Here is a 72,089-nt window from a genome sequence, read left to right on the forward strand (position 1 = left end):
CCAAGCATTTTAAGTGATTACAGAGTTACAATAGTTTATGTATGTCTACCGAGCATTAGCAATATTCAATTTTTAGATTTTATTTTTGTACTGACATCTAAGGGATCTGAATTTTATTTTAATATTAATTAATTCACCCCTCCCCTCTCAGTTTCTCCTCTTATGTTTCCAAAAGACATATCTTACCATAATTATGACAAGTAGGTTTGGAATTCTTACCTTGGTTACTTTTTTCTTCACCACTTTTGGATGATTCTCCTTTTTCAGTAGTAGTGTAACCCAATATACAAGTATCACTATTAGATCTAGGGGATCTCCTCAATTACTCAAAGTACTTGATGGCTTCACTAGGTTTATTAAAACTTTCAACAAACTCTTTCTCTCTTTTCAGAATATTTCTCAGTTGTTCATTCTACAAGTTCAGTGTTGCGATCTCAATATCCTTTGCATTTAGTTCATGATTTACAATCATCTTTTGACTCAAAGTTTCCAATTGCATGTTAGCAATCCTATTTACCTCTGATGTTTTCTCTTCTAGTCTATTGGTTAAAATCCTTTTGTCATCTTCAATCATGACCTTGTCCTCTTCATCTTTCTTTTTCTGCTTGGTCACCTCACACAACAATAATGATTAGACTACTTGTTCTCTCTTGATATTTCTAAACTCTTCAGTTAGGGTTCCAATATTTTCTAATAGATATGTAACTGCTACATCAAATTCATTGGTGTTTCCTTCTACAAATAATTTAGTAGTGTCAATCTCTTAGTATCATGTGCCATTCTCTTCAATAGCTATTTCCTTCCTTCTTTTCAATGATCACTTTAAACCATTTCTTTCTTCATTCAACTGAAGTAGGGAAAATTGTATTTCAATCATCTAGTTCTCAATAGTCTTTCTGAACTTGTAGACTTCCATCTCCATAATCTTTCCTCATAGTTGTAAAGCTTTACTTTCTAGAGAACTCAGCTCTAATACAATTGTTGGAAATACAATAGGAAAGTAAACTTAAAACTTTCAAACTCAAAATCATTCACCACACATCTATCTCACAATCTATACATATCATTTGAAATACCAAATTAAGCATATATATCCATAACATGAAAGTAAAAAATTCAACACATGTATGAAACAAGATATTTGGTTACCCAAAAACCTTCCAAGGAGAAGGTAAAATTGGGGTGGGGATGACACCTACAAATCTTCACTATTGTAGTAAGAAAGTGTATACAATGAAGGTTACAATGTTTTGATCATGAACCACGATCTACCCTGTGAAAGGTTTACCCTGTTAAAGGCTTACAAGATTGTTGGATCTTACCCTATTAAAGGATTTCAACACCTTGTTAGAAGTATGCTTGGTAAGAGAACTTTAACTTACAATGAAGTAAGCACCCTGTTAAAGGATTTACAATAGCCTGCTGAGACTACTCTATTAAGAGATTTAACTAATTGCACCTATTAAAATGTCTGAGAAATGATCCTTCGGTTAGCACTTTGTTTCTTGTGTCAAATCACCTCTTTTCTTATGTGTACTTGATCCTTTCTGATCAGATGCATCTCTGCTATCTTTTGATTCCTTTTCTCTGTTCTCCTCTAACTAATTCTATAATGTAACTCAAGCTATAATTCCTTAGTCATCATGAATGCCTTGTTTGTGCATGTAAACTCTCTTCAATTCTCCTTAAGCATTCATTGAACATTTTAGGGTTTGTCCCCCTTAAGAAGACCTAGGTAACTTACGGTTAGGTATGAATCAATGATTTTGATTCACCCATTTTACCACTTAATCTTTCCCTTTTTTTTATTGGATGAATTTTATACATAGGGATTCACAATTAAGATTTGTCCTTATCATCTAAGATCGTAAAAAAATCCTTAAGTCAACCCAAAAAATGGTCTACATAGAAGTTTATGCCATTACAAACAACTATGTCAAAATTGTATAACTTGGTACTTGAAGTCTCTGATGCTCGACATAAACTACAACTTCAATGCTATAACTCGGCCTTTGAATGAATCGACATCCACTAATCACTCGACATCTAAATAGCTCGGCACATACTATTTGCTTAGCACTTGAGTGACTTGAAACTTACTAGTTACTCGACTGATACTAAATATCTATTGTTAGCATATACTATCTGACAACTTATGTTTGGCATGTATTACTTGTTTGGTATGAACTAAGTAAATGACTTCAGTATATTGTCACTCATATGTCAAAACCAATATGAGATTAACATAATTGGCCATGTTTTTGTATTTTCCTAAAATCAACTAAACTTGAAGTTCAAAGAGATATTTGAGGGTCATGCACTCAAAACTAGGAGTTGTGAAAATATTTAGAATTGTAGTACTCTAAATCTAGATTCAAAAGTACTTATCTTTTTATTATAAAAATGACTAAGATTAAGAGGGTCTATCCTCACACACACATATACACATGTATGTATGCATGACTCTTCTTGTTTCCTCTCTCTCATCTTTCTTTCCTTACCAACATCTATGTTTATTCCAAGCCCTAATTCTCTCTCTCTCTCTCTCTCTCTCTCTCTCTCTCTCTCTCTCTCTCTCTCTCTATCTATCTCTCCCACATTCCCTACTTATCAATAACTTTGTTGGAGATCTAATGGGAAAGTGAAATGCTGGGAGGGGGTGAATAAGAATCTCCAAAACATTTACAACTTCAAGCATGGATCATAGTTAAACTTAATTCACCATGCATCTCAACCTTAACCTTAATCATGCATCATCATGTAATATTAGATCTAACATCTAATAGAATGAATAAACCACATAAATAAGTAGTCAACACATGACACAACATTTGGTAGCACAAAAATCCTCCAAGGTGAAGGTTAAACCATAGGATGAACCCACAATAGTGGGTTACACTTTTTTGGAGGAAGAAACTCCTCCAAAAAAGAGTAGGGACCAGTTTTTGACTCCATTACTTTTGATAGAAAATATTTTATAAGTTTTGATAGAAACTAAATAGTTTCTATCGAAACTATGTATCCACATAGTTTTTATAGAAACTAAAGTCGCTGCATAGTTTCGATTAAAACTACATAGAAAGTTTTGATAAAAAAATTCTATGTAGTTTTGATTGAAACTTTAAAGCTTAGGCTGGGTTGTTAAACTTCACTTGCAGGCTCCATAAGTTTCAATCAAAACTTAGTTTTTCAGTTTCAATCGAAAGTGGGAAGAGGACAAGCATCCAACTCATTAAACTTTGGAACAAGTATGGATTTTTATTTTTTTGATGCTCTCTAATGTTTTTAGTTAAATTTTATATATATTTTTATATATGTATATATATATATATATATATATATATATATGTATATAGTATATATCATGTGTATATATGCATATCATGTGTGTATACACACACACACACACACACACACATGTATCATGTGTGTATATACATATATGTACACACACACACACACACACACACATATGTGTTTAATGCAATTTAATTTTTTTTCAAATTGAATGTACACAATTTTTTTAATACTTCACCTAAATTACACTTGACTTTAACTAAAAAATTTGAATGATAACTCTAAATTAAAAAAGTCAACACAAAATTATGTAAAGTTCCCTAGAAATATAAATACCTTGCACATAACTTAAAACCCCTTAAAAACATTGTATTAAACCATAACGAATAATATGTACTTAGGTCCCTAGGACCCCTTTAAATTTATGCATATATAAACATAGACCATGATAGGTTTGTAATTTAGAAATTCATGTGATGTATAGATTTTGATATTCTCCCGTTAAACTATCATTTTAAGACTACTTTCTATATTTTCATATATAAAATTTTCAATACATTAGATTAAATAGATTCTCCTCTCTAGGCTTTAAATGAACATCCTAAAGTAGGACCCAAGTTTAAGACATTTTATATTAGGACCCCTTAATTTATTATGATCTCTAGCTCAATAAATGTTCAATTTAAGATTTTATCCTTTTAAGTCATCCTAAATTAAGACCCCTTCGAATATTCTATTATGACCCCTTCAAATATTACCTATTAGACTCTTTCTTTTTAAGTCGTCATATTAAGATCTAGTTTTATATAACTTAGTTATGTGATGCAGAGAATAATTTAAATTTATCCAAGAACCTCAAATCAATCACAGAGTTCAATGATCAACACAATTTCTTCAATATGATAGAGGCATTGACACATGTGACATAAACTCTATGTTGGTCATGAAAATATAGACATAAATAGTCACCCATAACTCTTACAATATTCATAATCATGCCAATCACACTGTTAATATTGTAGAATGGGTAATTATAAATCATGTCTCCAATTTATAGAAAGATCCAATGGTGCAATAAAACGTTATGATTGTTTTCCCAAAATTGGTCATCATGAATCAAAGTTTTGGGTAGTTACAAATGGTTTTCACCAAAACTTTGATAACTTTAAGAATACTACATGAAATCATCTCAAAATAAAAGAAATGGAAATATTATTCAATTTAATAAAATACCATAATAGAAATACACTTATTTTCAAGCTGTACATGGATGTACAAGATCTAAAAACAAGAGGAAAAGCTTTCAAAACAACAAAACAATAGTTTGAAACAATGAAAATATGATACTAAAATACTTCCAATTCTTTCCAATGCTTATCCAAATTTACATCATGCCTATGAATGACCATGAAAAGGGTTTTTATAGCCTTTCACCTTCATTTGGAAGTTATAACTACTCAACTTCCTCTTATGACCATCCAACTTCCCATTTTGTGTTTTCACAACTTTTGAAAAGTTGCATTTCATAACTTCTACAATATTTGACTCAAATGACATTCCAAACACATTTGAATAGAATAATGATGTCTTTTATCACCATTTTACCAATTCATGGTTATTTTATACAATTTTTATCAAATAACCAATTCAAGACCATATTAGGACAACTCATTACAATGGGCTCTTTTAAGCTTAAATATTAATTCATATTGACTCAAAATGACATTACTAATGCAAATGTAATTAAATTTAATTATGAATACTATAGAATCATTTGATGTATTTTCTTGTGCTCTTGCACCAAAGGGGAAGTCACATCAAGATGAATCTCATCCCAAAGAGGAATCCCATAGTTAATAACATCTAGACCAATCTTCCAAATATAGACCTACCTATAGATTCTTACAACTAAGAAACACCTCTGTCTCAATAAAAAAATGGTATATAGAAGCAACACCTACACATATAGTAAGGCCAGTGCCATACAATGAGAGTAGGGTCCCAACAAAGGTGCAAATACCTATAATCACTATAGGCCAATTATTAGTGTAGACATAACAACCAATCTGACCATTAATGGAGACAATAATAGTATGCATCACATGACACAACCAACTCTACACATGGAAGCCACAAGAAGTATGGAAGACAACATCCATCCCAAGTGTAGAAACATCCACAAAAGAATTGGGGCACACCACCACCAAACTAGAAAAGATGTATCCCTACAACATCATATTGAACCCAAGTTTTTTGGCAAACATTGTAAGAAAAAAGTAGGGAAACAACAAGGTGTGTAGTGCCTAGAGATAGTCGAGGAGAGTGTCACCCGAAAACCAAACATAATAGGCATCCCCACCCACTAATGTAGCTCCCACACAACTGGAGACAACTAGACATCACAATATGAAATGAGAGGATGACTAGAAATAGGTACTGCAACTCAGAGATTCTCCAAATAGGAGACCCAAAGACCAACACAGATTAGAGCAACCATATTAGTCAATAATTTTTGGACCATGCAAAGGTGAAGAAAACCCCTTCACCATAAAGTTAAAGGTCCAAGACACCAACAAATATGACACAATCACCAAATCTCTAAAAAATACTCAAAAAGCAAATGGAAGGTGTTGTAAAACCTTGATAGGAAACATCCATTCCTTCCCTAGTAAAGCGTGGCTGAACAACACCACAAGGCCCAAGAGAACCTCAAACACACCCACACCACCATCCTCCACAACCAGAAGCAATTTTGACAAATCACCAACCTTCCAAAATACCCCTAGATCATCGCCATCCTTTACATCCTCCCCTCTTGTATGTTCAAAGTTTGATTTCACCCCCCCATTCTTGCTCATTGTAAATTTAAAATATGTTATAAGATTAGCGCTAGACATTATTTTATAAAGTTTCCATTTTCTTTTGACACATTGTGCATTGAGCGTGATTGTGCATTGTGCGAGGTCTACTTTTGAGTGGAGAGGTTTTCATTTCAGGAGGAGAGTTTTTCATTTCAGGAGGAGAGGTTTGAGGTTGACTCTTTGCTTAATTTCCTCAAAGACTTTGATTTGGAGAATTAGAAAAAGTGTTTGCAGAGAAGAGAGAAATTTGAACTTTAGATGCTTTTCATTGTATTAATGAATTATATCTATGAATATATAAAATTAAAATTTTAACTCTCGTTTGATTCATTTGATACCTTCCTATGTTCCTATTCTATAATGATGTGATTTGATTGATTTGATGATATGTTCTATGATAATTTGATGAATGGCATTGATCACAACTCAATGATTTTAATCTTTGAACTAATAATTATAGATATTATTATGTCGCTATGATGAATGCTACAATGTTATGTAATTAAGAAATTCATGAATATATGTAAAATTTCAGATTTCCACACACACATATATCTATATATAGTAATCATCCCTTGCTTTAATTAAAAAAAAGAGTACCAAAAACTTTCCTTGTTCTTGGCCTTAAGCTAATAGAGATAAAAGGCACTGGCTAAATAGTTGAATATTTGCACCAGCTATTTAGCCAGTGCCGTTACCTCCATGATTCGGCACGTCAGTTTTGCTGGATGCCCTGCCCCCTATGTCTGCACCGTACTCCAGTCTACACCGTACTCCGTTCTGTTAGACTTGATCGTTCCAATTTTGACGGTGACATTATCGCTTGCCGTGCTTCCACACGCCACATGTTTTGGGCTTTTCTTTGTGGTAGGAAGGGACCCCACTTCGATTGCAACGCTCGAACTATTTCTCTCCACCATTTTCATTCAGTGTTGCCAGATTTTTCCATTGTTCAAGTTTAATCAATTTATGCTTTTCTAAACACTCGTTTTATTTGAACTATAATATATCTATATATTCAGTTTAATCAATTTCATTTAAATTATTTAAATTCATTTCAATATCTTATAATTCTCTTGTTGATCAACCTCTCAAGCTTGCATAACATCATGGTCATGATTTTTTCTCTTTAGATGTGATGTGCATTTTGGTTGATGGTAATATTTGGGAGTTACATGACTCACTATTAACTCCAACATGGTAGAAGAGTACCAAATATGTAGCTTCCTATCCAATTTCTAAGAGATCAACACAAATGTGGGATGAGAACTTTTACTCAATGTATTTTTAAGAAATAATTTTTTTTAGGTTTTTCCCATAGTCACAATTTTTTTGAAATGAATTAGATTTTGCAAATAGTGGGAAGATCTAGTCAAATATATTGTTGGAATAGCACAACAAGGTCATATTTTCTTATAACTTGAAATTAGTAAACTTGATGTTTGAAATCTAAACTTATAGCCATTAGATTGAGATTAGAGGGTTAAGTTTTGTTGATTCACTTTGTTCCATGAAATGTTGCTCAGAGAAGGGTTTTTCATCCCTAGGTAACATAGAAGGCCACTTCTTTGAAGGCTTTGAAAATAAAAAGTCAGGTAATTTTAAAGTATGAATAACCTTCAAAGATGCTCAAAAGATACTTCTAGAAAAGTTGGTTGTGAAGATGCGACCTAGACATAAGGAAAGAAAGTGTTATATGCCTAGTGCAAAAAGTGCAAGAATGAAGTGCGCAAGTAATCAAAGGATCACTCCCTAGGATGCAATTCTAAACAGAAGTAAAATGGGCTTACGAAAAAGCTATGTTTCTCTCTCTTCCCCACATATGTTAAGTTATTGAGTATTCATGCATTTTGGATTCTGAAAAGGGCACTTCCCTCAGAACTAAAAGCACTTATTTTGTAAAGTGATTTCTAGTAATATGAATTTACTCTAAGTAAAGTAATAAAGCTTCTGGGAAGATGAGCTTTTATGTGAAAGTGAACGAAAAGTTTAAATAGTCGTTGATCATGGAATTAAATGCAAATCCTACCATTATAATTGTTGGCCAAACTTAATTTAGTTCATGTAGTACAAATGTTCGAATTCCTGTACCTATTTCATTAGAATTGCCTGAAATTAATTTCTTTAAGTATATTAAAATAACTATTTATTGAGAACTGTATCCTATGCAATCATAGCGAATGGAAATCAAAGATGTGAGTTATGATAAGTTAATAAGCTTGGAGAGTGAATTGAAGAATCTTACAAACACACAATTCAAATTTTATGATTTGGGTGATCTTCATAAAAGACTGAATTTCTCAATCTATTCACCCAATCACACAGAAGTTAAAAGATAGCAGATTGGTAGAAGCAACTGGTTTTCCAATGGTAGTACATGCACCAGAGCTTGTGAGGGAATGTATTAAGAGATATGACCTAGAAACAATGCATATTTTGTTCCTCGACCAATCCATCCTCATCTCACTCGGCAAGGCTTTGATGCAGTCTACATTTGGCATACCCATGAAAGAAGAGTATTGTGATATTGACTTTAGCTCTTCTGCGTCAATGTTCAATGAAAAGAAGAACCTAAAATGGGAGGACATGCAGAGAACATGGTTCCAAACTGCCCACTCGAAGAAGAGCAAGATGCCCAAGACTCTTTTCAGGACTAATTTAAAGAGGGAGATCATGGATGTCCTCGCCTTGCTACTCAGACTAAAGGGTAAGGAGGAAATTCTAGAGTTTATTAAGCACCATTTCTTCCTAGTGCAAGCTATATGTGTTGAGGGTATGCAGATTGACTGGGTGCAAATCATCTATCATGAACTTGCCTCATGGTTGAGTTTGGCCAAGGTATTCAAGCAGTTCTATATGTTGTCTTAGATTATCTATGCCTTAGCTATACACCACTTATGGCCCGACCTTTCCAGCATCTAGAATTATGATGAGAATACAAAGGTGTAAGAATTTACCCAAAACTCCAGTTGTAGAGATGTTATGAGAAGTACGTGACAGTAAATGATGCCTTCATAATGAGGTTGTGTCAGGAATTACAAGGATACCCTAAAAAGAGATTCTCACTAGAGGCAATTTTGGATATCAATCAATTTGGGTAATAATCATCCAATTTCTAAGTTTCTCATACCTGCTGGTAGGTGCCTTTAATGGTTTTCCCAAAAGATTCCCAAGTACCTAGAGGACAAGGAGGTTCTTATCGAATTATGTCGACAAATTCTTGAAGTGAACAACTTGTGTTCAAATGTGAAGAAGATTGTCATGATCCCCTTCCCCATAGTGGTTGAACCCTACTCCTATGCTTCTAGATCCAATGCTTAGAATCTAGTAAAGAGTTTTGAGAGAAAAATCAAACTAGTAGACTATGAGGTAATAAGGCATCAATATGATCCAGTGAACTTCGTTAGGGACCACTTGAAGTTGGGATATGCCTATAGACACATTCCAAACATCAAAAATTACTAGGCATGATGTCTTCACGAGTACCAGACTTAGGATAAGTTTTGGTCCCAATTGACTATTGGTGAGATTGCATTGTATAATAATTCTATTGATTATTTTGACCTTGCAGATGATGGCTCCTACATGCATCCCTCATCTTAAGAGAAGATCAAAGGCACTCCTATTGTGTTTACCCTACCCACAGGCCCTATTGTTGACACCATGGAAGTCCTCATGCACATAATCATCAAGAGGACAAAAAAGTGGGTAGAGTGGACCTGAGAAAGGAAGAAGAGGATGGGGAGCACTAGTTCAATGGGTGGTGGATCTTCCGGAGCTGCCCAATCCAATGTAGCAACAACCACTACCTTCAACATTTGTGGGCCTAGCTCAATCAATTGGGTAAGGTGCAGATGAGCCTCCAGATAAAAATGTGTCAATTACTCCTACATGTGGAGATGGCTCTCTCTTAGATACAAAAAAAATTGGGGACAAAGAAGGGGAAAAGGACAAGGAGAAGGAGAAAGAACAAGAATTTTTTTTGGTTGTGCCTCCCTCCCCTATTCAAGTGATCAACTTGGATGGTGACACTAATCCCATGGACGACCAAGAGCAGGACACATCATAGCAAGGGGACACCTTGGCCCTCTTAGTGACTAAGGTTTTTTCCTTCCTTGCTACTTCTCAAGGCAAGAAAATGCCACCAACTACTAGGAATTTGTTTGATCCTACTACCCTATAGTCCGCTATCAATGTGCTCTCTATTGAGTCATGTCTCAAGGACACCATTGATAGGAAGAAGAGAAGGTATAAAGAATCTGTGCCATCAAAAGATTTCATTACATAGGCTACGTCTTCTTAGCCAACCTCTAAGAAAATGAAGAAGCAAAGATCAATTGTAGCATTGGCTACCGATCCATCTACTGGCCACATGCTAGTAGAGATTGCAGAGCCATAAAAGGAGGATATATTCCATGAGCTTTCCATGGACAATTTCTAGATCAAAATAGTGGATATTGGTATCCCTATTCATGACTCCATGGTGAAAAAATGGAAGTCCACTAATGAGAAAATTGAAGATAGGCTAGAAGAGATGAGAGCGGAAAAGGAGGTCCTAAAGGCTTCAAATAGAGAGTTGATGGAATTCATCAAATCTACACTTGGGAATACATCATCCAACCAATTTGACCTGAATGTAGAGGAGAAAAAGAATCTACTCCTAAAGCTACAACAAGAGAGAAAATTTGGGCAAATTGGTTGTGCGTGGGTAGACCAGATGAAGGCACAAGGTCCCCTACTAATTGAAAATTTGGAAAATCTAGTATTAGATGCTCATAAGCTTCAGGAAGCAAATTCCAATCATCAAACCACCATACAAAAATCAGCAGTTGGGCTGACAGAGCAATTGGCCCTATTGCAAGAAGAGATCAACATGAAGACTAATATTGTTATCTCTCATGGGATCCTGAAGCCATGCCAAGAGCCATTGTTTCATAAGAAAAAATCTCTAGAGTTTATTGTAGAAAGCTTTGTTCATTCTGTAGGTGAGCTTAAGGATGTGCAAGGTCACTGAGAAACTTTTGAATATTGTAAGACACTGCATATGGAGTCATATGTATTTGGAAATGGTAAGTTGGTCAATGTCAAGCACATGAAAGGAAAGTTCCTTGCATTTGTTGATGAGGTCGCTAACCCAAAAAATTCTAGATGTATAAAATCTAAGTGATTTCATCTGTTGAGTCGATCATAAGGAGGGCATCAGAGAAGTTCCAGTCCAAGGTTGCCAGAATAGATGAGTTAACATAAATGCATGACTACTGGATGATTCGAGCTAACAAAATCATCATCCCAGGTGTTGAGGACTTGGACAAAGTAATTGATGCTATGAAAGCCTACATAGCTAAAGCAATTACTCTTAAAAAGACATGATCATGTTTTTCATTCTTCCAGACTGCTATCTTTTGCTCTCCCTCTTTCTTTTTGTATCCATTTATGGAATTTTGTCAGTCTCTGTAACAAACAATGATTTAGGCTTGTCCTATTTTTAGTGTATTCTGTTCAGAGATGGTCTGCGATGCAATCATCTATTGTAGCTAGCCATTTTGAGAAGGCCTATATATGTATTTTTTTGAGAAGTTAATAAGATTTTTTAAAAATTACTTTTGGGCAAACCCCTATAGCTAGGACTACTGTGTGTGACTTTGAGTCCAATTTTAATTTTTTTGTTCATTTAGTTGTAGTGTAGTATTTGGAGTGAACTATCTTTTTTTGACAGTTGAGTGAATGCTAACGAACTTGGTTTTATATCTTTCATTCAATACATTGTATGCCTTACTTTCTTCAGCATAAGTTTTCTTTGTTCTTTCTTCTATATCTCATAGTTCATATGTGAACTATATTTCATTGTATAAGGAGGTTGGAAATTGGTTGATGGAGTGGCTGAGATATAGACAATCTAGGTATTGTCAAAATATCAGTTAAACTTTGTAATCTGGAAATTACCCATTCTGTCATCTTTTCCTTTCTCTCTTACTATTGTACTTGGTTATGCATGTTTCCATTTCTTACATTGAAGTCAGAATATGTTGCATTTAGTGATTTAGTCCCAAATTTACTCTCGCGTAGGTTGTTTAAAGTGTCGAGCAATCTAATTGTTTCGAGTAGGGGAAAGAGTGTAGTTGTCCATTAAAATAGATAATGAAATAGTCATCTTGAAAAAAATTTAGAAGAGGCCTAGCTCTTAAGTCTCTCCACACAACCTACCAAGCCAAACAATTTTAAAAAATATTTATAGAAGAAAGAAATAATGAGGTTACTCAATAAGCCACCTAAGGGTGGTAAAACTCAAGATCAAAAAATAGGATGAATAACTCATCAATATCTTACATTTATTCTTATAGATCAAGACACTTGAGCTAGATCTAGGTAATAAGAAATATATTCACAAAAACCCAAGGAAAGGAATATATATCTAAGATGATGATCATATGTAAACTCATTCGTTATTACAAAAAATGATCAAATCTAAGTGAAAATCAAGGCCCCATTTGCATTAGTATCAGGAAGGAGGATTGTATACCTCCCTTACACCCATCTTACAATATAGCAACCTTGAACTAATTAGAAGGGATACCCTGTTGGAAATATTCAAGATATGACAAGTTACTGAGAGGGGAGGGGTGAATCAGTAACTTCTAAAATTTCAAACAATAAAACTGTATACTGATATATTCACCATTCATCCAAGTAACCTATTGTAAGCATGAAACAAAATCATTTGCAACACTTGAACACACAGATGTGGTGACCCAGAAACCTTCCAAATAGAAAGTAAAACTGGGGTGGGGATGAAACCCACAAGCTTCGTTACTGCAGTATGAAGTTGGCCGGTTAAGGCTTACAATGACCACTTCTGGTGATCTGCCCTGTTAGGAGCACAAAGGATTGCTAGATCCACCTTGTTAGAGGATTTCCAAACATACAATAAAGTATGCACTCTGTTAGGAGATTTACAAAAGACTGTTAAGTCTACCTTGTTAAAGGATTTACAAAAACTGATTCACCTGTTAGAATGAAACAGTGGATCTGATTACAACTGATTGCTGATAAGATCCGCTATGCTCTGATTCACCTTGATGTGATAGATAAAAATTTTCTGCTTCAAAACTAGACCTGCTGAATATCTTCACAATTCAGCCCACATACTTTCGCACGCATGTATTTCTTTCGCACTTTCACACTTTCACACTTTCACATTTCCATTCATTACCATTGCCATAACAACTGTTGTTTTAATGATACAATACATTGTATATATATATACCATCCATATAAACAATACATGCAAGGTTGGCTAAAACAACAAGTGCAAATCTCTATACAAAGTCGGCCCAAGGTAAAAACTCAGGTTCACTGAACTGACTCGGTGTCCTTCTGATACTCGGCGTCCACTGCGTTACTCGGCATCATCATGCACTTGGTAGAAGTGAAGGCACGGTTCATACTAAACACTTCGAGTAGTTCTGAACTCGGTAACCACTGGAGACTCGGTAGAAGAGATGTCACTCGGTGAATACTTCTATCTGAACTGTTGCTCAGTGATCAAAGGAAACACTTGATAGAACCTTGTGACTCGGTGATAGTTAGTTTCCTTGATATCCGTCTGAGCTCGGTAAAAATTAATTTCCTTGATAACCTTAGGAGCTCGGTTATCATGAAGTTCTCGGTTACATCTTAGTACATCTTTACTCAGTCAAAACTGATTCCTTTCTTTACCTTGAACACTCGGTAAACACTGGTTGCTTTGTTCACCTTGATCACTCGGTAAACACTGACTTCTTCGTTCACCTTGATTACTCGGTAAACACTGACTTCTTTGTTCACCTTGATTACTCGGTAAATACTGACTTCTTTGTTCACCTTGATTACTCGGTAAACACTGACTTCTTTGTTCACCTTGATTACTCGGTAAACACTGAGAACTAGGTAAAGCTTGGCTTCCGGTGAGAGCTCGGTAAGCATTCAGAATCCAATAAGTGTTGTAACTAATGACAAAAATGTATCATAATGCCAACATACCCTACTTTCAAAATTCAAACCAACCAAGTGACATATTTGACACTCATAATTGAATGAAGAAAATCCAATTTGATCTTTAAATTTAAAAACTATCCCACCTAGTTATTCGCTCTTTCCTAAGTATGAATAATTGGGAGTGGTGTTTGAAGTGAAATCAACAAAGAAAGCTCTACATGTTTGGGGGAATTATTCATTCAACACACACCCCATTTTAGGAATGTAGTTTTATTATTTGAAGGAGCCTTTAGATCACATAATCACAACACCATGTTTCAATGGCCTCCTAGCCTCCCAAGTTTAAGGGAGTACAAATCACCTTGCATATCAAGATGTATATTTTAATGAGAATTTAAGAACTTCCTTCATTTTATTTAGTAGTTACTTGAATTTTTAAAAAAAATTTGGAGGTTGTTGTCTTGGATTAGTACTATATGATTCCTAAGGCCTCAACTCATTATTTTGTGTAACTCATTCTTGAGTTTTTCACTCTCGTTGACATAAATAAAATAACTAAAATAGGTATTTGATAATTCCTACTTGTTAATAAAGATATGAATGAATGAAGAACCATTTTATCACATGACACAAGTAAGTCCCATGCTCCTAGCTATCATGAATAATGTATCCCAAATTAGTTGTGTGCATTTTTCTTACAATCCCTCAATAAAGATACACAAGAGGAGATCCCAAAAAAATCCTAATAAAATATTACAAAGAGGTTCTTGGGCACTTAAAAAATATATTAGGTGATTATTAATAGTAGACAAAAAGAAATAACAATAATGGAGGACTAGTGACACAAGGAAACATGAAGAACATTTTATTTGTGTCAAATACTTTGTAAAGAAATCTAGATGCTAGTAATGGAGAAGAAAAAAATATGATTATGTAACTTAGCAATGATTTTTCCCAAAGAATCATAATGTTAATTCCATATAAGAATCATTATGTTAATGTCATGTGTTTTCCCCTAGATAAGGTTAAATGAGAACCTATACATTGATCATCATTACCCATCCCAAAGACCTTAAGCATACTATCTTAATGGATGCAATGTATTCCATAAAAGAGAGGGAAATAATATGTACCAATTATAAAATACAAGGATGAGACCTATACCAACAGAAAGCTCTTAGAAGTTTTAAATTTCTAATCAAATTTTATATCACAAAATCTAATACCCAATTCGAAAGACAATTTAAAAAAGGCTAAAGTTAGTTAATACAAATGACCCTCCTAATTTATTTTTATAAATTCAACTCATATTACATGCAAAAGGAAAGGGATATCCATAAATACAATTTATGTCACCAACAAGTCCAAGAAACTAATCTTAAATTCCAACTAGTAGAATGTGTAATTTGGTAAAAGGAATAAACTTCAAGTTACAAGAAAATATGACCTTGTTGTGCTATTCCAACAATATATTTGACTAGATCTTCCCACTATTTGCAAAATCTAATTCATTTCAAAAAAATTGTGACTATGGGAAAAACCTTAAAAAATTATCTCTTAAAAATACATTGAGTAAAAGTTCTCATCCCACATTTGTGTTGATCTCTTAGAAATTGGATAGGAAGCTATATATTTGGTACTCTTCTACCATGTTGGAGTTAATAGTGAGTCATGTAACTCCCAAATATTACCATCAACCAAAATGCACATTACATCTAAAGAGAGAAAATCATGACTATGATGTTATGCAAGCTTGAGAGGTTGATCAACAAGAGAATTATAAGATATCGAAATGAATTTAAATAACTTAAATGAAATTGATTAAACTGAATATATAAATATATTATAGTTCAAATAAAATGAGTGTTTAGAAAAGCATAAATTGATTAAACTTGGACAATGGAAACATCTGGCAACACTGAATGAAAATGGTGGAGAGAAATAGTCCGAGCGTTGCAATCGAAGTGGGGTCCCTTCCTACCACAAAGAAAAGCCCAAAACATGTGGCGTGTGGAAGCACGGCAAGCGATAATGTCACCGTCAAAACTGGAACGATCAAGTCTGACGGAACGGAGTACGGTGCAGACTGAAGTACGGTGCAGACATAGGCGGCAGGGCATCCAGCAAAACTGACGTGCCGAGTCACGGAGGTAACGGCACTGGCTAAATAATCGGTGCAAATATTCGGCTATTTAGCCAGTGCCGTGATAAAACCACACAGCATGTCTAAATAATTGAAGCAAAACAAAACCTCAACAACAAAAAATAAAATACAACATAGAAATCTTCACCCTTACAAATCAACTAACCGTATCCACTATTTTTTATCATAAATTACAGGAGAATATACTTCCTTCCATATAAGAAAAACAAAGCACAAGTCAACGATTCTTTAGCGCTTTTCAGTCAATTATCGACGCAAATTATGCTAACTTTTTAATTAAACAAACACAAAATAAATATACAAGGAACTATACATAATATCGGTTCTGCTGCAATTATATGCTCAATTCTTGGTTGTTCTCGATCAATTAATTGATTCGGTATAGCCGGCTCCATCTTCCACCATGAGTCCAACACTGACCAGGATAAACAACAGGACTTCTGACATGCTCTTACAATTAAGAAGTATATTTACCGCTTTAAGAAAACGAATTTTATTTTCAAACGAAGAAAAACATGTTCAGGGTACTCTGTTCTTTAGCTGGAATTCAACATGGCTACAATCATAAATTTTGTGTGAGGAGTTCAACGTGAAGCAACAACACATAAAACAAGTCGATTCAAATTGAGATGGGGGAAGCCCAAGTGAAGAATGCAGCCTTCTTGGTCGTTCTGTGTTTGGCCTCCGCAGCATTATGGAATTACTTGGTAAGAACATCTCAAATTGATCCTGCCCCCATCAGTCTTTTGTCGTCCCCTCCCATGAAAGATGGTATCTATGCCCCCAATGAGAAGCTTGACAAGGCAGAAAAGATAGGTTTAGGGCTAGTACATGGTCCAGAAGACTTCGCTCTTGACAGAGACAATAAATCCTTTTTCACAGGATGTGAGGATGGTTGGATTAAAAGGGTCTGGTTTGATGAAGGGAGGGTGGAGAATTGGACATTTGTTGGAGGGCGGCTTTTGGGTGTGGCGCTTGGTACTAATGGGGAGCTCATTGTCTGTGAACTTCGTAAGGTAAGCTATTTATCTGTTATGCATTCACATATTGTTCACTATGTCTTATAGTAACATCCTGTAAAGTATACTAGTAGTTCATTGTCTGATCTACGGCATATGCATACACTCTCAAGGGTTAAAAGTGCACCTGCTATCTGCTATATTTTAAAAGTGTTTTGATGCAGAGCATTGTTTTTAATAAGTAGATGCTATGTTTTAAAAGTTGTCCCATTAAAAGGAGATTGCAGATGTTACATACCCATGCCTTGCCATCTTCAAAGCTATTCTTTCTGTTTGTGTTTTACCTAGCAGGTCTTAAACTTAAAGTTAGGATTCCCATTTTTCACAAAGAAATTGATGGATGATTCATCATGTGTTTGTAAAATTTCTCTCAGGGCTTGCTAAATGTGACAAAAGACAATGTGGAGGTCTTGTGCAATGAAGCTGGATGGTGCAGGGACACCTCCCTCTATTAATTTTATATTATTTAAATTCATTTCCGAAATGATTTATTTATTAAGCGGAGATGATTTATTTATTAAGTCATTGGAACCATTATGTGAAATGGTCTATTTATTATGTTATTGTAATCGGGATCATATGAAATTTGTAATGAAAATCCAAATATGGATAAGAAGGGACACGGGAAGGTAGACGGTTGTAACCGTTTAAAGTTGTCTTTAAAAGAAATACATTATTGTAATAGTGGGGAGAGATCGACAGAGTGGTTAGAGGAATAAGGAATAGGTTGTGAGAGGAAATTGGGCTCTCTGGTTTTAACCAGAGAGCCATTGATGTTTTGTTGACTTTGACATTAAATGAAATGTATTTTTATTAAGTCTTTATGTTTCTTTCTGTCGGCTTTTGATCTCTATCAGAAAGGTTATAACAGTGAACATAAATCAGTTTCTCTTTATTGTTATTTGCAAGAAATGTAAATGATTTGCTTTATGTCATGACAGTCTGAAGGAATGGTAATGGAAATGGTTTTATATAACAAGATATGTGATAAATAGATTTGAAGATTACAATATGCCCTCTCTTCATCACTGGAGGATCAAAATTCAAGTATGTGATATGATATCTATTCCCCTGCTTCGATTTCATCTATTTTTCTTCTTGGAACACCATGTATTAGTAAACTGACAAGAACAATTTAATAATGTAAGTAGAAACTAGTGGTCTATTCTCTCTCAGAGGCACATAGAAGTGAATGAAGGCCATTTTTCAAACATACATCTGGGAAACTCGGCGTTCAATTGTTTTTGATTTACCTTGTATATCTGTTCATGTTTATAGATTTACTGATCCATTACATGGTTTAAAAGAGCCAGCCGAGAGTAAGTGTGAATTTGGAAAACAAAAGAAAAGTTTACGAGTTTATCAAAATCGCTGGTTGGTCAGATTTATAGTTAAAACATGAAAGCAGAGGACATTGTTTCATTCCCTCAAGTATAGAAAGAAGCAAACCAACTGTTCAAACTTTCAACCAGAATCACCTTCAATTTGTGATAACCCCCTCAATAGAGTAACTATGAATTCCAAAGTCTTCAACATAATCTTCACTATTAATATTTATTTTTTAATGATCGTTTAGTTCATTATCTTATATTGGAAATTTAGATAAATGATAGGAAAGATGTGAAGAGGGTATTCCATGAATGTTAAAGATAGAGCCCAGAAATCAGATGATAAATAGCAGTAAAGAAAACCATAAAAGAGATGCAATCAATGCTACATGATATCTCGGGAAAACCCTTCAAAAATGAAGGGAGAAACCCAACCACACAACAAAAGATCATTTTATTGATAATATGAATTCAAGTGTACAATGCCTTTCACTTGAAGCGATATATATAACATATAGAGGGACCCTTCATATTCTAACTGAAGGTCTCGATAACATAATTCTTTATTTTCAAATACAACCCTTCGAATATTCATGCCTCAATGCATGCCGAATGACACACATCTTTATATTTAATATTAGAATTTAATCATAGGTGTCCTCTTTAGCTGAAGATGACCACAACGAGAGAGAGATCTTTAGCTACAATCTTCAACACTTCCTCTTAGCCAGAGGGAGATCTTTAGCTGAATAATAATAAAAGGCTACAACCAAAATGTCAATGAGAAAATCTCATCACATAGAGCTGTAAAATTCATGGAATCATTCGACAAGAAAACCTGCAACAATTATTCATATTCACGTAATCATTCAACATGAAAAACCTGCCAAAAATCATAATCAACTATCATCACAAGTTCACTCAACATAATGTTGTCATGGAATCTCTCAACATGACAATCCTGTGAGAAAGACAATAAGCTTTCATCATGGACTCGCTCAACATGATGGACTCTCTCAATCATGACAAGTTAGTAATGTTTACAACTAGCATTTTATCATGGACTCTCTCAACATGATACAGTCATGGACTCTCTCAACATGACTTCCAATTCCCATCATGGAATCTCTCAACATGATGACACATGGAATCTCTCAACATGACGTTCACTACCAGAGTGAAAGGGTTATCAGGTTGACCTAATAACTATCATGATTGAGAACTCATAATCAATAAGAAATCATAGTTGAGACTCTTTTCCAATATAAGTCTTAAATTTTACAATACCTAAAATATTATCGAGATAGGGATTCCATAAATACTTCCTGTTTATTAAGAATTATTTTGATCATAGCAATAGGAATGCAACCTCGCTTTAAGGCTGAGAATCTTCGTTTGGATATAAAAGCAACATTCCCATCTTATTACTTCTTGATCATCCTGCAACCAAGAGAGAAAAGTCAACCTATTAAAAAACATACTATTTCAAAATCATTATGATCTATATGGGAAACATGATCATAAAATATTTTTCCTCTATGTTGATGAGAAATCATTATTCTCTTTCTGCAACTTCGTAATTATAAAATAACATACACTAATCAAATATATATTCAAGGAAGAAAAGCTTAGCTCTTTGATTTTCTCCAATGTCGTTATTAGCCTTATCAACTTCTGACAGGTCTTCCTCTTCAACTTTATTCAATGCTTCAAAAACTGGAACTCACACATATTGCAGATAGGAAATTTCGATGCCAGAAGATCGCACTTGTAGCTAGACCATTTTGATCACATATATAGTATAATCTAATTCAGTTGCCTTAAAAACTACATGTCACTGCCAAGAATGAGCACATAAATTGATAAATAAAGAGTGGAGATAATGCCTAGGATGAATACACATCCTCACATGCATTGACGAAGATGTGGCAAGGAGGAACAATTAGGAAATCACAATGGCAATAATCCATACCTCCCAATTACCATGTAGCTAGGAGCTCACTCATTGTAAGGCCAAGACAAAAAAAACACTGACAATCGCTGTCACTACATCAATGAATAGCCACATGCAACACCTTTAATGTCTTCTCTCCAAACACAAAAATCTACATTCCGTAAATTCTGGAAAATGATTTCAGGACAACTTCTTTCGTAGACAATTGCACATTGGCACTTCCAAATACATATCGCTCGAGAGTACAAGACTCTCTAACATATTCTGGAAATATACTAATAATTGTGAATAATATATTCCATATTGTCGTTACGAAAAACTTTTGCGCATTTAGAAGCTAATCGAGTTTTAATAGAAGACTCAATGCTCACACAACCAACCTCATCAAAGATTAGTAATAATCATTTCGAATGTTGCCGATGAGAAGACCAAGCAGTCAAGAGAATAAGAAATGGCACAAATGACAAACTGTCGACTTTTGAAAAAATTGTTGACATTAACAAGGACATAATAGAATTACCTTATAAAAGCGATTAATGGTAGCATATGAATATTATCCTAGACATAGTAATACTCGCTAAAAAAGAATGCCAAACCATTGATGGCGATTCTGAGTCAGCTTACACATACACAAAGCCCAGGCAATGGAAGAAGATGATGATGCCAGAAGAGTACATATGCCACGATGATGAATAGAAATCAAGGAATAAACAAAATGTACTGAGGAACATGACATAGCTGCTACAACATAGAAACATGAGTAGGAATGAGAGAACATAAGACAGAAAAAACACACTTAGCATAATACTCTGCCAAAAGCCCAAACACCTCAGGTAGTTTGTTCCTGAATAAGTACAATGCTCTTGAACTGACCAAAACAAAAACCCGATCATCAATTTTCCATAATACTGAGTAAGACCTGCCATTCATTGCAATAATCATTTTGAATTAAACCAAATACGAAAAGGAAAATATATGAGTTCCTTCAACAAATTTGAACATCCATGAATGATTAAAAAACATGAAAATAAACGATACTCCCTGATCATGCATGCAATCGTTGCAACCAACATTTAACCTTCGTGGTGATGCCTCTAACTTTTTCCAAAATGTATGCATATATATTGAGTGCCATCTCCAGTCACTGTTGCTTTTTATCGTTTATTGCTTCCTTGAAGAAATGCGACATCAAAAGAGTACTCCCGTGGGTAATGAATCAAGCAAAGACCAGACAGTTTGATCGCATGCAAACTTTCCCTCTTTACATGCAACCAAAACTCTAATGATTCCTTCCAGACGATCAACCAATCTATATGCTTCCAAATTTGGCTTTGATACCATGTTAAAGATAGAGCCCAAAAATCAGATGATAAATAGTAGTAAAGAAAACCTTAAAAGAGATACAATCAACGCCACAAGATATCTTGGGAAAACTCTTTGAAAATGAAGGGGAAAACCTAGTTATACAACAAAAGATCATTTTATTGATAATATGAATTCAAGTGTACAATGCCTTTCACTTGAAGTGATATCTATAACATATAGAGGGATTCTTCATATTCTAACCGAAGGTCTCAATAACATAATTTCTTATTTTCAAATACAACTCTTCGAATATTCATGCGTCAATGCATGTCGAATGACACATGTCGTTATATTTAATATTACAATTTAATCATAAGTGTCCTCTTTAGATGAAGGTGACCATAACAATAATAATGTCCATATTTCTAGAGAGAAAAATCTCTATCGCAGCAACAATCTTCAACAATGAATAGGATTAGGACTCGCTGGTTTGAATAAATTCCCAAATCAATCGATTGAATCTTTTTTTCCAAACATGGCGACTAACCCTAAATAGCTAAGTTGTCGGTGCATCATGTTTTATGGGGGATGCGGTTGCGGATGCGGATGCACGAATGTTTTTGGGTTTTGCACAGAGGTGGGTAGTGTTGTGAAGTTTTCACACCATCGCCCCAAAACTTTGGGGATTCCCTTTTTTTTGGTCGCCTTGGCAATAATTTTGGAAGTTGTCTAAAAATTTTCTGATCTTAGAAAATTTTACGTCTTGGACACCTTTAGGCCAGGAGGGAGGAGGTTATGGTTTGTTTTCTCACTTGGTTTTAAGCTTGATTTTTTGGAACGAGTAATTTTATCCTTAGGCTGAACAAATTTCAAAGAACTATACTTGGCAGGATAAAATTACAAAATTTTGGGTACTTAGATGATTTTTTTGAGAAATTGGATAAAATTGTATAAACTTGAGTAATTTTCAAAGAAATGAAATTTTTGTTAGATATAATTTTTTTTTGGAAAATCTTGATTTTATTTTGGTAAAGAAAATTAAATTTGTGATGGTGAAATCAAATAGGAAAATCGATTTTGGATTCTAGAGAAATGATTTATTTTGGTTAAAAATTAAAATTGCATAGCAAAATTGATTTAGATTAAATTGCAAAAATTGACATTAAATGGATTAAATTTGCCTTGAAGATTTTAAAGTCTTTAAAGAAATTAGTAATTTAAAATTGAAAAAATCAATTTTGGCTTGCCAAATCCAATTTTTAATGATATATTAATTACTAAATAGCCATTAAATGAAAACGTTTAGCATCTCCAAGGCTTTATTAATTTTATTTTTGCAATTTTGGTCTAACCGACAATTTAATAATGCAAATCTCATTGTGGCAAAATTAATTTTTGTCTTATCATTTAATTAGAACCAGATTGTGCACTAATTAATATTTTTTATTTTTTTTCCTCTCCTAGGTGCAAATTGGCCAGCTAGGGTAGGCAAGTGAATTGGGTATAAGAAGACTCTCCTTCCCCTTGTCTCCTCATTCTTCCATCTTCATCTTCCATGCTTGGAGTAGCTCTTCCTCCTTGGACAATTTTTGGCAAAGGGCAGATTTGCATATGGGAGCAACTCTTCTTCCTTGGCATTTTTTTTATAGGGCAGTTCTTGGTGATTTTTATAAGGTAGATCTGATTTTCTTTGCCCTAGACGATTCTTGATTGATGTCTGATTTCCATAGAGAGCTGCGAATTTTGTGGAGCCAAAATTTGTGGAAGCCTGATTTTCTTGAGGAGCTGCGATTTTGCATAAGATTTGGATAGTATTATTTGGCAAAGGAAATAGGTGATTAAAGGTTGATTTTTTTGCACATGCATGGGCAATTTCAAGTGGGCAGAATTCTGATTTCTTCAGCTAAGGCATCAATATTTGCAAGGGACTTGAAATTCTTAGGTCTGGTCTGAAATTCAAAAGAAGACGCAGCGATTGGTAAAGGTAAGTTCAATTCATTTAGAGTTGAAAGTGGTCCTTGAGTGGATTTCGCTCTTTTGTTCTTGTCTAGTTTTGCTTCTCTTGGTTCTTTTTGCATTCATCATCCACCACTTCATCACCCCATCCTAGGTTGAAGATTGGAGATTGATAAGTGTAGAATTCATGATAGTGCATTTTGCAAGGCAGAAATAAGCTAGACCACCCTAGGTTGAAGTTGGGAGATATAAGTGTAGTCCATCCTAAGGTAATGAAGGGGTAGAAATAGGTGGTAGTCCCACACCTAGGCTGAAGATTGGAGATTGGTAAATGTAGTGATAGGACTTGGTGAGGCACTAGGTGTAGAATCCATCGATAGAAAGAAGGTTGGAGATCGATAAAGGTAGTCCATATCACTTAGAACGAAGGGGCGGAAATAAGTGTTTAGGATGGTAGATGTTAGTGCAAGAAAAAACCCTAAGGGAACAAATACTAAGAAAGACAAAGAGGATATGATGCGCAAAACAACTTTCTTCTCGAAAATGAGGTGAATAACTGATACCAATTGCGATACAGTAAATATGATACAGGTAAAGGACAGACTAAAGGAAGGACAATTCCCCATGGAAAAGATCTACAAAAGCATAATTGGTTGCACGAAGGAAAGAAAGGAGTCACCAAATCATCAAGGCTCATAGTGGCAGACTTCAAATCAAATTATGGTGATCTCATGGTGCTTTTTAGACGGATCATGGGCCTAGCTCAAGGTATGCAATCCAGAAACTAGATGTACTTCTTTATTGATGAAATTGCAAATGGAAGGGGCAAATTTGATTGGGCTAGAATTATAGGTGAAAATCTAGAATTACAACTTAGGTTAGTGCAAAACTAGAAGCAATCTCACATGGGGTCCTAGCCCTTCTAGTTGATTGCAAGTTGGCAAAGGTTGAAGTGTGAGCTTTAGTGAAGAATGAAATCGGGTGAAGGGAAAATTTGATTGAAGATTAAGATTCAAGAAGCCCCACAATTTCAAGAAAGAGCGGATTAGTAGAAGAGATTTGAAAATATTTGAGACTAGGCAAGGCTTGGCTATTCATGAAAGCTAGCTTGGTTGAATTCGAATGGGAAGGTTGGAAGGTTAAGGAAGGCAAGGATAATGAGGGAGGTTAAGTTCGATTTCAAGGTAGTGGCCAAGAGCAAGGCTCTCAAGTTGCAAAGAAGTTCACATCCAAGGAAGTCATAGAGGCCAAGGCAAGATTACCCCAAGTGCATGAAGACCTCATACTTTTAGGGTCAGGACATCAAGTACGAGAAAGTTTGAGTGGTGATGAGAAAGTTTCTAAGGGCAAGCTCAAGCATCCAAGGCTTCACCTTATCTCAAGGATTGAATAAATTTATAAGATAAGGTTGATGAGGTGGCACTTTCATGTGCATGCAATCAAATCATGCCAAGTGTCCTATGTTCTCATTGGTTGACAAATTATTGTAATTTTCTCATTGGCCCACAAAGTTGGTGCCCTCATGTAATTGGTTGAATAATAGTAACCCTAATTAGGGTTTGTAAGATATAATCTTGGCCCTTGATTTTGCCTCTTAATCTCGTCCATTCATTGTAATTTGGAGCCTCTATGTAAGGCCATTTTTCTCTTATTTATGAGGGAGTTATGTTGGAGAATTGTTGCCAAAATACTATCAAAATTGTTCTCTATTCATTGTTGTGGCTTGCATGGTGGATATACATGATCATTTTGGTGTATTGCATGGTTGTTCTCATCTCTCAAATTAAAGTAGGATTTCATTTCATGTTATTAGAGTAGAAGTAGATGGCTAATTGTATGGTGATGTTAGTGAATGTTTGATAAGGACCTATATACTAGGCCACTAGCATCCTAGCAACTTGTTAGGAAGCCTTCTGCGGTAATCTAGTCCAATTGCTTGTACTTCAAGTTGGATTGGAAGATAGGTGTCAATGTGAAAATCCTAAGAGTATCCCTTAGAATCACTGCACCAATGGAGGTAGCTCCGCTGGAAAGCTTTTATTTGGTTAGATCCCTGTCCATTTCCTAATTTCTCCATCCGTAGGAGTAGTAGTAGAGCAATGAGCATTCAGTAGTAGGAACTTAGTTGAAAGTGAAATTGATCAAGAAGCAAAGAACAAGTCAAGAAAGTGAAGTACCCCCAAGTTATCTTCGAATGAATAGTGTAAGACCGCCTACGTGATTACCAAAAAATCACATTGATAACTGAGTTAGTATCCACAGGTGTAAGGAACGTTGGAGTTATTCTCATGTCTTCATGAGTATCAACTTTTCAAGAAAGGAATTGTGTGTTTGATACATCGTATCAAGTATTCAATTCCTAATATGTTATGTAGTGGTACAAAACTAACATCAGTAGGTAGGAAGTGTAATCCTTGCTTGCGGATGTGTGAAGGATGCTTGGGAAAGCATCCATAGAGCATCGGTCGAGCATCTGGGAGAATCCGGCTATTTTGAGCACCATTTCTGATTGACTGAATTTGATTTGTGAATCTTGAGCCTTGACTCTTGATTGGTCAACATTGAAGCATGAACTATGTTTTGATTTTGTAATTTGAATTGCATTGGAATCTTGAACTTGAGTAATTCATTAATTTGACACTACTATTATTTCAATTTGAATATGCTAATTGCTACAGAATGTTTTATTTTTGTATATTTCTTGCATTACTTTGCATACATAAATTATAGTGTGTGTATATATATATAATTAAAAAAAAACTATATATATATTTATTAATGGATGCACCCAAATGCATCCAAAATCTCCCCCCAAAAAAATCCAGGCATCAGCACTCCGCACCCGCATCAGCATCAGAACTAGCATCAATAACTTAGATACATAGGCTTGCAATTTAATCCCTTTTGGGATCTTTTTAACGATTTATTTGTTGTTAAAACTCAAAATAACAGAGCATAATGTAGTTGAGGGGGGGCAGAGTCGCAAATTAGAAAAGCTTTTAGACTTGTTGCAGTTTAGAACTAATTAATTGTGAATTTCTATTGTGCTCATTTTTCATTGGCTAAAATTTTGGTCAGAGATAAATCTATGTAACCACTTAAGAGAAATTAGTTCCAAAACACATCTTGTAAATTTTTACAAGACTTGCACTGGTTTCAATATCAAAGCGTAGCAATAGTAATACTTGTCTGAAATACCCCAAGAGTTGCAATTGGGCTGTATTGGTGTGGTTATTGCCCATGCAATGGGCTGGCAAGACAGTTGATTTGTTCACTGCAGTGGCTATTGTCATACTACACCAATTTAGCATTTCTCTAGAATCTAAACCATTGCAAATACAGGCTGGCAAATTGTTAAGTAAAAAAAACAAGGATACCCAAACTGTGAAGGCCAAAAATTGTAATGTGGCTGTGCATTGTGCAGTAGGCTATCAAAACTAAAAAAATTCAAATTTCATTTTGCAGTGCTGTGGTGCACAAGGCATTCAAAGGAGTCAAATTGATGCCACTGTACTTCAAATTTTACGCCCATATGAAAAAATGAATTTGGAGGTGTGCACTGATCTTTCAAGTAGAGGACTAGCCTGTCGTCAGCACCATTGTAAGGTCCCTCCTCACACGTACTTATCAAAAATGAATCCTCTGTTAAAATTGTTATAAGAGACTATATTGGAAATGAAGTAATGTTTTATGTTGTAAATATCCTTAAAGAAACTAAGATTAGCTGATTCATTCATGTTTTAGATACTTAGTGATTCAAGAAATACTACATCACCTTGTCTGTATAAAACATTAAGTTTTACTAATGATGGTATGAAGTGTTTTCACCTGATAATGAGGATGTTGATTTTGATACCATGATGATTAAGTTATATGAAATTTAGATGGTACCGTATGCCCTATTGGTGATGTTATGATGTTTAGGTATATGCATGCCTAACGATGGTTGTACTATTGCTTAATCTGAATTAAGGAATAAGTTATGTTTTATTGATTATGTGGTTGCTGATGATTAAATGTGAGTAGAAATGAATTAAATAGAAATTATATGAAAGATTCATGTTTTGATTCATGTAACCATCCAGATAAGTTTTGAATATATATGTATGTGATTTTCTTGAGATACTGATGTGTGCAATGAGTGTGTAGGATATTTATTTGTTGGAGAATCTAACAGAGAAACAAAACTGATGAAATGACCCTAGCTATAAAGGTCACAAAATCCCAATATTGTACTGAGGGGGTTTATCAAATACTGGAATAACCCCGATCAAAATACTAAACTTCATGGGTTTGACATTTTGTCAAACAGTTAGCCAACAAAGGTTATTTAACGAACTAGTTACAAACTGATGTCAAATTCTATTCTCATAATCAGAATTGTACAATACCCTATGAGATTTGTCATGAATACATAATTCACCAAGACATGCAAAATGTGATCATACCTTCAATGTTCAGGGAGAAGTTCCTATTATAATCAAATGTTTCATTGCTGCTATCAGTCTCTATTAGACTGAATCCTCGAATCCGATGTCAACCAATATCCTTATTGCAGTATCACGTAACTGTACTGATAATTGGATAATGCAGAGCTTGATCCAAAAACCGTCTACTTTCAAATGCTGGATCTGCAACAATTGGTTTGGGGCTGGACTGATACCTCCGAAAATTGGCCGCTTGATGGTTATGCGGTTATCCCTTATCCATGTCAACGAAAGATTATATAATATTATTCCTTGTGGACAAATCGCAGGCTGCACATGCATTTACCAATATGGAGCTCGCGGATATCTGAGGTTTCTCCGTGTCCAGCTGGCGGTTCACCAAATCGTGCTGGACGCCCTCTTTAACGATGACTAGTTGGCGGAGTTGGATGCTGTCTGTGGGTTCGCCCAATATTGAATCACGACTTTGCTGAGTTCCCAAAAAGGTCTGCGGCTAATCTCCTAACCCACGTCGTTTTCCTGCGTTCTCTTTAACTGACAGTCGTGTTGCAATGCGAATCCGTGAAGATGTGCAGTTTGTATGGTCGTGAGCAAGGCCGGTGCTGTGCGATTACAGAGTTCCTTCAGACTGCCATTGCGTGTGCTGTTGGAAGATATGCGAGGTCAAATTCGTGAGTAATGCCGTCTTGAAATCAGCGAGACTCTACCCGCAACCAAACTCTAGGATATTCGTCTTGGACTAATGTCTCCAGCGGTGTGAAACCTATGTGAAACCCGTAATCGAAGGCAGGAATTTGTACCGATGAGACAACGGTCGATTATAGTCGGATTCCCAAACACAATACTATCAATGATGTGTAAAATCCGCACGCATGAATTCCCTTCGTAATGGTCCAGATGGTGATTGCTGGTTCTTGCGATTTCACCTTTTGATTTTGCCTTCAGTGACGAAGATGCCCTAGAGTAGCAAACTTAGAGCAGTAATACACCCAACCACTGATTATGCAATGAACATTCCTGGCTGTGATCCGCAGGTTAATACAATCGTTGTTCATAGGTACCCCACCATAACTGATCTTTGCAACTTGCCTACGGTCCAGGTTCGGCCTCTAATGATATATGAAAATGCTGGCTGGAAGGAAAAACTTGGAAACTCGTTCTTTGCCTCCAATTTGCTCACACTGCGACTTCCTCTATTGAATGCTGAAGATGTCGCCCTACTCCTTTTGCCACCTGAAATAATAAACCTTGCGAAAGCTTAAATCTACGAATATCAATTCTTAGAAATGATCCACCAAACTTGGCCTCAGGCCACAAATTCTGCCCTGATAAAATGACTGAATGTCACCTCCAATCTGCAATAATTCGGATGATATTTCACACCCTCAAAATTGCGTACCAATTGAGAGTTATCGTTCTCAATGGCCAACTGTGACAATTGCAGAAACCCTAGGTTCCACAATGCACCTGTGATTGAATCACAATCTGAAAATCAAAGAGAGATAATCAACTGCCTGATTCGAATGGAGCCCCGGGGTGCCTATTTATTCTTTTCCCTCCATCCTCTCCAGAGACTTCTAGAACCTTTTTGATCTTATCCCTCAAGTGACTTTATTAAATATTTTTATAATCCAAGTCACTTTATTAAATATAAAGTTATTTATTTATTTAATTAAAATAATTAATTAGTCGTCCTTGGACAACCAGTATTAATTAAATTAATTAAATCGAACTGTCACCAAAAATTGGGGACATGACAGTCCGCCCTTCCTGAAATTGCTTGTCCCCAAGCAATGGCTGAACCATAAACCAATCAGTATGCCTGGGTCCCAAATGTAAATCTGTGTATTATCCCAATCCGCATCATACTCCCGTGGAGAAATCATCAATACCAGTAGCTGAGAAACTGTACTCAACATCCAAACAACTGACAACTCTGATGAAATTATCTGAAAACCCACTGTAAATGTCGGTAGAAGAAAGCATTCTGCGGAACTCAAGCCAACTGAAACATCAACTCTATCAAAACTCAAACCCCTATCAAAAAGACACCTGCACCCAACTGCATTGTAGATATGACAACAACCATAGGTACCTGAATCATTGCCATCAAATCCAATCTCTGAAAAACTACTCCAGGTGTGTCGATGCTGCAGGCTGAGTAACTTGCTACTACCAATTTTATTTTCAAAAGATGGTGCCAATCTATCCCCTAATGGATGGTAAGAAACTGGAGCCAATCTACATCTGCGTGAAATAAAATCTTCTATCTCTGTGTTAAAAGAAAAATGATGAGCGTACCCTACCATATAACGCTGATAAGAACCTCCAAACTCTGCTGCTGGCTCATCTTCACTAAATTGGGAATCAACAGATGGCTCCATTTTCTGACTCCGAGTGACTGTAGGTCGGATAGGACCCTGTGCACTCTGCTCAACAAACTTCTTTTCGAGATCTCTGTAAGGTAACATAGTAGCAAGGACCCCTATAATCTTCTCAACCAATCTGCAAATAACACTAGTATCTTGGATGAGAACACCTTCTGTCACCTTATGCGAGTCTAACTGAACACATGCACTATCCAGCAAATACTCCATGAACGGTTCAGTGCAGTAAAAATTATATGAGGAAACATTAACATACTCCCCTTTACACCACAATCGGTCCTCCTGTAAGGGTGGCATACTCAACTATACCACACTATCAACTATCATAGAAGAATCAATCTGGAGACTTGACTCTACTGATATCCCGAACTCATTAGGACCAACTTCTTCCAAACCCTGAACATGTGTGTCAATCTCAACAATAAGCTCCTCAAAAGCAACTGTAGGAGTGTACTTACCGTCATCTACCTCAATAGACAAATGAACTAGGTCTGGGGCTGGGTTTGACCGCAAATACTCCAACTCCACGGTCACCTCCTTCAACTGAAATTGCGACTTTTGTAGATCCTGCCGTGTGTCCTCTAAAGCCTCAGTAGTCGCTATGAGCTCTTGGGAAAGCTCACTCACCTCCTCTTCACGATCCAAGAGTGCCTCATATGCTGTACTCCCCCACTCAACCAGGTGATCACGGTCGGCTACCAATCGTAAGTAATCCTGCTTCAAAATCCGGACAGCTTCACTCAAGGCATGAATCTCTGCCAAAGAAAAATAACCACCGCTGGACTCATCTATCATAGAAGAACCCCAACCAGTAATAACCAACAACTGACGAGCAGAATCAAAATGCTCACAAGCGATAGCAATGTCTCGCTCACTAACTTTCAATTGGCTAATCACATGATGGCTCTGGCTAGACTGTCTTCTATAAACTCCCTCTGACGCATTGCCTAAAGGAGTATCTTCAAAGATACTGGTCTCTGGATTATTATCATCCATATTTTTCGAATCAACTTCAAAACTCATATCAACATCCAGAGTGTCAAAATCTGTAGTCCTGCTGTCAAGCTCTTCTGTACCTAAAGAAACTGTCAAGGAAGCTGAATCTTCAAAACTGTTCACTTCATTCTCCCGGATGTCATCAAGGTCAAAAAGATCTTGGGACTCATCTGTACATGCTCCCAAATATGAAAAATCTTCGACACCTTTCAGCAAGAATGGTCGACTGGAAATATGAACCAAACCCAACAACGGTGCATAAAAACCAATACCAACATCGGACAAGCTGCTGGCACTAGGAAAGACAACACCGTGTATTCTGCTAATCAAATCTATGATAGTACTCAAACAATCATGGCTACCATAAAGTGTTAAAGTTCTTTGGTTAACTGAATCCCAAACGCTGCTGAAACATTCTCGAGTCCATGTTCGTAAACAGGGAACATCTGGTAACTCAAGCAAACTCTTTACCTGAGTAATGTGACCAATACCAACTAACTTCACATACCTGTCTGCCATTGTCCTTGTATCCTGGATGTGAATGCAAGACGAACTCGTATCATTATCAGCTACCACATATGATCCGTCTGCTGCAGGGAGCTGAATGTCAGGCATGTAAGATGAAACTAAGCCCAGCTCCATGCCCTTCTCATTTCCATGCCTCTCCCAGTCCTGTAAAGCCAAAGTTGCTCGAGTGTCCTCAAGCTCACAAGAAAGCTTGACAATTTCCTCCTCCTTCCTCCTCAAGGCATCTGAATAGTCTTTGGCAAGGCTTAGAAGATGGTCACGATCTGATAGAAGATGTAAATAGCTCAACTTCGTCATTCCCATTCCTTCACCAATTGCATGTAAGTCACAACAAGAAGATTTTGCCTGAACTCCCTTATGTCTTCCCTGTAACTGAATCATCTGGATGTGCTCTTCTAACATCTCCCGCATCCTGTCATGATGAGATAAAGAAGCCACAATACTATCTTTGCTTACCCTCAGCTGGCTGGACAAATCATGTGAAGTACTACTAGTTCCATTCTTATGTGACGAAGCATCTAACTGAGCCTGGTACTCTCTGTCAGCAAAGTCATAAATGCTCGATGTCTGCACATTTTCACCAGGTATCTCCTCATCATGCACAATGACATCTTCATCATCATCTGAACTCACTTCACTAAAATCATTGCTTGTCGGAACCAAACCACCTTTAGTATCTGAGACATCACCCTTGGGAAACCTGTATACAACTGTCTTAATTGAAGTATCAAGTTGACAGTTACTATCCATCAGCATAATATCCTTCACCACTTCTTCCTGTGACCGAACTGAAACCTCTGACCGGTTGCACACTTGTTCCTTGAATTCCTCATTAAGGTTCCTAGTAACATCTCTCATTGTATCAGTCAACACTTTGTGAGAAGATCTGCCAAAACGAAATCCAGTTGATTTATTCACCTTAGCTGGGTCGGACAGCCTATCAATCATACGGTGGTGCTTAACCAACAGTTCAGACATGTTATGTTTGATTTTCCTGAGCTCATCCTGAATGCTTGAATAGTCCTCCTTTCCACAATTCCGACTCTGAATACTATGTCTATTACTTGACCAAGATTGTGTCCTCGGAGACTTTGTGCTGTACCTGTCCATCTTGGTTGAAGTAGAGTGCTGATCACTCATGTAATTTGGTTTTCACCCCACAGGATGGCAAGAAAATCGCTCTGATACCACTGAAATGACCCTAGCTATAAAGATCACAAAATCCCAATATTGTACTGAGGGGGTTTATCAAATACTGGAATAACCCCGATCAAAATACTAAACTTCATGGGTTTGACATTTTGTCAAACAGTTAGCCAACAAAGGTTATTTAACGAACTAGTTACAAACTGATGTCAAATTCTATTCTCATAATCAGAATTGTACAATACCCTATGAGATTTTTCATGAATACATAATTCACCAAGACATGCAAAATGTGATCATACCTTCAATGTTCAGGGAGAAGTTCCTATTATAATCAAATGTTTCATTGCTGCTATCAGTCTCTATTAGACTGAATCCTCGAATCCAATGTCAACCAATATCCTTATTGCAATATCACGTAACTGTACTGATAATTGGATAATGCAGAGCTTGATCCAAAAACCGTCTACTTTCAAATGCTGGATCTGCAACAATTGGTTTGGGGCTGGACTGATACCTCCGAAAACTGGCCGCTTGATGGTTATGCGGTTATCCCTTATCCATGTCAACGACAGATTATATAATATTATTCCTTGTGGACAAATCGCAGGCTGCACATGCATTTACCAATATGGAGCTCGCGGATATCTGAGGTTTCTCTGTGTCCAGCTAGCGGTTCACCAAATCGTGCTGGACGCCCTCTTTAACGATGACTAGTTGGCGGAGTTGGATGCTGTCTGTGGGTTCGCCCAATATTGAATCACGACTTTGCTGAGTTCCCAAAAAGGTCTGCGGCTAATCTCCTAACCCACGTCGTTTTCCTGCGTTCTCTTTAACTGACAGTCGTGTTGCAATGCGAATCCGCGAAGATGTGCAGTTTGTATGGTCGTGAGCAAGGCCGGTGCTGTGCGATTACAGAGTTCCTTCAGACTGCCATTGCGTGTGCTGTCGAAAGATATGCGAGGTCAAATTCGTGAGTAATGCCATCTTGAAATCAGCGAGACTCTACCCGCAACCAAACTCTAGGATATCCGTCTTGGACTGATGTCTCCAGTGGTGTGAAACCTATGTGAAACCCGTAATCGAAGGCAGGAATTTGTATCGATGAGACAACGGTCGATTATAGTCAGATTCCCAAACGCAATACTATCAATGATGTGTAAAATTCGCACGCATGAATGCCCTTCGTAATGGTCCAAATGGTGATTGCTGGTTCTTGCGATTTCACCTTTTGATTTTGCCTTCAGTGATGAAGATGCCCTAGAGTAGCAGACTTAGAGCAGTAATACACCCGACCACTGATTATGCAATGAACGTTCCTGGCTGTGATCCGCAGGTTAATACAATCGTTGTTCATAGGTACCCCACCATAACTGATCTTTGCAACTTGCCTACGGTCCAGGTTCGGCCTCTAATGATATATGAAAATGCTGGCTGGAAGGAAAAACTTGGAAACTCGTTCTTTGCCTCCAATTTGCTCACACTGCGACTTCCTATATTGAATGCTAAAGATGTCGCCCTACTCCTTTTGCCACCTGAAATAATAAACCTTGTGAAAGCTTAAATCTACAAATATCAATTATTAGAAATGATCCACCAAACTTGGCCTCAGGCCACAAATTCTGCCCTGATGAAATGACTGAATGTCACCTCCAATCTGCAATAATTCGGATGATATTTCACACCCTCAAAATTGCGTACCAATTGAGAGTTATCGTTCTCAATGGCCAACTGTGACAATTGCAAAAACCCTAGGTTCCACAATGCACCTGTGATTGAATCACAATCTGAAAATCAAAGAGAGATAATCAACTGCCTGATTCGAATGGAGCCTCGGGGTGCCTATTTATTCTTTTCCCTCCATCCTCTCCAGAGACTTCTAGAACCTTTTTGATCTTATCCCTCAAGTGACTTTATTAAATATTTTTATAATCCAAGTCACTTTATTAAATATAAAGTTATTTATTTATTTAATTAAAATAATTAATTAGTCGTCCTTGGACAACCAGTATTAATTAAATTAATTAAATCGAACTGTCACCAAAAATTGGGGACATGACAACTGAACCCTATGTACCAATTGTGGAAACCAGGGTTAAATCTAATGAAAGATGCTAACCCCATTGTTTGTATTTTATTTGTGTTGTGGTTTGAATGAATGTATCATTCTGTAGTCAGTAAATGTTAATGTTTCGTAACAATATTTTTTTTATAGTGTCACTTGACACTTGTAAATTGTATATGCATTCTAGCATGGTTGTTAGTGGTGACCGTGTAACCTAAAGATCTAAGTCAGACTAGGTTAGTGACCTTTTTGCTAATCAGTAAGTTATTGAGATTAATTACCCTAATTAAGATTAGTGTGTAATCTGCTTTTTGAAGGTTGTTAGAAAGTCCTAAATTTTTCTAGCTTTTGTTAAGTCCCTAATTAATCCTAAATGCCTTAAAACATGAAATTTAAGTACCCAAGGGGTATGGGTATGGGTTGGGGACATTTTCCACCCCCTTAGCCCCTTTTGCTAACTTTTATGGTCACTCAAAAAGTCTATTTTTTTTTAGTGCGAAAATTGAATGATGTTACCATGGGTTGAATGACCTTAACTCCACTTAGAGGTTGACCTTAGGTTTAGTTGGGTTAGAAGCCTCTAGAAAGTTATGCAAGTGGGGGAAGTTATTGCAATTGAGAGGTAGTTGAGTTTTGATCTTATTTAGAGGCATTTTTGAGAAGGGTCTTGGTTGTTACCCAATCTCTAGTTTTAGAGAAAAGTTTGAAGATTGAAAGAAACAAAGGAAAAGCTCTTCTCAACTTGTTCATTTTACCATAACAATATTGTGGAGGTAGGAGTTCTTCATCTCCTTTGTTCATTGTGTTTAGGTTGCTCATGTTGTTCATGCTTATGTTATTGTGGTTTTCGTTGGAATGCTTGTATGAATGATGGGTATGCTTGGGAGGGTTTGAATCATGTTTTCTTGATTAGTTTTCCTTCATGTTTTGCTTGACTTTCGAAGGGATTTTGTGTGTTGTTTTGGCATTACTTACCTTTGGATAGGGAAGAAGTGGCCATGTACAGGGGAAGGGCTTTATTTGGACCTTGATAGTGTAGAGTCTCTTCTCATGACGAGAAGAGGGAAAGAAGGTAGGGTGTTATGGGCCCCTACTTGTCATCACATACCATGTTTTGAAATTGTGTAATTTGAAGAAGTGAAAGAAGGAAAATCTTTGTATTATTGGCCTCGAAAGGGCATTTGTGGAACAATGGAAGTTCTTGAGATTTTAGCCTCGAAAGGGCTTTGTTATGGTATTGTGGTCGACGTCTCCTATTGAAAAAATCCATCTTCTTCCTAGTCTGGTTCAATGTTGAACCTATTGTGCAAAACCAGGATGAGGATACATGCTTGCTTTGTTCTTCATGTTATGTTTGATTTGTCCTCAGGGTCAGTTCTTGTCTTTTCCATGATTCCCTTGGTGCATTGAAGTTATTGAAAATGATTCGTGGTTAAGGATCCATAAGAGAATTCAAATTGTATTGTAATATTATGCAAAAATATGTTTTAAACTCTTGTTGAAGTGGCAAGGATGTCGGGTTTTCTTATTGGTTCTTTTCCGATAGAGCCTTGAACCAGTTTGATTAATAGAAGAGAAAAGATTGAGTAATATTCTTGCACTTGAGTTTTGTAATTTTTCCTTCGGTATTGCTTATGCTATTTAAAAGAAAAGAAAAGAAAAGATGTGATGGTGTTCACTCTTCCTATGGCATTCGTATGTCTCGTAATTGTATTGATTTATTTTTTGGATAATTCAGATAGAATGATGACATCCCATTATGGATATTGTTAGTAAATAAAAATTTAAGAACATACTATTTACTTGGTGATTTACATTTTAGAAAAAGTAGAAATCAATCCTTTGTAAATTGAATAAATGATGAAGATATGACGGTAAATTACTCTACATATGGTTGGTGAAATTTCAATACGAGATCAAATGCAATTTAGATTGCAAACATAATCTTTGGATTAATCCACTTTTAGGATATGATAAATTGCTTGGTATTTGAACTTATTGATTTAATGGATTACTAGATGATAGATTATTAGTTAGTAATCTTTTATAAAATCTTAAGAACTTAGTCCCTAGGTAATAACATTATCTTAGTTAGCATTCTAATGCATGACCCAACTTTAACGAATTAAATTATCACTTTGGAAGATGATAGCATCATAAGAAAATACACATAATACTTTGAAAAAAAAAGGCACCTACAGGATGCTGTATAATGTATGAGAAAGAGTGAATTATGTTCTTGAACAGAGAATCTTTTAAGATTCCATAAGCATTCTTTTGTTGCTTGAATAATATCTCAACTTATATAATACAGAAAAAAATAAAATTTATTAATAAATGAAATCCTATAAATAAATACATATTTATATTCTAAATATCCCAAGGACCCATATCCTATAATGTACAAAACTTTACACCATAAATGCTTGTTACCTATTTTCCTTTGCTAGCCAATTGAGAAGGCTTGAGGCTGGGACAGAGTACTTTCACGTGCCCATAAGTCTGCTATGTCAGCAACATTGAAGGAATTGACTTTTTGGAAAGTGCATGTCTTTTGCTTTAAACACAAAACTGACATCAAATCCAAACCTTCCTTGTCACCCTACACCCTCATCGGTTCCCATGCTGATCTGATTTGCTGAGAGGTGAATTTTTTTTGAAATGATGGTGTTTGGGGGGTTGGAGGGGGAAGAGTTTTCTAGGCACCTTGAAGTTTGTGGGAGAGGGGTTTGGGCAATCTTAATATTGATGGTAACGGCAGATTTAATGATTCAATTTTTTTTTTTACCTTTTCATCTATTCTTGCCAACGAATGTCAACTCTTGGGAAGTGTGGGATGGCTTGGAAAAATGGGCAATGTCTATACAGCCACGAAAATGCACTTTCTTACGAAGGAGAGGACTTAGAATTTTTTTTGAAAAGTTGGAAAAAAAAATGTAAAGGAAGTGCATTTTCGTGGCTGTATAGCCACGGGATGCCTGGTCTAGGGAGTAGGCAGGGTAGGTCATGTGACCAAGTGGCTTAGGTGTGGTTAACTAGTTAAGAGCAGGGTGGGTTAGTTTTGTTTTATTAAAGTTTTTTTTGTTTTAGTTAGTAATTTCTTTGCTTAATTTATAACTTAGTTAAGGAAAGTTAGTGTATAGTTAGATTAGATTTTGTTAGTTAGAAAGTTAGCTTAAATAAAGTGTTGTTAGTAGGTAAATTTAGGATTAGTATTAGTAAGATAGTTTGTAGTATAGATTAAATTTAGTATTATTTTATTTTAGTTTATTTTTTAAAAAATTATTATAATTATTGGGTAGTTGTTAGGATTTGCATGGAATTCCAAATTAATTAAAGAAAAATCAATTAGGATATGTTAATATTTTTTTTAAGGTTATAAGGTTAAGAGTTTATGTTAGAATAGCAATGTTAAATCTTATTTAGTTTTAGTCTTCCGTAATTGTTAAGTTAGAATTTGATGGGTATAGATTGAACTTGGTTGGAAATTTAAATAACTAGCTAATACTACATGTTATTATTAAATGTTAGTTTTATTCGTTTGTGTTAAATTATTTTGTTTAGTACGTTTTAGTGTTAGATTATAACTGGATGTGTTAGTTGTTATTTAGTTAAAGGAAGATAGTAATTGAAAGTTGGATGTAGGATTGTTTGTTATTTTAAGAATAATAAATTAGTAATTATCTAGTCTTAGTTAAAGATTAATTTAATTTAAGCTATAGATCTATTTCATTTTTTTGAAGATTCAATTAAAGCTAATTGATCATATTTGTGCTAAAATTTGATTTATAAAATTTAATTAGTTTAGATTATAGGAAATAATAGAATTTTGACAGTAAGTTGTTTTGTTTGAACGTGTTCGTAAAGTTAGAAGTATTGATGTAATGCTAAGATAGTATGTTCCAAGTTAAGTTAATTAGATTGGTTAAAGAATGGTCATTTAGTTTTATTTAATTTTAAATTATAGCGTTATTGTTAGAAATGCTATAATTAGAATATATTTGAGATTTAAATATAAATTAGTTTAGAGTAAAGTTTAGACAAAGTTTACCTATTTGATTTTCAGATGATTATATTATTTAGATAGTCCTTTGAATTACATTGTTTTGAAAAAGTTGATTTACCTTGTTTTTATTATTATTTGAATAATTTTAAGTATATTGTTTTAGAAATAATGTAATAAGGAACAAATGTCAAAGTCATTCTATTAACATATGTTCGGGATTAGCGGTCTATTCCTACTCATTAATTTTTTTAAAAAAAATGTAATGTCAAGGTATGACGGGAATGCTTATTGGTACCTTTCAATGTAACTGATTTAACTGAATTAAAACATATCAAACTTAGTAGTGTGATTAATCTGTTAAAAAAAACATAAAAAAAAAATAAAATAAAATTATGTATGTTTTGCCCTCGTATTTTGGAGATGACAACCATGCTTTTGTTTTGCCTTGAGGTCTAACATTTGCTGATCTATATGGATTGGTAAGGTTTGGTTCAGTCCCAAGCTTGGTGACAAGGTTAACTATGACTGCATTTTGTGTGAAGACTTCAATCTGAAGCAACAACACACAAGCAAAGTTGATTCAAATTGAGATGGGAGAAGCCCAAGTGGAGATTGCAGCCTTATTGGCTGTTCGCTGCCTGGTGTCAGCAGCATCATGGAATTACTTGGTAAGAACATGTCAAATTGATCCTGACCACATAAGATTTTTTTGCCTTTTCTCCCATGAGAGATGGCATTTATGCTCCCACTGAGAAGCTTGTAAAGGCAGAAAAGTTAGGTTTAAGGCTGTGACATGGGCCAGAAGACTTAGCTCTTGACAGATAAAAGTCCTTTTTCATAGGATGTGCGCATGGTTGGATCACCTAATTTGTATTAATCGTTTATTAATATGATGTCTAACTAGTTGTGTCCAAAGAGGAAAAATACCAGATACAGCTAAGTTGTCCAGATTACAATCAAATGTGGATTTCTTTTCTGTTCAGGGTTTGTTGGCTCAAATTTTGGCCAGATAAATTCATATAACCACTGATCAGAGAAATTAAATGCAAAACACCTCTCTGATGTTTGTACAAGACTTACACTCGCCTCTGTGTTAAGGAACAATAACAATGGCTTACATTGCACTTACCCAGCAGCTGCAACTGGATTCTACTGGTGTGTTTGTTGTCCTGTGGCATTCTCTATTAGTATTGCAATATGACCAAGTCAAATTGATCCGAACTGCAAAGGCCAAAAAATTAAGCCTGTCTATGGCTGTGTAATGATCTAGTGTAACTACAAAGTTAAAAATTTTATTTCACACGGTATTCAATTGATGTCAGTGTAATTCAAAGTATAGTTCAATATGAAAAAAGGAAAGCTGGGATATCGACTGATGTGACTCTACAGCATCTATCAAGTAGCAGATTAATCTGTCTTCAGCACCATACTTATGATTTGCCTTAGAACCCTCTCCTAAGAAGAGTTCTAACCTTTTCCGATCCACATGGATTGGTAAGGTTTGGTTGATTCCCAAGCATGGTTACGAGGTGAACTTATCTGAACAAAATTTAAGATAGATACATACATTATTATAAGACAATTGGAAAGAAATCCCCTTGTAGGATTTTATTAGGAAGGGAATTTACTAGGGGCATTCCGATGTCAAATTGTTAGCTGGCCTGTCTATGCCCTAAAAAATAACCTTTACCACTTATGAAAGAGCAATATAAAATTGTATACTGAAAAACATGTATAAACTCTTTTTCTTTGATTTCCCCGCATGATCTAGAATTAATAATTATAAAAAAGTTTGAAAATTTTCATAATCAAATAAGACCAATTTTATAGGTGACTTCTTTCTTTTTCACAGGATGCCTGATGGAGTTGATGTTTGAAGAGATGGCGTGATTTACTTCACAGATGCTAGCTATAAATACAGCCCTGCAAAACTTGAGTTAGAAGTATTTGAAAATCGTCCTAATGGAAGGCTGATCAAATTCGATCCCATTAGAAAAGCTGCAACTGTTCTGCTCAAGGACCTTTACTTCTCCAATGGAGTGGCTCTCTCTGCCCAAGAGGACTTCTTGGTTTTCTTGAAACTTTCATTTTCAGGTGTAGAAAATACTGGCTAAAATGAGAGAAATCAGGGCAAAATTGAAACATTCCTAGAAAATCTACCTGGATTTCCTGATAATGTTAGAGTGGATTCAGAAGGCACCTTCTGGATTGGGCTTCTCGGGGTAAATATATTTCTTTCATTTTCCTTTCTTAATTCTTCTTTGTAAAATCCCAGAAATCTTCCCACAACCGATGGTTGGACACCATAACTGTTACAATAGTCTGAAAACATCAATTATATGAATTGCAAGCTTAGGCCATGAAAGAACATAAATGTTCCCTCCTATGTCTTCTTGTGCTCAAATCTCCCTGGCCTTCCTACGTGTGCATAAGGCTAAACTACTGAAATAGCAGCCACCTTGAGATTAAGAGGAATGAACAGAGACATCCCTATCAACATTATTAGGACAAGATGAGGACATAAGAATACAAATTTGAATTCTTATCTGCCCATGATTGAGCCTTTCTGCCTTGCATCCATGCAGACAAACTTAACCATCAAAGAAAACTTGACCTTTAGATCAACAGAGAGAAGGAAAAGTACTTTTCTTATCATCAAATGAACATGAACATGCCCTGCAAGCTTAGGTCCTCTGTCTTCCTTTCTTGACCATCAAAAGAGCATTTGAACTTTAGATGGAGGAAACAAAATTTACTGATCTCGGACTCTTATTGTTATATATTTTGAAATCCATTTTTTTATCTTTTGTCAGTGTCCAATGCAATTTTTCCTTCTTTGCAGAGACGAACCTTGCTGTGGGATCTGATTGTCAAATATCCAGCATTCAGGCATGTTATGGTGAGGATCTGGAGTACCAGAAACCCATATGTGTTGTTTCAGAAAGGGGCCATTCTGAACTTGAATGAGAATGGAGAACCCATTGCTTTCTTTGACTCTAAAAGCCCATTTATTACCGGTGCAGCAAGGTTGGACAACCATTTGTATTTTGGTGGTATTCTGGGTCATTCTCTCGATCGTTTTGAACTCCCTTAATTTTTCCAGTTTGCTGGATATAAATATTGTCAACAAAGAGAAGTCTTCCTTGCATGATATTTTTATAATTTTAATGGCAAGCATGATTCTCCATGGCCTTAAATTGATCTGAATGAGTCCATCTACAATGGTTGAAGATTTCCACCTCAGATGGTTACAGAATACAAAAGTTGCTTCTGATGTCCATAACAACGTTGCAATGCATCATTCATTTTTGTATGCATATTATCTGTCACTTCAATATCTTACACTTGTGTTTCAGTCTTTTAATACTAGTCAATAATTCCCTTTCTAAAGTTCGAAAATTTAGGTGTCAAGAAAGCTGCTATCAAACAATTTAAACAGAAAACTAAAGAAAAACAAGTCTTCAAAAGTAATAGTTGCTACTGTACTACCAAGAAAGTTGTTCAGTCTCTTAACAAATCGAGGTAAAAATTGGTATTCCCATAAGGTTAATTTAGGACAAACAAATAAAATGCATAGTTATTAGTTATGTCGGATGAATAAATCTAGATTAACCATATATGGGTATGGATAAATCAGTAATTATTTTTACTTTAGGAAATTAAATGTCGAATAGATACTAGATACATAATTATGTAGAGAGGTGTTTAAAGTCCCATAAGGAAGGAATCGATCTGTGTAAACAGAAACCCATAATTTTTTTTTTGAAGTGCAAGTGGCAGTTACAAATCAGCTGGCAGGCATTACCTGACAATCTGTGACTGACAGAGTGGAAGAGTAAGCGGCTGGTGCTACAGGATGTCGCATTAAAGTTAGATTCAGATTCCATTCTAACCATCAAGATTGCAGTGAGGTTGTCTTTTAATGCTCTACATGTTCTCCACTGGTCTGTGATGCAATTATATTGGAGTAAATGTTGACTTGATTAAATTCCTAGGGTACAAAACCAGTTTCCAAGCAACAGTTTTCGGTCCATGATTGATTTTCTGTCCACAACTTCCCTTTCATTTTTAAGCTTTTTGTTGTAAAGTTTTCTTAAATAGTTGCGCAAGAGCTCCTGTGCAAGATGGTGTACTAATCTGAGCGATCCAACATGTGGAGCTTACAGTACTACCAGTTTTATCCAGTTTTTCACCTATTAGTACTCTCTATGTTAATGCCATGTAATGGGTCAATTGCTCATAAAATTGCAAGCCTATTTGAAAATTCAAGGCCTTTGGTCATACTTGTTGGGGCTCTTTTTACATTTGATTCAACATTTGGAAGAGTGGCTAAAACAGCCATGAAATTTGCAGTGAATAATATGAACTATGACCGTAGTCTTCTTGGTCAGACAAAGCTGCAGCTTTGTATGATAAGACTCTAGTTGCGGTGCTTTCATAGGTACAGCAGCAGGCTAGCAAATTAAATTTTCATGGTTATGCTTTTAATATTCGCTTAATTTGTGGTTTATGCCACTTCAAAATTGTTATGGTTCTCGTAGACTTATTTTCTTTGAATGATAGTGGCTCTGGTAATTGTTTGAGTGATTGGCTCTTGCCTCCACTATGGGATGATTCTATGCCAGCCAACATTGTTGTTTTGCTGGGAAAGGTCCAAGATGCATTATTTTTCAAAATTGCCTTCACAATTAGCTGCAAAATGGTAAACTGGATCTCTACCTCTCAATGAGGGCTCAATGTTCTTAAAGAAATCATTATTAAATAACACAATTCAATCAACTTTCTTAGTTGTTAACAACCAGTTTGTCTTAGATGGTTCCAGGACAGTCACAGACCTGGGCTTCAGCAAGGAAACAGAGTATTGGCTGTTGGAGATTGTAACCCCTGCTACTCACTTAAAATTCTGAGCTGTTCTAATCACCTCTGTATCAACATATTCATGACAGATATTGAAGGCTGATCTTCCGTGAATTTGAATGGAATTTCATTATACTCCTCCAACTTGTCCATTGTCAAATGAGCACCTCATATGTATGGTAGGCAGTTCAGAAAATATTAACTTATGTATTTCTCCTCCTCTTTAGATGCACATCTCTCTCTATATCGTTGAATATGTATTTGATTAAGAAGTCTCTCCGTAAGGTGTGATATTATATGGAATATGATTTTGTTAGATGTTACAGTCTATTGTGTTTGTCTGGAATAAGTTGAAGCTCAGGGATGATGGATTGTAATCCTTGTTTTCATCAAAATAAATCTTGTCTTTTTTGTTATACTTCCCCTTTTAATTCTACAAATGGAATTAGAATAGGTTGATCATGTTTTGGGAGAGATTGTTAGATAGTGCTGGAAAAAGGTCCATACTTGGCAGAAAAGAAGTGAGAAGGCATCACAGCTCTTGATTGCTTCTCGCAACGTTGTAATCACTCATATTCTCAACTTACTTTATCTTAAAAAAATTTCTCTATCTTTTGGATGCCTTCTCATGGCAATTGCTCTTGAACTTGTATAAATGATGATGGTACTTTTTCTTGAACCTTGAACTTGGATTTCTAAAAGCGAGAAGTTACTTCATGTGGCGCCATGAATATTAATCAAATTGAACGTGGATTTCCAAAGAAAACTCAAATTGGTGATGCTTGTTTAGAGCCAATAGGGGAGTGACACTTGTCACAAGGAGGATAAGTGTGAGGGGATGAGATAATGGTTGGTCAAAGGGAGTAATGAGGGAGGATGAGTGTGTAAGAGGGATGTAGGAGACACAAAGAGGGATGTAAGAGGCATTAATGGCATGTAAGAGCCATTAATGCTCTTGGATAGGGATGGAAGAGGATAAGGGAGACTTGTTGACTTTGGCTTGGTTTAGCAAGTCTTAACCCTTGCTTAAAGTTGTGCACATGTTTAGGAGGGGGATTGAACTTAGTTTAGAAACAGGGTTAGGGGGCAAGTGGCTTAGCTTTGTTGGGATGAGTTAGTTAGGAGGCTAAGTGAGGTTAGTATGGGTGAATGTGTTAAATTAGGGGTAAAGGTAGGGTTTTAGGGATGTTTTAAGGGTTAGGATTATTTATTAAATAATTTATTTAATAAATAAGGGATGTAAGATTACTTTAAATAGATTTTGAGGATTTATTTAATTTAATAGAGGAATAGGGATTTAATTGATAAATTGATTTTGCATTATCATTTGATTTGATCAATTGGACTATAGTTAATTAAATTAATTAATTAACTAGGGGATGACAATTAATTAAATAAATAATAAATATTTAATCAATAATGTCTTAGGAGATGGCTAAATACGATTATCTATTCGTGTAATCAGTTGTAGGTGTCTATATTTTGCCCCTCTTTGATGTAGTGTTGAAACACCACTATTTCAAAGAAGTTCAAATATAAATAATGTGAAGAAGACTTTTTGAAACAACATGGTTGTCCCAGTTTTGAATAGAAGAGGAAAGAATGGACTATATGGTGCCCCTCAAGAAGGTGGCAGGGAAAGAATACGAGACTCGATGACTTCTTGAAAAGTCGTAGTTAGTTAGGGTGAGCAGGAGGACATAGAAGAATTAAAAAGGGGGTAGAAAGGGGAATAAAAGTAAAAGAGAAATAAGATCGAGGGAAAAGGAGGATGCTAGAGGAGTCAGATAGAAAGATAGGGCACCCCATGGGGTCTATAAGGGGCTTGAGGGGGGATAGGAAGGGCTATTTGCTTTCATACGGACAAGGCGATATAGCTGTTGGGAGATCTGAGTTGGACGATATGATGGTTGCACTTGGATGACCAGAGTATTGGGGGGATGTGGTACGAAAAGTACAGGTGCGACGAACACCAAATTGATCAGTAGGGTCGAAAAACCAAATTTTAACTTTTTATTTTATTGCATTTTTAGTGTTCCCACAACGTAGGAAAATCTATCCCCTAGACACGGGTCTAACGGGATCACTAGCAGAATCGATGGGATCACAATCCCGTGAAAAATGGCTAGGGGAAGGGAAAAATAGGCTTAGAAAACACTTTTTGCAAGATCGTGAATTTGGGCAGAATTTTCTGCGGGAATAAGGATATGGTAGCAGGAAAGCGATCCCATTATAAAAAATGCATTTCATGTCACGGGGATGCAATTTTGCTGTAGGGGATGGGTCAATGCGTGAACAGGTTAAGGGTTGACTGGTAGGAGAAGGCCAAACGCGATCCCACTGTAAGCAATATCGACGGGATTGCTAGGGTTAAGTTGCGTGGGAATGCGCTTGCAGGAATGTGGTTAGGGTTCGTGGGGGTCAAAGGGTCAAACAACAATCTTGCGAGAACTGATGTCAGCAGGATCACAACTTTAGAGGGTTTGTTGGAACACACAGGTGAGAATGGGGGAAAAAGGGAAAGGTGTGGAGGCAAAGGAGGGATTGGGTAGAGAGATTGGGGGGGGGGGTGATTAGATGTTTAGATAATGTAAATATGAAAAGGAAAACTGACATGTGACTAGTTTGCGTGCAGTGGTCTCTAGATGCGTTGGTATCATGTGAGCAGTGGGTGACCATACTACACAATGGAGAGAAGCTTATGTGGGCAGACTGGGCAAGGGTTGATGCCATTGACTTGGGGTACTTGATGAGATTACCTTATACTCATACATATATGGCGATGTTGACTACCTTGTGCAAGTGGTGGCATAGTGAGGTAGGCACATTCCACCTGCTGACAAAAGAGATGATTGTGACACTAGAGGATGTGTATAGGATATTCAGATTGCCAATGCAAGGGACACTAGTGATGGTGATGAGAGAGATGACTAGAGAGGCAACATTGCAGGGGCTGGTGGGGCCAACAGTAGCATACAAGATACAGAGGAGATAGTTCCCATTGGATGAGCACTTGGATTGGGTAGCCATAGAGAGGCGGATATATTTTTATGTATGCAGATTAGTATCAGGGTACATTTCCCCAAATACAGGCAGGACATGACTTACCTTGGCATTGATACCAACTATCATGCACATAGTGGATGCAGGAGTCCTGACGGCTTGGGGGTCTTTGATTCTGGTAGAGTTTTACTGGGATTTGCATCAGATAGTCTATCAGGGAGCTGGACAGTAGGGGAGGAGCATAGGGTTCCCAACACTATTATAGGTTTGGGTGTGGGAGCAAATTGTGCCATTCAGGCCAATTCGACGAAGGGTTAGGTAGGTAGAGAAGCCAATAGATTACAGCTAGGGAGAGCCTTTGACATAACATCATATAGAGGGTGTGGACTACTGGCAAGTCCAGATAGATGAGATCAAGGCGATGGTATAGAGACCGTATATGGGTGGAGGAGGGACAACATCTTCCATACACCATATCACCATGTTTCATTTTTGGGTGGTGGAAGTACATAGCTGAGCAATACTGGCCAGATAAGGCCTCGTGACAATTTGGATAGGAGCAGGTGGCTCCAAGTGAGCTGAACTAGTATCAACATGTTACATTTGAGCCCGTGTCGATGTATGGGTTAGTACTATAGAGAGAGGCTTTACTTCAAGCTTGGCAAGAGTTAGCGCCATAGTAGTGGGATTGGTTTGGTAGAGCAGAAAATGTAGGCTCCACATAGGAGTATCGTGACTGGTTTCAGTGGCCGAGGCTAGTAGGCTAAGTGTAGGTGACGAAGGCTGTAGTGGTGGCAGGAGAGATAGCTTGAGCAACCAGACATGACAGGTATGTAGCTAGAGAACTACGACAACGGGTAGAGGTTGGGGTACAGGAGGAGGGGCCAATGAGGTAGAGGCAGAGGGGAGAGAGGAGGCAAGAGGAGAGAGAGGCACAACCATAGAGAGGAGAGGAGAGGCCAGTAGTGGAGAGGAGATTGTAGGCAGAGGAGGAGAAGAGGTCATAGGGGCTAATAGGTGCAGGAGATGGGAGTGGTGGTGAAGAGATGATGGATTGGCAGGCTAATATACGTCCCTACAAATTGCTATGAGACACCCAATAAGAAAGAGATCAGCTCAGGATAGAGTGCGATCAGCTACATCATGAGAACGATGTGGCTCAGGGACAGGCAGATAGAGCAAGGATAGAGGTGGGGACACTGCGGGTGGAGGGCGAGTGGTTGGAGGGGAGGCTAGAGGTGGTGACTTTGGAGAGATAGGCATTATAGGCACAGATGGACATTATCTAAGAGGAGAGTGATAGGTTGGTGGTGAAGGTGGCAACCTTGAGGATATAGATGGCAGTATGAGGAGGGATGGATGAGTTGAGGAGGTTGCAGGGAGAGATGGAGGATTTGAGGGAGAGGGCAATATTCTACCAGAGGATGTATCATGTAGTGGTCCCAGAGGATCAGACTGAGCATTATAGATGACTGACATGGTCAGGGACAACGGGAACCCATATAGGCATGCAGGGAGGAGGGGGAGAGAGTAGATGGAGTACAAGGGGTTTTCAGAGGATAGGTGGGTCTTAGCGCATAGCGAAAATCCATAGGACAGGGAAGAGCCAGAGGCATGACAGGGGGATGAGTGCGAGGAGGGACAAGACCAAGAGCTCGTGTAACGCCCTGCCAGAAGGATCCAAAAGAATTAACCTAAAGTTTCACTAAGTTTGGAAACATTTTTTTTTAAAAATGAAAGATAAACCACACATATCAAACACATAATAGCGGAAGCAATAATCGCCATTCAACTGAAACACACATAAGCATGCATGATAGGTTACATTCCTTAAGGATCCTATGACATTGAATCACATTTAATTAACTAATACTAAATCCATACCAATCCACATCCACATGAAAGAATAATGGAAAAAGTCCAATGTCCTCAAACAATAATATACACCAATTCTGAATGCCTCTTGGAAAATTAATTCGGAATGCTCAATCATCCACTGTACATGTCACATGGTATGAAAGGCTTAAAAGAATAATACATATATGAAAGTGACATACACCATCCTCCTCTAATCTATGATACAAATGTAATAAGGTAAATAAATCCATCTAGAATACATGGTACATCCAACATCGTAAAAGAAATGACATCCATCATAGAAGATATAACCACCATTATAAAAGATATAACATTCATCACAAAAGTAGTCATCTGTTAGAATAATCCATGAATATAATGAAGATAAGTGTTAACAAGGAAAGTTCTAGTCATGGTGTCCTCGGATGGATCTTAAATGGTAAGAGTGAAAAAGCACTACCACCCAATTGCGTGGGACCTAAATGGCCCACTCCCACCGTGTTAAGGAGATAGTCACAAGTCCCAAGCAGGATACCAAAATCACATAATCACAAGTATTGTCTAATGTCCAAGAATCCTAAAAGTATACTAACTCAAAGGGTTCCAGCACATAAATTGACATCTAGACACAGAGGCATCACAACACATGTAGGAAACCTACTATGCAAGCGAGAAAGTGACATCACAAAGTCATGTAGAAGTTATCCTGACAGTTAGCTAGGACTCCAGGGTCCCTACTAATCCTTGTGGATTAAGCTTTCTTCCCACCCTAGTCTGTACTAGCACTTGAGGCATGGGTAAGAACATATAATTATCTTTTTAGGTTCATTGAGTCAGTAATTAAGTGAGATGTTGTCACTTGTTAACCAACTTACAATGAGTTACCTTGGTGACCTCTTAGGGCCCCGACCCCCATTGCAAGCCACTTCTTGACACTATACATAGATAACCTACCCTAAGCTTATGAAATCATAAATCACAAAATCACCTTAGTCCTATACAAGTGACTGGAAAGAAAATACCAAAAGATAAGCCAAAATAAGAACATCAAATCTCCATGAGCAAGTAAAAAGCATCAAATGATGTTCAGAATAGTTCTATATCAGCAACTGAAGACATCATTGATAAATCACAATATCCATCGGTTCTCAATGAGAAAATGAGGAACATTTTAAAATAAACCACAACATGCATTAGTTCTCAATGAGCAACCAAAATGCATCTCAAAATAAATCACAATATACTTTGGTTCTCAACAAGCAACTAGAAAGAATCCAAATCATACAGAACAAAGACCCTCAAAATGGTCAAGTTGACATGTCACAAATGACATCATCAATGTTCAAAACACTTCAGTCCCATCATGGCGACTGGAAAATAATATAGCTATAACTGATCGATGACTCAAAAATGGTTAAGTCAGGTGTCAAGTGTTTCACACACATATATCTCAGCTCCTCTCAAGGAAATTGGAAACTAGTAATAATTAGTAAACCACACACAACATAGAGCATGCCATTGCATTACCATGGTCGGGTTTAAAAGATCAAGATCAAATAATATCCACATGACATCACATATCATAACCCGTGAGCCTCTAGTAGACGTCCTAAACTGGTCAATAATCTAATCAACCCCAAACCCAAAACATATAGCATGGAGAGCATACAATGCAAGCACATGTTTTGGTCTTTGAATTCATGTAGTTGAGATAGGTGTGGAGTGTCAGTTTCATTTCAAGTATTTGTCTCATGTATTCATTTAATGGGTCAAGAACCTTTCCCCCACCCTTCTATCACCTATCCTTCTTTTAAATTAAATTTGATTAAATTTAATTAAGTAGAATACTTAACCATTCAATTCACTACAATAAACCCAATGATTAATAGTTAAGAAATCTATTGTTGAAAATCTTATTAAATAATAACATATGTGTCTTGATGAAACATAATATTAATAGCAAATAATACTATATTAATATAGTCTCATAATAAAACTCCACAAATTATACTTATATAATTTTATAACTTTTAAACAAATAAAAATTAAATCGCATACCTAACCCATGCACACATAATACACATAACTTTTAAACATTTAAAATTTAAATTATAACAAATGTACACTCAACTCACATGCCACAGTACCTGCGAATGAAAGGCCTACGGCACTGCATACTGCAGTACCTACAGACACAGGGCCTACAACATCCATGCTGTAGTACCTGCGGTCGTAGGTCTGCACATTGTGCAGGGTGACATTGGGGTCTTGTTTCACATATATAAATACATTACTAATAGCACTCGACACTATGTTTTAAAACAAAAGCAGTTACTCCCCACTTGCCCACATGAACGTGGGTACCTTGTACGCTGCTGTTGCAAAGTACCATGGTGATATCAGGTACAAAGTACCCTCTATCGTCGCAGTACCTGCGATGACAGGTACTCTGCCAGCTCGCAGGGACAGTGGGTATAGGCTTTCCTACTTGTCACTCAGAATGCTTTTTTTTTCTAATAATAATTTTGTACTGTTAGAGTCAAATAAAATTGCAAATCAATTATATATATATATATATATATATATATATATATATATATAAACTCTGATATAAGTATATGGACATAGCATATCCTCCCCCTTGAATTTTATTTATCTATTCTTTCTAAAAGGATTTATCTATAACCTGTCTCTAATGAAATTTCTCAATTAAATGTCCAAAACTTGAATGCATATAATTGAAACATTCCCTACATGAAATCTTCAGAAGGCTTTTAGAAGACACGAAGAAGACAAGAAGCAAAGATAGCGAAATAGTTTATGCAAAAATCACAAGTGTCTACCTAGACACTGATGCTAAATTGCTTGTTCTTAGAAAATTGTAGAATAGTGTCCCTTCCTCCTCCAACGTTCGTGGCTTCTCCCCAAGACCAAACCCTAACCACTAGGAGTGCCTGTAGATAAGGACCTCTCGGGAAGCATCTAGAATGCCTCTAGAACAACCTGGAGATAAGATAAGTGTTGACAACTAAGCACAAGACTTATCGAACCTTCTAGATAAGTGATGGGAGCAATAAGGTTGTAGACACCATGTGCTTAATTTGTGTGCTAACTCCTGTGTTGTAGACAGAGGTATGCATACTCCTAGGTGGGTTTATGACTTTTATTTATCTATTATTATTTTAAATTATTATTATTATTATTATCTAAATTCTTTTCTTTTATTTAATTCCTTCTATTTAATTAATTTTCCAATGAACTAGATAAAATAAAATACCAAAATCTAATATTAATTTTCTAATTAATTAACTCTTTCATCTAGACTTAACTAATAGAAAATACACCATAGACCTCCAAGGTAAAAATATGAAAACCCATCATAGAATAATTTATACAAAATTAGTCTAAGTGGTTAAAATCATGAATTACATCATCCGACGCATTCGAAGGGTAAAACAACTTAGATACTTGCCCTATTTTCCTAGGACAAATGGTTTAAGGGTCTAAGATTTTGACTTGAGAACATATCTCCCTTCTCTTACCATTAAGATGGTGTGATAGGGTACGCTCATCCTGGAAATTTAGGGAAGTTGATACCTGGTACCTACAACTTGCATAAAATCCATGCATGTACATACACAATATATGCTAAGCTAAACATGCAATGGCAGGAAGTGGTGCATCGTGTAGATTTTGACTAGTAGGTGACTATGACTCCCTTCCTTAACCATATTAGAAATGCCATACAAAAGCAAACATGCACACCGTACACATACAAGTATGGGGTAAGTATCCATAAGAAAACACATATGATAATAATCCATCTAGCTAAACAACATCAATAACTGAGAATAAAGTAATGATCATTATGCATACATGAAACGTAGAATCCAAGTAATCCCATCATTTAACAATTGAATCTGAAACACATCATTTGATAGTCTCACAACAATACTATTAAACATCAAACATGAAAATAGCCTAAAGAGTTTGACAATGACAACAACAATGTAACTAAGAAAATGTACAGTAGGGGCAGGCACTTCATCCACCCCTCTAAAATAGGCTTACTCTTGCAAGCCTACAAACAAGTAGGGATATAAACCCCGTAGTCTAGATGTATCCTCCCAAGTAGCTAAAGAATCATCAGTAGGGTCTCATTGGACCCTTACCTACTCTATGGTTCAACCCCTGAGGGTCAACTCCCACTGCTCCAGAATAGAAACTGGCTCCAAAGCCAATTGCCCATCCTCTACCTGCATTGCATTCCAATCAATAGCATGCACCACATCAGGAATATACTATCGAAGTATTGAAACATGGAAAACATCATGAATGCGAGCTAGGCTAGGCGGTAAAGCAAGGCAATAGGAAACTGGGCCAATCCTCTCGAGAATCTTGAATGGTCCCACAAAGTGAGGTGCTACCTTCGAACCCTTTCCATATCGGATTAGACTCTTCCACGATCGCACCCTCAAGAAGACCTTATCTCCCACAACAAACTACTTATCTATCCTATGTGCATCAACATACTTCTTCTGCCTATCCAAAGCCACAACCAAATGCTCTCGGATACGCATTACCTGTTGCTCCATATCATGAAGCATCTCAGGACCCAACAAGATGCGGTCCTCAAGACTATCCCAACTCAAAGGTGTATGCCAAGGACATCCATGTAAGGCCTAAAATGGTGCCATGCCAATAGAACTGTGATATCCATTGTTGTAAGAAAAATCTACCAAGTAAAGATAATCCTCCCAATGTATCTGCCTATCCATCACATACATCCTTAACATATCTTCTAGAACTCGATTCACTCTTTTTGTCTGACCATCTGTCTCTAGATGCTATGCTGAATTGAAATTCAATTGTGCTCCAAGACCATGCTATAGCAATGTCCAAAATGTGGAAGTGAACACAGAATCCCTATCTGAAATGACCTTTCAGGGAATAACATGTAATCTCACAATGTCACACATGAAGACATTAGCCACAGAAGTTGCACTATAGGAAGACCTTATCAGTGTAAAATGTGCCACCTTAGTCAACCGATCAATGGTGACCATAATAGCATCATGATGATAGGCAGTCATAGGTAATCCTACTATCAAGTCCATAGAAATGATGTCCCACTTCCAAGAAAGAATGAGATTTGGTTGCAAGAGTCTTGCTGGATGTTGGTGTTCTACCTTAACTCTTTGACACTCGAGGCACCTAGCCACATAGTCAGCAATGTCACGCTTCATCTCGGACCAATAAAATAGTCATCATAGATTAGCATGCATCTTCCCAAGGTGCATGATGGGCCTTTGCTAGGATCAAGGTACCAAGCTCATCTAGCAGCAACACATAAATCCTTCCTAAAAACCTCAAAAGACCATCTGACTCAAGGACATAGCCTGAAAACTTACCCTCCAAGGGTCTCCATGAATCTATCTCTCTGCTCACCTCCTAATGCCAAGAATCAGTAGGAAGTGCTTGAAGAATCTAACTCCTCAAATTGACACTAAGAACCATAGATGATACCATGTGTCTTCTGTGACTCAAAGCATCTACCACCACGTTCTCCTTCCCTTGGATGTACTTCTCCTCAAAATCATACTCACATAGAAATTCCATCCATCGCCTCTGACGCGCATTCAAACTAGGTTGGGTGAAAATTTACTGAAGGCTGTGATGATCACTATGTAGCTCAAATCTGTGCCCCAACAAGAAATGTCTCCACCTCGTCAAAGCATGAACTACCACTGCTAACTCAAGATCATTTGTAGGATAATTCAGCTTATGATCCTTGAGCTTGCATGACTCATACACAATCACCCGTCCATTCTGCATCAAAACCACTCTAATCCCATCAAGAGAAGCATCTGTACACACCATGAAATCTCCTATTGGATCAGGTACTGCTAAAATCGGTGCACTGGTCAATAGCTCCTTGAGCTTGCGAAATGCTTCCTCACATTTCTGTGTCCATATAAACTTCTTGCCTTTTCTCTGAAGGGAAGTGATAGGATGTGCTATTCTGGAGAAGTTTTGGATGAACCTTCGATAGTAACCAGCTAGACCCATGAAGCTATGAATCTCTGACACAATAGTGGGTGTAGGCCAATCTACTATTGCCTGGATCTTCACGGGGTCTAAAAAGATACCCTCACCTGATATGACATGCCCTAAATATTGTATCTTTGACTGGAAGAATTCACACTTTGCCGCATTGGCATAAAGCTAATTATCTCTCAGGCACTGCAAAACCAACCAAAGATGTTCCTCATGCTCCTTCTAGGACTTAGAATAAATCAAGATATCATCAAGGAACACAAGTACAAATCTGTCAAGATAAGAACAGAACACCCCATTCATCAAGCACATGAAAACTAATGGAGTATTTGTTAACCCAAAAGGTACCACTGTGAACTCATAATGCCCATAGTGAATTCAAAAGGTGATCTTATGGATGTCTACCTCCTTAATGTGAAGCTAGTGGTATCTTGACTTAAGTTCTATCTTGGAGAATACTATAGCTCCCTTGATTTGATCAAATAAATCATTGAGCCTTGGTAGTGGATACTTGTTCTTGATAGTCAACTTGTTTAGTTACTTGTAATCAATACAAAAGCACAGAGAACCATCCTTCTTCTTCACAAAGAGAATTGGAGCTCCCCATGGCGATACACTAGGTCAGATACTACCCTTAGCCAAAAGTTCCTCCAACTGAAGATGCAACTCACTCAATTCCTAAGTGGTCATATGGTAAGGTGCTCTAGAGATAGGTTCTACTCTTGCAGTGAGGTCAATGCTAAAATCAATATCTCTCTTCAGTGGCATGCCTAGAATCTCACTTGGAAAAACATCTGCATACTCCTATAAAATAGGGTCATCTAAAGTCTTCCTCACAGGTTCTTCCTCCTCTAGCTCATTTACCATAACAACAAAAATTTGACATCCCTTATGAAATCTTCGCTTCAATTGCATAGCAGAAATCATCTGTAGAGATATAGGCCTCGGTATCCCAACAATCTTCACATCTTTCCCCTTGTCATCTTGACACATAATAGTCTTCTTCCTGTAGTCTATACTAGCTCTATGAGAACCAAGCCAATCCATACCTAAGACCACATCATAGGAGCTGAGGGGTATAACTCGAAGGTCAACTGAAGTATCAAATCCTCCTATGCTAAGCCGACACTTATGAACTACAGAATCCATGGAGACCTTAGATCCTAAGGCTAGCTTTACTTGCCAACCATGATCTTTCTTAACCGCTTCCAGCTTACACTTAGTAACTAGTGAAGGTGAAATAAATGAATTTGCAGCTCCTGAATCAAACAAAATAGAAAGAGGTGTACCTTTGATGGCTCTTGTAGTCTCAACCATTGTACCCTGATGATCTGCTTGACAGTGATCCACTACTACAAAAACTCTATGATCTCTACCTGCATCACCGATTGTGGGCTCAGATGCTGCTGGCCTAGGATCTGTAAACTGAGATGCCCACTATGGACAATGAGCTGCTAAATGTCCAATTTTCCCACATCTAAGATATCCTAAACCCCTGCCAGATCCTCTCCCTATAGGTGGTGCATTTCATTGCTGGTGGCTATCTCTACTAGCAAAAGACTAGCTACTCTATGCTGGCTAGGTGTGCTGATGTCATTTATTGCACTGAGCATTGTGGTTGTTCTTGGGTTTAGAACCACCACCCTCACTCTGTGCTTGAGGTTGTGATCCCTTCTGTTGTTGTGTCTACTGAGACTACTGCTGAGGCTGGTTCCCCTTAGGAAAAGGAAGCTTCCTATTTCCACCTGAGTTGTGGTTTCCCTTTTGTCCTGATGATGAAGGCGGCCCCACAAAACCTTCTTGTCCAAGGTTGACACTTTGTTCCACAAGAATGGATCGATGAATTACATCTTTAAGAGTCTTAGGCTCAAAAACCTTAGCACCCCCAACAAAATGGTTGTTCAACCCTCTAATAAAGTGGTGTGTCAAATGAGTTGGGTTGTCATTGAATCCTGAAAAAGGCATGAGCTCATAGAATTTACGCTCGTATTCAACCACACTCATAGTGTACTATCTGAGGTTATAGAATTCATCTGTTCTTTGCTGTTTCCATTCCTTTGGTAGGAATCAGTCGTAGAAGCTCTCTAAGAAAAGCTCCCAAGTGATAGTGTTCATATCTATACCCAGCTTCTTCTCCTCAATTATCCACCAAGAAGCCCCAAATTTCTCTAGATGAGTAATAGAAAATCTTGCCTTAACATTACTATCAAAGGCCTATATGGAAAAGGTCCTATCAAGGGCAATAAGGCACTATTCAGCCACATATCCTGAACCTTGCCCGTTAAAGGGCTTAATCTTGGACTTCAAAATATCCTTCATCTAAGCAAAAATAATGGATCTACGTTGATCCTTTCGATGGCTCCTAGACCTGGATCTAGATCTATGCTCATGTTCCCCTTGATGTGCTTTATCCTGATCAAGAATAGGAGGTAGGCGATCGAGAATGGTACACATCATCTATCTCAAATCAACCTCTTCTAACTCAGCATGGCCCTCTCTAAGATTCCCTTCCTGTTTCTCACTAACATGCTCCTCCCTACTTTGTTCCTGTATAGGCCCACCATGGATAGACTCATGGACACTGATAGCTCTGCCACATCAATGCCTACGACCTCTACCATGGCCCCTAACAGAAGACCTTGTCCCAAATACCATCCTACAACAATATCCAAGACACATAGTACGATTAAATCCACAATGCATGTTAGTGTAAGCATATACATATAAAAGACACATGGTTTGCAAATAGAAAAATTTCAATTTCAGTTTGCCTAGGTTTAGGTTTAAGTTTAATTTTCAGTTTTGAAATCTAAGTGTTGAAACATGAAATATATGCAATTAATAGTTTAAGTTATGTTTCCATTCACTGAGTCTCAAGTTTCAATTTTCTTTTTGAAAGAAATGAACATGATAGTTCAAGTTTAAATTATTTCAAGTTCATCATTTTATTCAACTAGCTAACACTAGTAGCATTCCAAATACCCAGAGCTCCCAATGTTGAAACTCGGGTTTGGATACTAGATGTAACACCCTACCAAAGGGATCCAAAAGAATTAACCTAAAGTTTCACTAAGTTTGGAAACATTTTTTTAAAAAAAAATGAAAGATAAACAAGACATATCAAATACATAATAGCAGAAGCAATAACCACCATTCAACTAAAACACACATAAGCATGCATGATAGGTTACATTCCTTAAGGATCCCATGATGTTGAATCACATTTATCTAACTAATACTAAATCCATACCAATCCACATCCACATGAAAGAATAATGGAAAAATCCAATGTTCTAAAACAATAATATACATCAATTTTGATTGCCTCTTGGAAAATTAATTTGGAATGCTCAATCATCCACTGTAAATGTCATAGGGTATGAAAGGCTTAAAAGAATAATACATATATGAAAGTGACATACACCATCCTCCTCTAATCCATGATACAAATGTAATAAGGTAAATAAATCCATCCATAATACATGGTACATCCAACATCGTAAAAGAAATGACATCCATCATAGAAGATATAACCACCATCATAAAAGATATAACATTCATCACAAAAGTAGTCATCTGTCAGAATAATCCATGAATATAAAGAAGATAAGTGTTAACAAGGAAAGTTATAGCCACGGTGTCGTCAGATGGATCTCAAATGGTAAGAGTGAAAAAACACTACCACTTGACCACATGGTACCTAAATGGCCCACTCCTACCGTGCTAAGGAGATAGTTTCAAGTCCCAAGAAGGATAACAAAATCACATAATCAAAAGTACTCTCTAATGTCCAGGAATCCTCAAAGTATACTAACTCAAAGGGTTCCAACACATAAATCGACATCTAGACCTAGAGGCACCATAACACATGTAGGAAACCTACTATGCAAGTGGGAAGAGTCATCAAAAAGTCATGTAGAAGTTACCCTGATAGTTAGCTAGGACTCCAGGGTCCCTACTGATCCTTGTGGATTAAGCGTTCGTCCCACCCTAGTCTGTAGTAGCACTTGAGGCATGGGTAAGAACATATAATTATCTTTTTAAGTTCATTGAGTTAGTAATTAGGTGAGATGTTGTCACTTGTTAAACAACTTACAATGAGTTACCCCAGTGACCTCTTAGGGCCTTGACCCCCATTACAAGCTACTTCCTGACACTACACTTCGATAACCTACCCTAAGCTCATGGAATCATAAATCACAAAATCACCTTGTTTCTATACAAGTGATTGGAAAGAAAATACCAAAAGATAAGCCACAATAAGAACATCAAATCTCCATGAGCAAGTAAAAAGCATCAAATGATGTTCAGAATAGTTCTATATCAGCAACTGAAGACATCATTGATAAATTACAATATCCATCAGTTCTCAATGAGCAATCCAGGAACATCTCAAAATAAACCACAACATGCATTGGTTCTCAATGAGAAACCAAAATGCATCTCAAAATAAATCACAATATACTTTGGTTCTTAACAAGCAACTAGAAAGTATCCAAATAATACAGAACAAAGACCCTCAAAATGGTCAAGTTGACATGTCACACAAGACATCATCAATGACCAAAACACTTCAATCCCATCATGGAGACTGGAAAATAATATAGGTATAACTGATCAATGACTCAAAAATGGTTAAGTCATGTGTCAAGTGTTTCACACACATATATCTTAGCTCCTCTCAAGGAAATTGGAAAATAGTAATAATCAGTAAACCACACACAACATAGAGCATGCCATTGCATTACCATGGTTGGGTTTAAAAGATCAAAGATCAAATAACATCCACATGACATCACATATCATAACCCTCAAGCCTTTGGTAGATGTCCTAAACTAGTCAACAATTTAGTCAACCCCAAACCCAAAACAGATAGCATGGAGAGCATACAATGCAAGCACATGTTCTGGTTTTCAAATTCATATAGTTGAGATAAGTGTGGAGTCTTAGTTTCACTTCAAGTATTCATTTAATGGGTCAAGAACCTTTCCCCCACCCTTCTATCACCTATCCTTCTTTTAAATTAAATTTGATTAAATTTAATTAATTAGAATACTTAACCATTTAATTCACTACAATAAAACCAATGATCAATAGTTAAGAAATCTATTGTTGAAAATCTTATTAAATAATAAAATATGTGTCTTGATGAAACATAATATTAATAGAAAATGATACTATATTAATATAGTCTCATAATAAAATTGTACAAATTATACTTATATAATTTTATAACTTTTAATCAAATAAAAATTAAATCACATACCTAACCCATGCACACATAATACACATAACATTTAAACATTTAAAATTAAAATTATAACAAATGTACACCCAACCCGCATGCCACAACACCTCCGAATGTAGGGCTTGCGGCATCGCGTACCACAGTACCTACAGATGTAGCACCTGCGGCATCCGTGCCATAGTACCTGCAGTTGTAGGTCTACACACTGCACATGGCGACGTCAGGGTCTCATTTCACATATATAAATACATTACTAATAACACTTGGGCACTATGTTTTAAAATGAAAGTAGTTACTCCCCACTTGCCCACAGCAAAGTGAGTACCTTGTACTCTATTGTCACAGAGTACCATGACGATAGTAGGTACAGATTACCCTCTGTCATCACAATACCTGTGATAGCAAGTACTCTACTAGCTCGTAGGGGCATCAGGTACGGGCTTTCCTACTTGTCACTCAGAATGCTTTTTAAAAAAATAATAATTCTATATTGTTAGATTCAAATAAAATTGCAAATCGATTATATATATCAACTCTAATATATGTATATGGACACAACGTATCCTCCCCCTTAAATTTTATTTATCTATTCTTTCTAAAAGAATTTATCTATAACTTGTCTCTAACAAAATTTCTCAATTAAATGTCCACAACTTGAATTCATATAATTGAAACATTCCCCACATGAAATCTTCAGAAGGCTTTTAGAGGATAGGAAGAAGACATGAAGCAAATGTAGCGAAATAGTATATGCAAAAATCACAAGTGTCTACCTGGACACTGATGCTAAATCACTTATTCTCAGAAAACTTTAGAATAGCATCCCTTCCTCCTCCAACATTTGTGGCTTCTCCCCAAGACCAAACTCTAACCACTAGGAGTGCCTATAGATAAGGACCTCTCTGGAAGCATCTAGAATGCCTCTACAACAACCAAGAGATAAGATAAGCGTTGACAACTAAGCACAAGACTTATCCAACCTTCTAGATAAGTGACGGGAGTGATAAGGTTGTAGACACCATGTGCTTAATTTGTGTGCTAACTTCGTGTTGTAGATAACTCATGCATAATAGAGTTATGCATACTCCTAGGTGGGCTTATGACTTTTATTTATCTATTATTATTTTTATCTAAATTATTTTCTTTTATTTAATTCCTTCTATTTAATTAATTTCCCAATTAACTAGGTAAAATAGAATACTAAAATCTCATATTAATTTTCTAATTAATTAAATCATCAATTAACTCTTTCATCTAGACTTAACTAATATAAAATACACCATAGACCTCCAAGGTAAAAATATGAAAACTCATCATAGAATAATTCATACAAAATCAGTCTAAGGGGTTAAAATAATGAATTATGTCATCTGACACATTCTAAGGGTAAAACAACTTAGATACTTTCCCTATTTTCCTAGGACAAATGGTTTAAGGACCTAGGATTTGGACTTGAGAACATATCTCCCTTCTCTTACCATTGAGATGGTGCGATAGGGTACACTCATCCTGGCAATTTAGGGAAGTCGACACTTGGTACCTACAACCTGCATAAAATCCATGCCTGTACATACACAATATATGCTAAGATAAATAGGCAATGGCAAGAAGTGGTGTATCGTGTAGATCCTAACTAGCAGGTGACTATGACTCCCTTCCTAACCATATTAGAAATGTCATACAAAAGAAAACACACACACAATACACATGCAAGTATAGGGTTAGTATCCATAAGAAAACACGTATGATAATAATCCATCTAGCTAAACAACATCAATAAATGAGAATAAAGTAATGATCATTATGCATACATGAAACGTAGAATCCAAGTAATCCCATCATATAGCAACTGAATCTAAAACACATCATCTGATAGTCTCACAACAATACTATTAAACATCAAACATGATAATGGCCTAAATAGTTCGACCGTGACAATAATAATGTAACTAAAAAAATGTACACTAGGGGTAGGCACTACAGCTCGGGTATGGGAGGATGAAAATGAGGCCACTAGCTCCACCACTAGTAGTTCTAGGGGCAGAGAGGGACACTTATGAGTCCCATGATCAGGAGACGGTAGAGGGAGATTAGTGATACACAAGTTTTTTGATATATCATTAGAGGATCTACCGTGGGATGTATTTTTGCAGGCATAGACCTAGATTTATTGGTTGCAATTTTTGTATGATATGGATACTAGATATCTAGACTATGATGGACATTGTTATTTTTGCAAGGGGGGTGATTTATTCTTTTATTCTTTGTAGCTAAGAGATATATATAGATAGGATCTTTCTTTGGGGTGGGATATGGATGTATGGACTTATGATGTTTTGATTTTGTTTACGATGTGGATGTTTATATTTGATTAGATGTAGATGAGGGACTGACATGATTGTATGTAGGATGTGATGTTTATGAGAGACATAATGTTACTGATAGTTTTTGATATAGGAGATGCTATATATGATATGATGTTTGGATGGAGCTGATATGTTTGTGATTCAGGATAGGCGATTGATGATATGATGTTTGGATAGAGCTGATATGTTTGTGAGGCAGGATAGGTGATTTATGATATGATGTTTGGATAGAGCTGATATGTTTGTGATGTAGGATATACGATTGATGATATGATGTTTGGATAGAGCTTATATGTTTGTGATGTAGGTTATGTGATTTATGATATGATGTGTTCTATAATGAGTTTTTGAAAAATTGTGTGCATAATGACATTTATGATAACAAAAAAATGATTTAGAACAAACTTAAAAGAGAAATTGAGGTATGTAATGTGTGTGGACTTTTTGGAAAAGATAAATGGAAATGAATGTGCATAATAATAATAAAACATGACCAAAGAAGTAAAATGTGAATGTATGATAAAAAATGGGAAAAATATAAATTCAAACTTAGGATGGTGATTATGCTAAAATGAAACTTTAAACTTTGATAATAATTTTATGGTTAAAAGCACAAAGGAAATTTAAAAATGAGCACTAAAAATGTGGTAAATGAACTCAACGCTCATGATGACAAGAAATGAACAAAATTATTGAGAGGATAAAATATGATTAATGCACCTAATATGTGATGAAAGAATCAAATCTAAGATAGGAAAATGTGATAAGATGAATCCAAACTATGATAAGAGTAAATGAACACAATCTATGATGATACCATATGGTAAATAAATTGAACACTAGGGTGCCTAGAGATAACAAATAAACATAATCTATGATGATGCAGGAAAAATTGTGATGGTGGGATATGATTAACAAAACTTAATCTAGGATAATGATCTATGATAAAGGATGAATTTTGAAAAGTATGAGATACTGACTTTTAAGAATATGAGGTTGGAAAAATGATTCACCAATGAACTCTTAGTTAGGATGAGAGAAAATAGGATAGAGGAACTCAGAGCTGGGATAGTGAGCTATGATAAAAAATGTAGTTGATGATGGTAAAGCCTTAGCCTAAGGAGTTAGAAACTGTAAGAGTATGATAATGAAGAAAAATCAACATTCGAGGTAAAGGAAATTGAATCGAAAGATTCTGATGATGGAAGGATATGAAAGGTGAGAAAGGTAGGTGATGCAAAGAAAGAATGTAGTCGAGGCAAGTGATAAAGAAAAAAAATAGAAGAGATGTAAGGGGGCATAGGGATGATGAGAAATTATGATATGAAAGATAAGTAGAGTAATAGGGAAACATATGTGGGGCGTAGGAGACTGGTGCAACATATCACTAATCAGTCATGACCTTGGTTTGGAGGGAGGAACAATATGTATAGCTTTAAATAAAACATGTGTAGAAGACTTAGGGGATGCGATTGAGTAGGAGATCAAGATGATGGGGAAAGGTTAGAACATGGGGGGTAATAGTTGTGAGGGAATGGGGGTAGAGAGGATAGGTGTGATGTAGGAAGAGAATGTGTAGGAAGGGGTAAGCACAGAGGTGTGAGAGGGTGATATGAATAAGTAATTAGTTTTGTATGAGAAAAAATGGTGAGAGTGAGGGGATACACTAGAGGCTTGAGAGAGGGACCACCATGTAGTGTGAAAACTTTATTTTATATAGGAATATTAGGGATATACCAAGGCTACTAGGAACATCAAGTCCTTTTTCCCAATATTACATAGGACTAACTCAAAAAAGCATACAAGGATTGCCCTAGCATCAAACATGAGTCCCAGAGAAATCAACATAGAAACAATGCTGGGTGATCCACAAGCAAATGATATTGCCCAATTGCATCTTGTGATCACAAATGAAAACATATTTGGAATATGCAAGGGTGATATCCAACTGACTCACAAGCAAAAAAAACTTTGGTCCAAAACCATGCTTTCAAGTTGTCCCGGTCACAACACACCATGATATAGAAGACCATGGTGACTGTGGTGAGGGAACAACTAAATCTCATGGAAATGACCCATTCAAATAAAATATACAAGAAAAAACCAAAATTAGAAGAAAGAACAAATCCATGATAAAGTAACCTTTTGCCAAAGACATCAAGATAACTAGGTACTGACAAGCTAATGTTAGGTACGAGGAAGGAAGCAACCTGCGAGGACCTAGTGATAGGATGCTTAGGACGGTAACAAAATTGGCAAGGATACTTTCCCACATACGACTGGATAGTTATGCGAAGTTTCACTATAAGACTCAAAAATGTACAAGCATGACAATACAATGGGTGGCGGACTCAAGCATGTATGATAAAATACAGTAGTGGGTGTGTGTATGATGGGGAGAAGCTCAAGATGGGGAGATAAAATTCGTATAATACAAGTATTATTACATGGATATAAGCACCACTATTGTTATAAGGATATGATACATAGAAATGGTACAAAAGACAAGATACACCTGATATGATACATTTGGTAGGGTATAAGGATAAAATACACTAGAAGTGATACATGTAGTAGGATACAAGGATAAAATACATTAGATATGATACATGTGGTAGGGTACAAGGATAAAATACATTGGATGTGATACATATGGTAGAGTACAAGGATAGGATACACTGGATATGATACATGTGGTAGGGTACAAGGATAAAATACACTAGATATGATACATGTGGTAGAGTACAAGGATAGGATACACTAGATATGATACATGTGGTAGGGTACAAGGATAAAATACACTAGATATGATACATGTGGTAGAGTAAAAGGATATGATATGCCTGATATGATACATATGGTAGAGTACAAGGATAGGATAGATATATGAACTAAAAATATAATACAAGATCTAGGTAGGGTGTTCATACTGATGGATGCTGAAAGGAGATGTTGTGAGTCCTTTAGGAGTGTGGAAGGTGAAACCATGGGGAACTCCTTGAAAAATGGGAAGATGAGCAACAAAGTGTGAAGGGGTGATGGGGGAGACATATGTCATTGGCTAAGTACACGTGATGCCTAATTTCTAGGTTTTCACCAGGGAACCTATCCAACCAGTGGATGCTTATTTTTCTTTACTTGAACTTTTTCTTTCCTTCTTTTCTTATTTTTCACCCTGAAAGGGGGCATGATACACATGAGGATTTTTAGGCATATAATTTCTTGAGTTGAGGATTTTTAGGCATATAATTCACCTTCAAGTGTGGATAGCTAAGAGGCCCCTAAGCCTAAAGATGTTGTGACCACATAAGGACCAAACCATGTGGGCTTGAACTTGCCTTTCTTTTCTCAATCATCTTGGACTTTCATGTTTTCTTTGAGGACCATGTCTCCTTCTTGAAAGTGGTACATATGAACCTTCCTATTGTAGTTGCACTTGAGGTGATTCTAGTAGACCATGAGGTGTTCATAGGCCTGTTGCCTTTTTTCATCAAGTAAATAGAGCCGGGCAAGTCTAGCCACTCTGTAATCCTCATCAAATATCTGGCCCCACAAAGAAATGTGCAGGGATGAGAGTTCAACTTCAATGGGAAATACTACTTTAGTGCCATAAACCAGGGAGTATGGGGTTGTGCCTGTGGATGTACAAAATGAGTTGCGGTAGGCCCATAGGATGCGATTGATCTACAAATGCCAATCATAGTTGGAATCATTGACAAATTTCTTTACAAATTTGAGTAGGATTTTATTAGTTTCCTCCACTTGATCATTACCTTGTGGGAAGCATGGGTTAGAAAAATGGTGATGGATATGAAGGGAAGTGCACAATTCCTCCATATTGAAATTTTCAAAATTACCTCCATGGTCAATAAAAATGGTAGCTAGGATGCCAAAGTGACGTATGATATGATATAAGATAAATTTGGACACTTGAAATCTTGTGGTAGTAACAAGGGGGACTGCTTCTACTTGCTTAGTGAAATAGTCAGTGGCAGTGATTATCTACTTGTCTTCTTCTAAAGAGAGAGGTGCAATAACACCAACAAGGTCAAACACCCAACATGCAAACAACCATGGCAGTGTAATAGGTTGCAGATTCTGAGCTAGGGCTTATATTAGATTAGCATGTTGTTAACAAGGTAGACACCATTTCACTAACTCGCATGCATCATGCTCTAGAGTAGGCCAATAATACCTAGCCTAGAGGATTTTCTTAGCTCAAACTATTTTGCTCATGTGAGTACTAAAAAGTTTAGCGTGTACCTCCTTGAGAGCCATCGCATCCTCATTTTGGTCTAAAGATCGAGAGCGAGTATCATGAGAACCACAATGATATAAGGTTTGATCAATGATAGTATGACATGAGGCTCTACAAATAAGGTTTTGGCATTGGGTTCGTGTAAGATGGGGAGATATAATATCATTTTGTAGGTAAGCATGCATTTAGTGGTACCATGTGGATTGGGGACCAACCAAGATGCATACCCATATTGACTCATCATTCTTGTATGCAGGCTTGTGTAGCTACTTGACTAAGAATTCATACTGTGTAGCCTCTCATGGTATTTCCAAAAGTGAACCAATAGTGGCCATGGCATCAACTGCCTTGTTTTGCAATCTAGGTATTTGAATGAACTAAATTTGAGTAAAATGTTCCTTCAACTAGTCGACCAACTCCTTGTAAGGTAGAAACTTGTCATCCTTGCTCTGATATTCATCCAGACCTTGCTTGATAATAATTTGTGAATCTTCGTAGACCTATAGCTCTGTGATATTCCATTCAACTACTAATTTGAGCCCTACAATAAGAGCCTCATACTATGAGATGTTGTTGGTACGCTGGAACTATAATTTAAAGAATTTAGGAATGTAATCTCCCTGAGGTGTGACCAAGAGTATGCTGACATCGGAGCCATGGGATGTGTAAGATCCATCAAAGTGTAATTTTTAGGAGGGCTTTTCATCTATAGAGCAGAGGTGCTCGTCTAGAAATTCCATAATGAGGGGGTGATCTGCAACCAAAGGTGCATTGGCCAAGTGATCTACTATAGCTTGGCCCTTAATAGCCTTTTACTCAGCATATTGGATGTTGAATTCATTGAGAAGCATAACCTATTTAGCAAGATGGTCCATGAGCACTATGCGTGACAACATATACTTTAAAGTATCAATTTTGGATATGAGTTGCATAGTGTGGTTTAGCATGTAATGACACAATTTTTGAGTGGTAAAGACCACAACTAATCAAGCCTTTTCTATTGGTGTATAATTGAGCTCATATCCCACTAGAGTATGATTGATGTAGTAAATAACTCTTTCCTTGCCTACATTATCAAGTTGTGTAGAAGAGCACCTAGTGCTATTGGGGTAGCTATAATTTATAATATGAGTAGGCACCCTACAATCAGAGGAACTAATATAGGTGGATTAGCCAAATATTACTTGATTAGTTCAAAGTTGTGTTAGCAAATGGGACGATCCTTTTTGAGCAAATGGTTGGCACTTTTAACAAGCTAGGAGATGAATCATTTGACCAATTATAGTTTTCCTTGAAGAGAGCAAAGCTGTCTAAGTGTCTTAGGAGGAGCCAAATCTATGATGGCATTGATTGTCTTAGGATCAATCTTAATACAACACCATAATACAATGAATCCTAGGAGCTTTCCTGAGGTAATGTTGAAGAGACACTTCTTAGGGTTGAGCATGAGAATATTTTTAGCTAGTCGATCAAACACTTCCTCAAGATGAGATAAGTGATCAAGGGCATTAAGGGATTTGACTAAAAAATATCATCTATGTAATCCTCAAGAGTTTTTTGGATGAGGTCATGGAAGATGACTATAATGGTGTGCTGATATTTTTCCTCGGTGTTCTTTAACCCAAATGACATCATGTTATGACAAAATATCCCCCAAGGGGTGGTAAATGATGCTTTATGCTGGTTTGCCTCAACTATTTGGATCTGATTCTATTTGGAGAAACCATCCATGAGTGATAAGAGCTCATGGCCTATGGTGAGATCAACAATCATGTCTATGTGTGGTAACAAGAAATCATCTTTTGAGCAAGCCTTGTTGAGATCTCTAAAGTCTATGTAAATTGTAATATTGCCAGAAGGCTTTGTGACAAGTACCATGTTGGAGATCCATTCTGAATAGTCAATCAGCCTAATGATCTTTGCCTCTAGCAATTTTTTTAACTCCACTTTAACTAGTAAAGTAACTTTGGGGCGCATCTTACGGAGCTTTTTCTTGATAGGTTTGACCTTTGGATCCATGGCTAAATGGTGTACTATTAACTTGGGATCGAACCCTGACATGTCTTGATAAGACCATGCAAAGTGACCAAAATTTTCATGAAGGACTTCAATGAGAATTTTTACCTGCTCAAGTGGTAGGGATGCTGTGATATATGTGATCTATGTTACCTCAGTCAGACTGATATTGGCTGGTCTAGTTTCCTTTGTCAAGATTGATGATATGGCAGGTCTGTGATCCTATGGGGGAAGGATGAAATATCCATCTTTGGGTGCCTCTGAGAGGTTTTCATCATTGGATATGTCCTTTTTTTGAATCATTCAATAGTGCTCCAAAGGATGGTTTTTTTTTCTTTTTTGTCATTTTTTAGTTCAACTTTGCGACTAGAGATTTCCTTCTCCCTAAAGTAACTTGTTGGATCTAGTTTGTGGACATATGCTGATTGTGGTGGCAGTCGTTTATGTAGTGTTTCTGCCCCCATGAATCTTAGGAGCGCATGCTCTATAGAGAATTCATCAACATAGACAACGCTTGGTTGGTCCCAATTAATGAGTTCGAGGTGAGTGAGCTGTAGGTCTATGAGATTTAGAGATAATTGGCAGAGTACAGAGGCTTCCAGGATAATTTTTTCAAGGAAGATATCATTGTAGGATTTCTTTTCTACATCCTTCTTTCAACTCAACGAGATTGTTTGGGATGTTTGTGAAGGCAGGACCTTCCTTTGTAGTGCCCCTAGTTATGGGGAGTCCATAGCCTAAGCCTTTATTTTTCTTTTCCTGGTATGCTTCTATAAGATGCCTAATGCTTGATTCTGGATGACCCAGACCACCTCCTTGCTAATCGCATTTCTCAGTGGCAAGGTGATATGACCATGGATATTTTTATTTAAAGTGATCAAAAAGTTCTTCACTTTTTGGAGGTGGCTCTTTGTATACCCATGTGCTAATGTCTTGAGGAGTTTCCTCTCCATTAAGGATACCCTTGGTAATAAATGTGGTAGGGCCTAGCTGTCTAAGTTGAGAGGTAGTATCTGGTCTTGGTCCTTGATGTGTTGGGCACCTAGAGTGCCAACAAAAAATGCATTTGTGATACTATATTCACCACAACCTTGGTAGTTGATCTTAATTGTGCAAAGTGTGGAGGCTAAAATGGTATTTGGGTCATGACAAGTGCTAGAGGAACTAGCCATGGTGTGGCCAATTTTGATTCAAGGACAATGGTTGGTGTATGAAACTTTGATCGCATTGCAATAAGAAAAGGGTTTAGGATCTGCGTGGATGGTTACCTCATTGCCATTATGAAAAAAATTGATGCACTAATGGTACATGGATGAAATGGCCTTCATGGCATGAATCCATGATCGATGAAAGAGGATGTTATATGGAAGGTTAAGATCAACTATGTGGCAAACTATTTCTTGAGTGGCTGGGACAACTCAGAGGGGTAGCAAGATGGTTTGTTTAGTAGTGTGCTCCAAGTTGTCATATGCTTTGATGGTAATTACCTCATTAAGGATATCTACCATAGTGTATCTCTCTTGTTTGATGGATTTTAAAGTACATAGATTTAAAGATGATCCATTATCTATCATGACCCGTTTGACTACAAAGTCAAAGACCATGACGACTATGTGAAGTGAAAGTATATGATCATGTTCAACTACTAAGGTGTTGGAGACCTTGAAGGAAAAAGCACATGAGGCAAAAAGGTGGCCAACCAAGTTGTGAAACTTATTGGCATTTATGTTAGTGGGGACATGTTACTCATGGAGGGTATTATTGAGGATCTCTTGATAAATTAGGCTTGTTCGTAAGAGATCTAGAATGGAAATTTGAGTTGGCGTGTTTCCAAGGTGTTCCAAGATATCATATTTTGGTCCTAATGGGGGTGATCTTGATGAAGGTGCTCTTGATAGAGGTCGCCTTGATGGTGTAGATATAGATGGCCCAATCTATTGTTGAGCCTGTCAAGTAGTAACCACACATTGGGCATTTGGGCCTTTGATGTTTATAACATTGATAGATGACTCAACTTGTGATATATATCTGATAAGGTTTCCATAGTTTAAGTATGCCAAGGTATGGTTTTGAGACTATGTTTGTTTTGAGCATTGTTGGGTTTGCTGGTAGGAGCGTTTGTAGGTTCTTTTTCTGTGTTTCTGGTATAGGGAGGGAAAGCATTTTGGTATATTAGTACTCCTACATTGTGTGAGGCTTATGCCTCCAATGTGATGCATTTCTAATTGATAAGGTCTTGCACATAGTCCTTGAGTTGCATGCATTTGAGAGTGGTATGTGCTTTGACACGATGGAATTTGTAAAACTCCTTATCTTTATACCAGGATGCCCTAGACTAATTGGGTTCCAAGGGTTGCGTTTGTGGATGTCTAATAAGATTATCCTTGGCTAGTTTCTCAAAGATTGCATCTAGAGGATCCCCCAATGAGATGTATACATGGGGTTGTCTCTGAACGCGTGGTTTAGGTCTAGCTGAAGGTGTGATAGAATTAGTTTGATTTTGATGGCTGGGTATTTGAATAGTTTGCGGGTTATTTTTCACTTTGGGATACTGATAGATTGGTGGTTGTTGTTGAAAAAATTTGGTAGGTATGTTGGCTGCTTCCCCAATGATATGAACATGTCAGGTGTCACTGATGCTATCCATAACTATGTGCTTATTCTTATTCCAATACTATGGTTTGTCAATTCTTGGGCCTCAGTCTTGGGTGTTTTCCTTAAGTTTTGATGAAACCATCATTGATGAGCCCCTGCTTGAGTCCCATCCATTTTTCCTTAATGTATTTGTATGTTTTTAAACAATTCATAACCATGTATGATGTGCATTGATTATGAACATTTTGACAAGGTGACATTCTAGGATGGTACATGAGATTCTAGTTGTGAGGGTTTGTCAACATTGTAATTATTCTACAAGGATTTCTCCTCCCTTTTTCTTGGTATGAACTAGGTCTACTACAAATAACTCAATCTCAACTAGGTAAGTGTATTG

General features: G+C 36.7%; 1 pseudogene; it reads left to right on the forward strand.

The window, feature by feature from the left end:
- The first annotated feature begins 16,909 nt into the window (after positions 1–16,909).
- LOC149545425 (uncharacterized) lies at positions 16,910–42,528 on the forward strand (annotated as a pseudogene).
- The last annotated feature ends 29,561 nt before the right edge of the window (positions 42,529–72,089 follow it).

The sequence above is a fragment of the Cupressus sempervirens genome, chromosome 7, assembly GCF_028749045.1.
Source record: "Cupressus sempervirens isolate cs-2001-9-10 chromosome 7, ASM2874904v1, whole genome shotgun sequence".
Lineage (NCBI taxonomy): Eukaryota > Viridiplantae > Streptophyta > Pinopsida > Cupressales > Cupressaceae > Cupressus > Cupressus sempervirens.